The 64,773-nt window shown below is 33.3% G+C and overlaps 4 protein-coding genes, 1 long non-coding RNA gene and 1 other non-coding gene across 14 annotated transcripts in view; 4 read left to right on the top strand and 2 right to left on the bottom strand.

The window, feature by feature from the left end:
• Positions 1-11,212: 11,212 nt before the first annotated feature.
• On the top strand, positions 11,213-15,043 carry LOC120579378 (DNA-directed RNA polymerases IV and V subunit 5B). Its single transcript, XM_039831420.1, has 4 exons — positions 11,213-11,549; positions 13,579-13,755; positions 14,334-14,447; positions 14,781-15,043. The coding sequence occupies exons 1-4, from the start codon at positions 11,292-11,294 to the stop codon at positions 14,904-14,906; spliced, it is 675 nt and encodes a 224-aa protein (XP_039687354.1). The 5' UTR covers positions 11,213-11,291; the 3' UTR covers positions 14,907-15,043.
• Positions 15,044-20,626: 5,583 nt separating this feature from the next.
• Positions 20,627-23,399, bottom strand: LOC120575729 (uncharacterized). Of its 6 annotated transcripts, none has more exons than XR_005645483.1 (4): positions 23,241-23,399; positions 22,722-22,799; positions 21,727-22,150; positions 20,627-21,039 (listed from the first exon to the last, which is right to left on the bottom strand). XR_005645483.1 is itself a non-coding variant. In XM_039832453.1 (4 exons), exons 3-4 carry the CDS (start codon positions 22,138-22,140, stop codon positions 21,017-21,019), a joined length of 459 nt encoding a protein of 152 aa, XP_039688387.1. In that variant the 5' UTR covers positions 22,141-22,150; positions 22,722-22,799; positions 23,241-23,399; the 3' UTR covers positions 20,627-21,016. The 6 variants fall into 6 exon arrangements, 4 of the variants coding, with proteins under 4 accessions (XP_039688387.1, XP_039688384.1, XP_039688385.1 ...); XM_039832453.1 differs by having other exon boundaries at positions 21,705-22,150; XR_005645484.1 differs by lacking the exon at positions 21,727-22,150.
• A 7,000-nt stretch (positions 23,400-30,399) lies between these two features.
• LOC11420609 (uncharacterized) lies at positions 30,400-31,110 on the bottom strand. Its single transcript, XR_005645420.1, has 2 exons — positions 30,954-31,110; positions 30,400-30,842 (listed from the first exon to the last, which is right to left on the bottom strand). It is a non-coding gene; the product is annotated as an uncharacterized protein (transcript).
• A 24,035-nt stretch (positions 31,111-55,145) lies between these two features.
• Positions 55,146-56,573, top strand: LOC120579473 (coumaroyl-CoA:anthocyanidin 3-O-glucoside-6''-O-coumaroyltransferase 1). The gene has a single exon (XM_039831847.1). It carries the CDS (start codon positions 55,146-55,148, stop codon positions 56,571-56,573), a length of 1,428 nt encoding a protein of 475 aa, XP_039687781.1.
• Positions 56,574-58,036: 1,463 nt separating this feature from the next.
• LOC120579754 (uncharacterized) lies at positions 58,037-59,847 on the top strand. Of its 2 annotated transcripts, none has more exons than XR_005645497.1 (3): positions 58,037-59,247; positions 59,426-59,600; positions 59,706-59,847. It is a non-coding gene; the product is annotated as an uncharacterized lncRNA (long non-coding RNA). The 2 variants fall into 2 exon arrangements; XR_005645496.1 differs by having other exon boundaries at positions 58,039-59,247; positions 59,431-59,600.
• Positions 59,848-61,771: 1,924 nt separating this feature from the next.
• The window catches only part of LOC120579720 (putative disease resistance RPP13-like protein 1), a 5,786-nt gene continuing 2,784 nt past the window's right edge, over positions 61,772-64,773 (top strand). The window contains exons 1-2 of one of the 3 annotated variants that reach the window (XM_039832419.1): positions 61,772-64,629; positions 64,764-64,773. The exon at positions 64,764-64,773 is cut by the window's right edge and continues 188 nt beyond it. In XM_039832419.1, coding sequence (XP_039688353.1) covers positions 62,040-64,629; positions 64,764-64,773 — 2,600 coding nt within the window. In that variant the 5' untranslated portion in view covers positions 61,772-62,039. The other 2 variants (XM_039832418.1, XM_039832417.1) reach the window with 2 other exon arrangements.

Here is a 64,773-nt window from a genome sequence, read left to right as displayed (position 1 = left end):
TATATCTACCTGCCTAACTTTCTATTTATCTATCTATATCTACCTACCTAACTTTCTATTTATCTATCTATATTCTATATCTATTTATCTATCTATATCTATAAATTCTACCTAGTTTTGTTACCACAAACCCTAGTCCTAATGCTCTAAACCAATCAAATGTGTCTTGTCAAGATCCTTATTCCATCTTTATTTACATAATACCCTCATTGTACACGTGATATGATTTTATTATTGTGCTTTAATACACACAATAAATGATAAATGTATCAACTTAATATGTTACTCGATACATCTAATAACATGCTTGCTCTCCCTAACTAATGCTTTCTCCTCCATGTATGTATTTAATGATATGCATTATGACACTCATTAAAGTAGATCTACAATAACAACATTACACAACTAAGGATAAACAAAGGGAAATTAAAGAAAAAAAAAAAAGTACATAAAGTAAATCAATTATTGAGAATTTTTTTCTCTCGATATCACTCCACAAGATTTCTCGATATCATATCTTATAAGTTTCATGTCAACATTGACGCTTCATTTGTATTAGTTTATGTTGCTTAATCTCTTATTTTTCATTTGAATCTTATTTCTTTTGTGTGAGATTTCCTTTTGTGTGAGATTTCTAAACAGTGCAGGTAATGTGAAAATTTTTCTTCTTGTGTAAGTAATTTATTAAAGAATTATTGTTTTGAACATTCAAAATTTAGAGTTTAATTATTTACATGTGAGATTTTTTAAAATTGACTATATGTTTTACATGTACCCCATGCGTGTGGGACATAGAGCTTTTTTATCTGTGTGTGCTGCTATACACCTCGCTCCCCCTCTACCCGCGACGCCCGTACCATTCTGAAAAGAGTTGTGTTATTTGAACATCTATTTATGTGACAATTTTTATGACAATCAAAATTTTACAAAGAAAATGAGGTAGTGACACAAAAATCAAAGCAATAGAGAGAGAAAGTAAAAAGATAATGTGAGTGTGAGAGAGAAAGTTGTCAAAAAAATTGTAAAAAATGGTTGTTCAAATATCATTTCTCTTCTGAAAAAATACAACTTTTGTTTTATCTTCTCTGCAGATTTTGAGGAAAACCCCAGTTTTTCAACCAAACCTCAACTGGAAATACACCTATAATTACACCTCTCATTGACAATTATATTCTTATAAGGATGAAGCTTGACTCGGGTAGGGACTACTAAGTTCACTACTTTGGTTTAGAAACCTCCATAAGTTCCGAAGGATCACACGCTTTACGATTCATTCATAACTTGGCAGTTAAAGAGAAAGACAATCGCTAGGAGCTTCAAGCAGGAATCTCTAATCATCCTTTGTTCTTAGAGTATGTTTTATTTCTTGTATAGGTGAAGTTTAGCATGGGAAAGCCTAATCTTTCCCACCATGGGAAAGTTAGTTTTTAACCATTAGATCAAACCAAGAATACATCCTTACCATACTCCCTCATCACTAGATTTTGTAATTTTATTATTTTAAAATCATTTTTTAAAAACAAAAAATATATTTCGAAATTAAAATAAACATTTAAAAATAAAAAATAAACTTAATTTTGGAAATTAATTTTCCTTTTTTTTTTGAGCAAGTTTTTTTCAAAAAACTTAATTAAATCTTCGAAAATCATAATTAAATTTTTTGAAAACAAGTTTATTTCAAAAAGTTTATTTATATTTTTTAAAATTTTGGAAAATTAATTTCCATATTTTTAAATTTATTTTTTATTTTTATATGTTTATTTTAATTTTGAAATATATTTTTTGTTTTTAAAAAATGGTTTTAAAATAATAAAATTACAAAATCTAGTGATGAGGGAGTATGGTAAGGATGTGTTCTTGGTTTGATCTAATGGTTAAAAACTAACTTTCCCATGGTGGGAAAAATTAGCCTTTCCCATGCTAAACTTCACCTCTTGTATATTGTGTCTTTCGTTACCATGAGTAACTAAAGAACAATTGATTAGGACTATAAGATGGACCTCTATTTATTTGTTGGATTTTTTTAATGCAAGTCTTTTATTCACTTATTGTTTGAGATTATTGAATTTTCATATATATCGCATAGTTTAATGACTTTATGCCCTGAGGAGTGTGACATACCTAATCAGTATTAATCATTTTAGATTAGGTGCAGATTGGGTTCTAGCTTACATCGGAATAATTACAAATGAAATTTACCCTCCTTTCTCTAATTAATTATGGTTATTCTTATTTCTTTAATCAATTATGGTTAATTTTGGTATGCTGTGAAATTATAACTTATAAGATTGATATATAAAAGTGGTTCCTTTAGATGACAATTTATAAATTCAAACTATGCTACATTTCAATTATCTTTGAGAGGGTAATCCCCACCTTAATAAATGTTCGACCGTGTATGGAACTTTAGAGGATTAATGACCATGTACCCCGTGTATGGAACTCTTTAAGGTGATTGAGGAGCACCATTACATCTGAAGGGATGCTAGATCACATTGAACTAACCCCCGCGCACGCACACACACTCTACGCTAATTTCTCCGTCGAAATGATAGTCCATGTGGAGACGATTTTACTTAGTACTTTATTAGCGGAAAACAGTTTGTTGCACTTACCATATTTAGTCTTCAAAATTTTTGGTGCCGTCGCCAGAGATTGTTGATATTTTCAATGAGGCAAATCTCTCTACCTATTTAGTTTATTTAATTTTCTTTATTACTAGGATTAGATTTAAATTTTCTATTTTATTATTTTTAAAAAAAAAAAAAAAAAGATTAGGCAAGTTTCTACCTTATAGGTATAGTCTTATCTTTTAAGAGTAGGTTAGTTGTTATTTTATCTTTTAACTCTTTCTCAGCGTAGTTGTTATATATTAGGGTAACTATTGATTTTCTTTTAGGATAGGTTTTAGTTATATACATTAGTTTATATTTATTTATGAGTATATAAAAAAATAAAAATTCTAATATTTCTTCTAGTTTACTAAAAGTTCCCTTGAGTTGGTCTCATCGTGTTATAGATTAATGACAGGTTGGAAAATGGTGGTAAACCGATTAAGAATTGTGCTGGAGGTAACAATACTCATCTAAGTTACCAAACAAGGGAGTGAATAATGATAAATTTAAATGTATTATTACTGATTTTGGGGTTTTTGCTTTGACCCTTTGATGGATGTTCAACTTATGGTAAAGATCATTATATTAATGAATTATTTAAACTAATTTGATATAGTTGTTTTTTACTTCATCTTATTCAAATTTAAAATAACAATAAGATACTTAGGTTTTGTGATAAGGTAGGTTTAAAACGAGTTCTTCCTCGTTTGAAATCCTGTATTGTGAAACTTTAAAATTTATGCATATTGAGGTGGTGGAGTAATCTTGAAAGTTTTTTTTGGGCCAGTCAAAGTCTCATCAGTTCCTCTGTTAAAATTAGAGGATTTTTTGACCTAATTATTTTTTGCTATAAATATTCAAAATTTAATTTTTAGTCCTTACAAAAGATAATTGCACTTTTTAGTCCTTGTAACTATTTCCATGAGCATTTTTAGTTCCTGTAAAATTTTCGATCATCATTTTTAGTGGCAATGTTACAGAGACTAAAAATTAATTTTTTTTATTTAAAGTCTAAAAACAAAATTATAAATATTTAGAGATCATTTACTTAATTAATGCATAATTAAATATTAAATGTTAAATTCATTCACAAATTTGATTAATTGTCTGATTAAATAAAGTAATGGAAAAAGTACACTGAAATAAATCTACCTACCTAACTTTCTATATTTCTATCTATATTCTATATCTATTTATCTATCTATATCTATATCTATAAATTCTACCTAGTTTTGTTACCACAAACCCTAGTCCTAATGCTTTAAACCAATCAAATGTGTCTTGTCAAGATCCTTATCCCATCTTTATTTACATAATACCCTCATTGGCACGTGATATGATTTTATTGTTGTGCTTTAATACACACAATAAATGATAAATGTATCAACTTAATATGTTACTCGATACATCTAATAACATGCTTGCTCTCCCTAACTAATGCTTTCTCCTCCATGTATGTATTTAATGATATGCATTATGACACTCATTAAAGTAGATCTACAATAACAACATTATACAACTAAGGATAAACAAAGGGAAATTAAAAAAAAAAAAAGTACATAAAGTAAATCAATTATTGAGAATTTTTTTCTCTCGATATCATTCCACAAGATTTCTCGATATCATATCTTATAAGTTTCATGTCAACATTGACGCTTCATTTGTATTAGTTTATGTTGCTTAATCTCTTATTTTTCATTTGAATCTTATTTCTTTTGTGTGAGATTTCCTTTTGTGTGAGATTTCTAAACAGTGCAGGTAATGTGAAATTTTTTCTTCTTGTGTAAGTAATTTATTAAAGAATTATTGTTTTGAACATTCAAAATTTAGATTGCAATCAGCTACAACATGACCTTTCTTGCCACACCGGACACACTTCTTAATTTCCTCAGGGCAGACGTTGCTTTTGTGGCCTTTCTCACCACAATTGAAACACACAATCTCTGCAGCATCCTTCTTCTTAGGCTGCCTAACATCGACCATCTTCTGTTTACCTTTGTCAGCGGGGACACTGTACGGCTTAGGACGACTCTATTGTCCCTTGCCCTTCCTTTCATTCACTACCTTGTAGTGAGCCTTCGTATCCTCTTCATAGATCCTGCAGCTATTAACCAAATCCTGAAAAACTCTCAGCTGTTGGTATCCAATCGCCCTCTTAATGTCGGGCCTCAAACCGTTCTCGAACTTGATGCATCTCGAGAACTCAGCATTCTCAGCAGTATAGTGCGGGTAGAACTTCGACAGCTCCACGAACTTGGCAGCATACTCTGTCACAGACATATTTCCTTGCTTCAGCTCAAGGAATTCGATCTCTTTCTTCCCGCGAACATCTTCCGGAAAGTATCTTCTCAGGAACTCTCTCCTGAAAACAGCCTAAGTCACAACAGCTCCCTCCTGCCCAAGGGTAGGCAGAAGAGCAACCCACCAGTCATCAGCTTCCTCGGCTAGCTGATGAGTACCAAACCGCACTTTCTGATCCTCCGTGCACTGCATAACCCGAAAAATCCTCTCAATCTCCTTAAGCCACGTCTAGGCTCCATCAGGGTCATAACGTCCTTTGAAAGTCGGAGGGTTCTTCTTCATGAACGTCTCCAACATCCTAGCTTCAGCATTCGCACCGGCATTCACGTTAGGTTGTTGTCCCACAGCTTGGGCAACAGCTTGTAGAGCAGCAGCTAACGCAGCATCATTTCTTCCAGCCATTTCCGAGATTCTACAAAAGTAGCAACAACAACATAAGATAGTAATATAAATATTACTAAGACTCGACACGACTCTCTAATTCACTGTCTCATATTCAATTCCTTCTGATCGAAAAAATACTTCAAACTCTTGTGATCACTAAACACCTCAAATCTCGAACCATACAAGTAATGTCTCCATATCTTCAACACAAAGACTACAGCCGCCAACTCGAGATCATGCGTAGGATAATTCTTCTCATGAATTCTCAACTGTCTTGAAGCATAAGCTACCACTTTACCTTCTTGCATAAGTACACCTCCTAAACCCAACTTGGACGCATCACAATAAACCACAAAAGGTTCATCTGATTTCGGCAAAATTAACACTGGAGCAGTCGTCAAACGCTTCTTCAATTCACCGAAACTTTTCTCACAATGGACGTCCCACACAAAAGTTTTACCTTTACAAGTCAACTGCGTTAGCGGAAGAGCTAACTTAGAAAACCCTTCAATAAACCTTCTATAGTAACCAGCTAAACCCAATAAACTTCTAATCTCAGTAACTGACTTAGGAGTCTCCCACTGTGATACCGCTTCAACTTTAGACGGATCCACAACAATACCATCTCCGGAAATAACATGGCCTAGAAAACTCACTTCTTTCAACCAGAATTCACACTTAGACAATTTAGCATAAAGCTTCTTTTCTTTCAACACTTGCAAAACAATCTTCAGATGCTCAGCATGTTCTTCTTCAGTCTTGGAGTAAATCAAGATATCGTCGATGAACACAACTACGAACCGATCCAAAAATGCATGGAAGATGCGATTCATATACTCCATAAACACTCCAGGTGCATTGGTCACACCGAAAGGCATAACTTTATATTCATAGTGACCATAACGCGTTCTGAAAGCTGTCTTCTGCATATCTTCATCTTTTACTTTAATCTGGTGATAACCTGACCTCAAATCAATCTTGCTGAAAACTCGTGCACCCACTAGCTGATCCATCAAATCATCAATTCTCGGAAGTGGATACCTATTCTTGATAGTTACCTTGTTCAACTGTCGATAATCAATACATAGCCTCATACTACCATCTTTCTTCTTTACTAACAAAACCGGCGCTCCCCAAGGTGAAACACTCGGTCTAACAAACTTCTTCTCAAGCAAGTCTTCCAACTGTTTCTTCAACTCAGATAGCTCAGAAGCAGACATACGATAAGGTGCCATCGAGACCGGCTTCGTTCCAGGAACAAGATCAATAGAAAATTCAACTTCTCTCAGCTATTAACCAAATCCTGAAAAACTCTCAGCTGTTGGTATCCAATCGCCCTCTTAATGTCGGGCCTCAAACCGTTCTCGAACTTGATGCATCTCGAGAACTCAGCATTCTCAGCAGTATAGTGCGGGTAGAACTTCGACAGCTCCACGAACTTGGCAGCATACTCTGTCACAGACATATTTCCTTGCTTCAGCTCAAGGAATTCGATCTCTTTCTTCCCGCGAACATCTTCCGGAAAGTATCTTCTCAGGAACTCTCTCCTGAAAACAGCCTAAGTCACAACAGCTCCCTCCTGCCCAAGGGTAGGCAGAAGAGCAACCCACCAGTCATCAGCTTCCTCGGCTAGCTGATGAGTACCAAACCGCACTTTCTGATCCTCCGTGCACTGCATAACCCGAAAAATCCTCTCAATCTCCTTAAGCCACGTCTGGGCTCCATCAGGGTCATAACGTCCTTTGAAAGTCGGAGGGTTCTTCTTCATGAACGTCTCCAACATCCTAGCTTCAGCATTCGCACCGGCATTCACGTTAGGTTGTTGTCCCACAGCTTGGGCAACAGCTTGTAGAGCAGCAGCTAACGCAGCATCATTTCTTCCAGCCATTTCCGAGATTCTACAAAAGTAGCAACAACAACATAAGATAGTAATATAAATATTACTAAGACTCGACACGACTCTCTAATTGACCGGACGGACCGACCTGCTCTGATACCAATTGTAACACCCCGTTTTCCCAATATTTAAAATTTCTTTAAAAACATAACATTTATCAGAGTAAACATCAAACAACGGGATATCACATATAACGTAATCCAACAGTTAAATAATAATTTAACCAATATCTTAAACATTTGCAGCGGAGAATCTTAACCATAATTCATGAAACGTTTTGGCACGCAGGCCCAACAAGTATCTCAATAGAGTTAATCAAAACAGTAAATATTCATGGCAGTTCACGTAAGAGAATGTAGCATGTTATAGCATAAAACCCCATCCCGTTACGTATCAGAGCGACCTAGACGACACAGTGAGGCAAGACCACTCACAGAAGCAACTGCACACTAAGCACGATCACCTGCAAGTTACCCATACGAAGGGCAACATTTTCAAGCAGAAGGGGTGAGATTTCATAATAAAATAACATTAATCAATGTAATTGCGAATCATAAATTAACATCATAATCATTCCATTATTAGCTTTGCATAAAGGCTAAACAGTTATCACGTAATCATATATCCAATTCATTACGAACAACGTAACATAATCAATAAACACTTATCACGTAATCACATATTCATTCATTATCAACAAGGCATCTTAATCATGACAATGTGACAATGCTCCTAGACTCCTTATATGCATGTGGTACCAATCGTCATCATAAGTATTAATATACTTTAATCGTGCGGAGGACAAAGCTCCTATAAAACGTGCGGAGGACAAAGCTCCTAATATTCGTTGTGAGGACTAAGCTCAATGATATGCTATGCATGGACACATATGAACAAAACATCGTAATCAACTTATCAACATGCATCCAATAATTTGGAGCTAAACTTCATCATATACATATGCACTTAGTTAAATAACGAAAGCAGCATAAACAAGTCACATAACAAGATGATATCATTATATCAAAGCACATAACTTGTATCATTAACACATCTTCTTATCTTGCATGAATATACAATATAATAGTTCATATTCAATTGATATTAATATAACTTAAACAACTCTACAGTCTGCATTAAACGACATCACTAGGTCTCACTACCAGTTAGGGGTTCACTCTTGATCAACAAGTGCGACACAGATCGCATAAACACATAAACAAGTTCATCCTAGTTGTACTCGCGAGGCGAGAGTACTTACTCGCCATGGCGAGTAACACTCATCTCCCAAACTAAGGTTGTTCTGGGCTCCCTCTGATCCTACATTCATTCCTAATCAATACTAGGTATGTTCAGGTACTCAAAGGCATACAAGATTCAACTAAAAAGGTCGAAACACGAAATATGACATGCACTCTGCCTAAGCTCGCGAGGCGAGGAAGGGTTGCTCGCCATGGCGAGTTGCGCCAAACAACTCGCGAGGCGAAGGGAAGGGGCTCGCGTGGCGAGCGATGAAGTTCATCACTCGCGAGGCGAGGATCATCACTCGCCGTGGCGAGCGATGAACAGAAGCACGGGCAGACTAGGGTTTTTCTCAAAAATTCATCACACAACATGGTTCAAGGCGTGGTTTTGATTCCAGAATTCTTCCTAAACATATTCTAAGGTTAAAGGACGGTTCTTTCATCAATCTAACAAGTTTTACCGTTTGATCATCAATTTTTAGGGTTTTGACCTAATTCCAAAACTTCTCTAAATCAATCCTAACTTTGTCAACTAATCATCAGAATTACAGTAAATAACATTATTGAATTATTAGTCTCACCCTTACCTTGTATGAAGAAATCGCAGCCCTCACTCTAGGTTCCTCTTCTCTTGGCTTTTTCTTCCTTTTCAAAAGTTTTCACGTACAATGAGTTTCTAAAAAATTAGGTCTTCTCCTATTTATACCTCTTTCTAATAACTTATCTTATCTCACTTTCTCCCCCAAAACTATCTAAAATATCAAAACAGCCCTCAACTAAATATTTTATATTATCTTCAAATCTTTATTCTATTTAACAATAAAATAAATCTCATATCATAATCAAATCCTCCAAAACTCATAACTTATCACGTCATCAATCAAATCATCATAAATCATCAAAACATACCAAAATCATGCATATATTATATAATTATAATATAATCACCTAAACTCGATTAAATAAACGATTAAACGAAAGTGGGCGTTACAGGTCCAGCCCTGCATGAGAGAAATAGAAAAATAATCTTAGGATAGTAGAAAAAGAAGAGAAAAAAACTAGGTAATATTCATAGATTCTTATGACAATGAGATACCGATGATGGAGGTGAAATCGATAAAAGGAAAAGAGAAACTTGAAGAAGATGACACCTCAAAAGATGAGGATGCTAATTTTCAAAAGGTCATTAAAGCCTTAGCAACATTTATAACAAAGACACTAATCAAGGAAATGTTTAAGCAAAGTCCGTGTTGTGTTAATTTTCTTCAAGACATTAAGAAGGCGACAACCAAACAATGAGATGAAGAATTTGTCTCTATAACAAAAAATTGTTGTGATATTATTGAAATACAGGTCCCACAAAAAGCTTGAAGACCCATGAAGCTTCAATGTTCCTATGATTATGTCCAATGATTATAGGAATTAATCTCTCAACGATGCATATGAGCACTTTAAGTTACTACACAAAAGGAGCTTATATCATGTAATTGATGAACACAATCAAATACATATTTTCACACAAGGACTCGAGGGCCAAACACAATGTTTTTGGATGCCTCAGCTAGACGCCATATGAAGACCAAGTACGAAGAAGTCAAAGACCTAGTTGAAAATATGTCACATAATGAGTATATGAATATGCGAGTAATAGTACAACACACACAAATCAACGCATTGTTTGGTTCAACTTTTGAAAATCAATTATCACCTTCAAAAACAATTCTCTTTTGAGGTTAGGATTCATAGCTTTTGAGTTAGCTAAAATTAATTCTACATTAAACCACCATTACTTTTATTCATTGTCCTCTTTAATTGTCATCTCTTTCTTTCAACCTTTTTTCTTACCGTATCCATTATAGTAATCTTACATTCAAAAGTAATTTTGATCAAAATTATTCAAACAACATTCATTTTGTTTAATCAAATCTACATTATTATATCCAAACATAAATCAATTCTACTAAACTCAATTGTGACAAAATCAATTCCGTCAGAATCAATTATACCTGACTCAATTCTCTACACACACTCAAAGACCAAAGTAGGGTTGGCGAAAAAATCCATGCACGCGGGTATTTGTGGTTAAAATCCGTAATGGGCACGAGGCGGGTAGCTAAACGTGAACCAGCAGATATAATAAACGAGTATTTAACTACCCGTTACTTTATGGACACGAACACGGATTTGATGATACCCGTGTCCGCATGTATTTGTACCCGTTAATAAATTAAGTAAATTACTAAAATATCCATCTGTGCGTGTCTATATATATTGACAAAAGCGGTGAATGACATTGTTAGTGAATGTTATAAGATTTTATTTCAAATATCATTGTTATGTCGATTTATTTGGAGGTTTCTATGCTTTTATTTCATGAAGATTTTAGATATTTGAATTTTATTCCAACCGTCGCTTTTTGAATTATGGTATGAATTATATAATTTGAATAAAACATGTTATATATGGATGTTTAAAAGTCGAAGTTTATTGGTAATTAAAAAAGTATTTTCATTGCACAAAACAAAATAAAAAATTCATAAGTACCCGCGAATATTCGTGGGTATCTAAATGCATATGAATTATCCACACCAGCACATATATATATATATAGGAGCAGACACGGTTATCATATTTATCCAAAGAGGCGGGACGGATATCATGTTACTAGTACCGAATACCCATTGACATCAATAGACCAAAGTCATTATTACACTTTTTTATTTTTTAAATATTTTGTGAAAACGACAAAAAAGATCGTAACGGAAATTAGTGTTACATATACTCCTTCTCTACTAAGTTTCCTACTCAACAAAAAAAAAACTGCAACATTTTTTTTTTGTTTTGGTGAAAATGGCGATGATTGAAAACGGAAACGAAACAAGAAGCGAATGTTTGGTTCGTATATGCAATGAAGAAAGCAACATTGAAACCATTCGTTACTTCGAATGCAGAAAGACTCTGATGGATATGCTTCATGATAGAGGCTACAATGTCTCTGAATCTGATCTCACTCTTTCTCTTTCTGAGTTTCGTTCACGTTTTGGTGAATTTCCTAAACCTCATACCCTTGGTGTTTCTGTTTCTCTTCGCTCTAACCCCTCCATCAAGGTATTATTCAATGTTACTGATTTTCTCAGGTTTATTCACGAAACTATTTCAATGTTTTGTTGCATTTCGTTTCCATTATTATGTGATGTTGAATGTGTAATTGATTTTTTTGTATAGTGAGGCGAAATTAGTGTTACATTAGGGCATGTTTTTTCATTAAAAACCATTACTTTAAAACTTTCATATGATTTTTTTAAAGACAAATGTAATTAGTTGTTAAATTAGTTTTTAGTTGAGCTATACAACCCCTAAAAACTTTGATATTTTGGTTAAAGTTTTTTTTTTAATTTTTTTTATGGGCTTTTGAAAGGAAAAAATAATCTAAAAATTGCAAAATGGAAAGCTATAGTGAGTAGCTTGTCTTCAAAATCTTTTTTTACATATGATTATTTTAAAAATGAAAATATGCGTATAATATATGCAAGGTCAGGGTTTAAACCTTGACCATCACCAAGAATTACTTTTTTATTTCTTAAAAAATCTCTAAAAAAATTTTTGTAAATAGTGACCATAATTTCACGTTTAACATCGTGTGTAATCTCGAGCTCGAACCAGTCATGCATATTTCATTGTCAACTGAGCTATGTTCATGACACTTAAAAAAACATAAATTATTGAATGACAAAATAAATATTTTATTAGATTTAACAAACAGGCCCTTAGTGTTTTTTAGTAGAATTCATTTATCCAAAAGTGATTCTGATTCGAAACTGAAATTTAGTTTTTGGAATTGATTTTGAATCTGACAAGTGTGATTTTGAATCCTTCATATGTGATTTGTTGTTTGGATGGATGAGTTGATTGAAATGGAGAAGATGGAAGGTTTTTTTTTTGTATTTGTTTAATTTTGATTTGATTTTGAATATCTTTTAGAAAATGAATGTTTTTACATGATTCAATTTTATAACATTGTTTCTGTATGGCGCTGTATTGGTATTTTAATGGGAATAAGGAGGTTTTTGAGGTACTTTTTGAAACATATGAAGGTCTCAGTGGCAGAGCATGTCTTTTTTTGCATATGAGTGATGCCTATTTTTGTTGCTCTCAAACTTACATGGATCGTTATGTATTTGGATACTCTCACAATCTTAATATGCTTCTGGTTGGTTTCATTATTTTAATTGGTTTTGTTTTGTATCATACTGAACATGAATACTATAGTAATTTTGAAGGTCTAAAGAGCAATAGTTTTTATGTTATTGCTCTTCCAATTGATTATTCATAAGGAAAAAGTCACCATATTTTCATATGTGATTTCTCTCCATTTTGCTGCAAAAGTCATTCTCTGTTTTTGGCTAATAATTGATGAAAAATACAAAACAACAAGAATATTTTTCGCAAAATGTTTTCACATGCTAGCAAACGATTGAATGAGAGTGCATACTAACAGTATGTACTGATTCACTCCATCCAAGACCCAAAACTAACCTTAACTGTGGTGAAATTTTGGGAATGTTTTTGCTTTATATATAGATAGTCATTTTTAACTTTAGAATTTGAGTTGAGACAACTCCACAAAACTAGGTTGTAAGACGAGGGATGTTCACCACTTATAACAATATTTAGGCCAAATTAGGATCAATAACTTTTGGTCCAACAAATCTAGAATAGACTCTGATACCGGCTTAGAATTTGGGTCGAGTTTAACTCAACTCAACCTCACAAATCAAACATACACGGAGAGAAATGATGGCAATTTCAATTCAGGTTGTATCACTATCCAATGTGACCCTCAACGGTTTAATAATAACAGAACTGTTATGTGAGAATGAATTATCTTCGAACTGTTATGTAAGGATAAATTATCTTTGAACGGTTATGTGAGTTGTGATTCCTTTCATCAATCTTGGGTGACATAAGATTCCCCCTCATTTGTTCAAGATCAGTTTCATTTTTTGTTCTACGGCCGAATGATTTAACTGTTTGTATGTTTTTAATCCACTGTTACCTAATGCCGTAGAATGAGGGGTGCTTTATACATTCACTTTTGTGATTGCTGTACTGTGGCTCAGGAAATTCTGCTTTGCAGGTACAAGTTGTTTTCCCAGGAACGGATGATATCAGAAAAAGCAACTTGATTGTTATACAAAGCCAGATTGTGGACAAAGAAAGGTTGAGTAGGCTGATACTTGTTATGCAAAGTAAGATGACTTCATATGCTCGTAAAGAATTGGAAAACTGTCCATTTAAAGTTGAGATCATACAAGTAAGTTAGCCCTTTCATGAATGTTTAATTTTTTATTCTAAGTTTAAATATTTTGGTGCAGAAAATAATTAACCTTTTTTATTGTTTTAGTTGTTCTTGTAAACTATGCATAATATGTTAAGGAACTAGGAATATATGTAAGCCCTCTATTCTGGAAAGGTAAAATGGATACATGAAATGACTTGAGCTTATGCATTTTAATCACGTATGAGAACTGTATTTAGCTGTTTTAGCGCACAATCGCACATTATCTATAAGATGACTTTAATTTTTTCCCCTGTAACCACAAGTTCAGACCAGAGGCTTATTCATCAATATCTTTTGCAGTTTTGTTTTAGTGTTTACTAGATATATTAGGAAGCTTCATCATGTTGATGCAACACTATATGTCACACATTTCATTTTAGATGAAGAAAACATTGAAAGGGTCTAAAGATATTTTCATTTATAATGCGATTTGATTTTGAATTTAAGATTTGTGTAAACGAAATCAGCAATTGGTTCCACTTAAGAGTTCCGACCACTTTTAGTTTGAAATGGTTTTTTAAGTCCATAACACCATGTTACTTTGCTTCTAGTTGAATGACTTGCTGGTCAATGTGACAAAGCATGTGCTGCAGCCAAAGTATGAGGTTCTGACTGCTAATGAGAAGCAAAAACTGCTCAATAAGTATAAGGTCGAAGAGAAACAGGTAAACTTGATAAATATGCTTATTGGCTGTCTATAACAAGCACTTTGTAATCATTAATCATTTTGACTCCTCTAAATTGAGTTTGAGTGGAGAGTAAAGCAAGTAATCTCAACAACTAATAACAAAAATTAAGGGTTTAAGTTTTAACATGTCATATATTGATTTATGTGTCAGTGATATTACTTCCTTTACAATTTAAAGTAAGGTTCTTGCTATAGAAGAGTCAGATAACTTAGAATTATGATTTTCTAATGTTGTAAGTGTAATATTATAGTAAACCATTATCTTTTTTATCATGCCAGTAATTATATCCTATTTTGTTGTTGTTTTTAGCTACCTCACATGCTAAGAACTGATGCCATTGCTAGCTACTATGGACTGGAAAAAGGACAAGTCGTCAAGATCTCTCACAGTGGTGAGATGTTTAATTCTCTTGTAATGTACCGCTGTGTCGTGTAATAGTTCTATTACATCATGCTGCCACGTATGGAACAGCGACAATTACAGTCTTATTGTTTTAGAACCTATCATGCTTAAAGTTAGCAGAAAGATAATATTTGAACTGGTAAATGTTTAGCAAGATCTATTGTGTATGAGTTCAGTGTTGCCCATACATGTTAGAAACTTGTCAAGATGGAAACTCACTATTAGAAAAAGCAAAATTAGGGAAGGAAATTAGCAACGGAAAATATAAAATCCCTCACAAATTCTTTGGTCGCAAAATTTATTGACGGAATTAGAGAGGGATTTCTTGTTTTCCCTCACTAAATTTTCCTCACTAATTTTTGTTTTTTTAGTAGTGACTTATTTATGATGTTGATCACAATTCAAAAGCTTCATTATTCAATATATACTCTTCCACTTATATAAAAAAACTTGTTTGTTTAGAGCATAAGTAGGTGAATATGGTTAGTATATGTGAGTTTCAAAAGATTTTGTTCACTTTCCCTCCAATTATTAAAGACCAAAGAATTAAAATTTTATCTGTGGGTGCCAGATATGAAAGTATACACAAATGGTGTATGATAGTGCAAGTAGGAGACAAGTTAGCTATACTGTGCTGAAATGTTCAATATTCTTGGACACACATACATTAAAAATACTTATCATTTTTATTGTTTTGGTTGTTCGAACTATTGTTAGTCTCTTCCTTTACTTTAATTTTAATGCTTTTGTTATTTGTACGATTCACTATTTTAAAAACTACATATACTCTAGTTATTTTAGGATTTTTAGAAAAATAATTGTCAAAAAATATATATTTTAACCATAAAATGAAAAGCTATTAGGATTAGCATTTTTTAAAATCTATTTTTTTCAAAAACAAGGGGGTAATACATGTACAAGTTAAAACTCATTTTTTTTTAAGTGGATTTTTATGGATAGTAAGCAAACAAAAATAATTTCGGAGTTTTTTTTAAAAATCTCTAGATTATTTTAACCCTTTTTTTATTTTAAAGATTAAACAATCGCACCATATATTGAAGAGTCCAGCTCTGATCAACATATGTATATACTTTATACAAGTAACTATCTCTTTCAAATTCACAATTTCTAATTTGATAATAGAGGATTCTTGTGGCCATCACCAATTTACTTGGGTGTTTGATTGATTAGGAAAAATGAGTTGGCATCAATAAGTAAACGTTTCAATCTCAAGACCAATTATGTGCATGAAATTACACATCGGTGCAATCTTTTTGTGGACCATTTCCTATCTTGGTTGCAATTATCATGTAAAAGGAAACAATTTAAACTTACCATGGTTCACTTGTTTCAAAAATAAGCGATGAAATGTTCACTAGTTTTCAATTGTGGTATCTGCCAAAATCTTTTGCACATTATTTCACTAGCCATATAAAGAAGAGAATTGTTGTTCCCACGTTACATAAGGCTGTGTCATACGAGTAAATGACGTTTTTACTCCTGCGGCAGTTAACTACCGAAGTTTGGAACCGGTTGCAGTAAACTTCGATAGTTAACTGCCGCAGGGATAAAAACGTCATTTACTCGTGTGACACAGCCTTATGTAACGTGGGATAACAATTCTCGGTAAAGAATGATGATAAGATTTTTACAAGCAGTGCATATGCCTGCGATGGTCTATGGTTCACCCTGTGACAGTGAGCTAGCCGTCACCTAATTGCTTTTGGACAGCAAATAATAAGTGTGATTAGTTTAGAAAGAAAAAATAAAATAAATATATTGGACAAATATTTAAAAGTTGAGAAATTTTATTGACGAAATTATCTTTTTAGAAGAAGAAACTCTAAGTACTTATGGTTCCAATGGCTCACACGATTATTTAATTGATTTAAATCAACAAAAACAAGAGAAAATAAATATGTGTGTCAAAACTCGATTCATATATATTTTTTGTGACATCGGTGACATGTCACAAAAAGATGTTATGTTGTCATCTTCTACTCTAAAATTAGTAATTTGAGGCGAGGTTTACTTTCTTTTTCAAAAATTCCATAAATATTTTTGTAAAAAAGATACAAAACAATAATGAACTTGAGTAAAAGATAAAGTATCAAAAGTATATTTTAATTAGAGATGACAATGTACATTCACGAGTACGGATAGTAGGAATCTGTTATCTATTATGTTGGATTCAAATAATGTTAATGTTCGTTTCATACTCGTACATATATATGTTAGATGAGTATTTCACAGTTTTTGAGATGTCCATAGGTATTTGCAGTTATCCAAGGATAAATTAAAATAGTAAAAAAAATGCATTTATTTTTCAAATAAATATTTTTCTAAAAATGCATTTATGTAAAAAAAAAAAAAAAAAAAGGAAATTATGTAGAATGTTTCTTCTTCTTTTGACAACAAAATTATTATTAGTATCTTTTTTTTGGTACAAGACAACAAAATTATTTATTAATCAAAACAAGAACAGAAATTGAGAAATTGGGTTAGGATTTCTTTCATGTGGATAACACTTATATTTTAATGATGATATTTTCGTAAATTTACTATTTTAATACGGATACCAATATCCGTAGGCGTAGGTTTGACATGTAGTTAAAATATTTGTTTATTTTATCTCGAATACCAATTAAGCTACCCACCCTATGTCATCAACCAATATTTTAAGTGGCAAAAACTTATTTGGATTGGTCTGGTGGTATTGACTTGGGGCCTGGGAGTGTGCTCCTCCTTGAGGTCTCGGGTTCGATTCTTCCCATCGCCAATTTAGGTGGGCTAATTTAGCTTCTTCAAAAAAAAAAAAAAATTTAAGTGGCAATCCATCATTGGCCACTTATGTCACCGTACAACCCGGGTAGTAGCTATAAAATGAGAGAGAAACATACATATTATAAGACCATGTACAATGGTTCCACAAATTCAACAACCTTCAACACCCACTTTTTCGATTCCCAACACTCCACATCATTTTCTCTCTTTTAATTCAACACCCTTTCAATTTTTACCTCTCCAATAGTTTTTTCATTCAACACCTTACCCCACCACCTTTTATTTCTTATTCTTATTTAATTTTATATTTTTATTTTTATAATTACATAAAATTACAATTAACGATTATGATTAAATTAAAATAAAAAAACACTTAACAATTTTTTTTTTGTAAAAACAAAATTTATTTAAATAATTTATTTTTATTTTCTTAACTTAAATAAAATGTAATCCAACAAACTAAGTAAGGGTCACACAAATAGCTTAAAATGCAAGACAACAAACAAGTACACAACACACAAGTAATTTATTTTTGTGTCCAAATCTAATAATAAGATTAAGAGAGTGAAAAACTTGATTATTTATGGGATCCATTTCACTAAATAAACGCTAAAACTTCAAAAGAAAGGCTAATACAAAAAGCTAATAATAATATTAAGAGAGTGAAAAACTTGATTTTTTTTCTGTGTCCAAATCAAATGATCCAAGTCTCTATTTATAGAGATTTTTTTTTTACGAATTTTGGTAAAAAAATAAAAAAATAAAAAAATTATTTGCAATGAAATAATTGGGTCCAAATTATTAAGAAGATAAAAATCCGAGCAGCCAATCAAAACATGCCAAGTGTCTCCGTGGACCAGGCATTCAACATGTTGAATTGTTTCAACACTTCCCTCCTCCAACTTACTTTTTTCCCATTTCAACACCCTCCCCTACAATGGTTCAACATGTTGAATGGCAAATTCAACATGCCATTGTAAATGGTCTAAGGTGTAAAAATATGAAATCAAAGATGTGTTGCAACAAAGTCTTTCATTTCTTAGAAGCATTAGAATATGATATTGTGATGAACTTGAGTAATCTTCTCTTTGTGGATTGTCCACTCCTAACCTCATTTGTTTTAATTAATATGTATTTGTGCAAGAAGCTTCCTTCACTATGAGAATCAATGAACCTTAAGTATTCTTTTTTTTCTATATATTAGGTCCTCTTCTTTTCGTTGTAACTCTGGTACTCTTTATCTATATATATTTCAACAAGTTAAATTAAATGTATTGTAAGTATGAAACTTGTAAATACATTAAGTGCTAAAGAGGATTAGCTTTCTACAGTTACTTGATCCTAAATTATCTTTTATTTTTTAAAGTCTTTGTTTTTGAATTATTTTATCTTGTTTGCAGGAGTGGTATCTGATGAGGTACAAATTAATTTCCTCTTTGATAGGTTTTAACATCACTCTTTTTACCCTTTCCAAAATTTTAATTAATAATGTAAAAAGTAATGTTCGAATGTCATGTCTAAACCAAAATGAAGATTGTGGCCTCTAGAAACAGTAACAAGATATGAGAAAATGAAGATTGTGGCCTCTAGAAACAGTAACAAGAGGATTTTCAAATTAAGTTCACAACCAAATAAATTCATGTCCTGAATATGCTAAATGCATTTTTCTTTTTCCACCAGACTTGTTAACTGCAACTTATAAAGTGAATTTCACTACCTTCAGAGCAAAATTTAAGTGCTCTAGAAAAAAAAGGACTATAATATAGAACAAGTAACAATTATCACTGTGGTCTCTTTGATGTGAAGATTGATTTATGTATGTTAGTGTTGCCAAATTGACATTTTGCAGTTACATTTTTTCTTGGAATCTAGTAGACAATGATCATCATAGTTGCATTTTGTTTTCGCCAACAGTATGCAGGTATCCTCAATTGCTTCGACAGGGATGTAATACTTGGACTTGGGAGATGAGCTAGTAGCAACATGGGATTATCATGCTGGGAATGACATGCAAAGCAACAGCAAGATTAATGATATGTACCTCATTTCTCTTCATAAGTCTTTTGTCGCTTGGGTTAACCCATGATGAAAATTGGGTTTGTATGGTGAGGCGATATGAAACAGTGTGCACCTCGACTTGGGTGAGGAGCTTATGGACAAATGAGTTCACATTATCAATTTTAGTGGATATTAGACCGTTAATGTTGTTGTCGGTGCCTTCAAATCCATCCGACATGTATCTATATTTGCACATGTAGCACTTAGCCATGTCCTAATGTCAGAACTCAGGTTCCAATACTCTTGATGCTTTTCTACAGTTAATTCTAGACACTCTTGTATAACAGTAACAGGAACCTGTGTTCTGACTTGAGGACATGGCTATGTGCACTTGCAAATACAGATACATGTCGGGTAGGTTTAAAGGGCACAAGTGGTAACTTAACGATCTAATATCCATTAAAATTGACAAAGTGAATATATTGATCAACAAGCTCTTCAACCAAGTCCAATTGCTCATTGTTTCTGGTCCTTTCCTTCACCATGCACATCAATTTTCTTCATGGGTTGAACCACGAGGCAAAAACATATGCAGAGAAATGAGGTGCCTGTTATAAATGCAGTTGTTGCGTACATTTCATGGCTAGTATGATGATGATCAAATGGAGTTTCGTCTTCATCTTCAATATTCTAAAACCATGCGCTTAGCAAGGAAACATCTTCTGATAGGTCGTGTTCCGTTTGCTCCATACTTTTTGTACTTAATAGTTGGATATAAGACGCACATTGCCCTTTAGCAAAAATATTGAATACATAATGTCATACTAGGCACGATGGTGGACAATATCTTCTTTTCTTTGATCATGTCGATGTTGACAATGTCTAGTATGGCATATAAAAATGATTATACTGGTGAAGGTGAAGTTGAAGGTAAAATATATAAAAAGCTTGAAGGAAAAGACTTATATAGATTGAGAAAGAATAGGATTTTACTGCTTATCAAAGAAAATTCAAAACCATGTAGGCAACATAGAACTCATACACAATAGAACTTGCTAAACACTAACCAATACATTTTATAACAATATTTCTGCTAATTGAAAGTGTCTGTTAGGTTCTAAAACAATAAATAAAATTGGTATTGTCACTGTTTCATATATGGAAAAGTCAGAGAGCTCATCAAGAAAAGTTAGCAGCAAATCAAATTGATTTGCAAGACCTTTTGCAAACAACATACATTCCTCCCTTAGTTTTCCTTTTCTATGATCTTTATAACAATCTTCATGAAAAAGCTTGAAAGTCAATCACAATCTTCACCACAAATGCCCTGATACTTCTTCACAATCTTTCACTCTTAGAATTCATTCCTCATGTGACTTCAACACTAGCAATTTGCAACCAAATGCAAGTCAATCACATATCTTTCATGTAAAATCTCTTTCTAATCATGAAAAGTATAAAAACAACAATGGCATATTCAAAAAATATGGAATCTTAAGGGGAAAAAAATGAACATTTTCAGCACAGTATAGCTAACTTCTCTCCTACTAAAATTTTAGTTCTTCTGGTCATAATATTTGGAATTACATCGCCCTAAAATATCCCTAAAGGTTGAAAGATTTCATACAACAGACCTAAATATTCGATGGGGGATAAAAAGATTCATAATCCACCCAAAATATCGCCAAAATTATAACAACAAGAACAAGAGCAAGAATACAACATTGAACACCAATCCAATATAAATAATTCTTCTTAGAAACATGTTAGCTTCATTTCACATTAACGATTTTAGTGACCTTTCTTTCACGGGTTTCCTCATTCTCCTCTTCCCATTATCATCATCATATTCATCCTCATAATCTTCAAAATAATTCAATCCCTCAGAACAAGGAACAATATCAACACCAACATTAACCTTAACATCATGACTACTAGTACCTAATGCTACAACACTCTTGTTATCTTCACCATCATTTTTATCACCTCTTCGTTTCCCCCGTGGTGGACCAAACCCAGAATAAAAATAGAATTCATTATTATTCGAACCTGAAGCTGAATCCGCTTTTACCTTCTTCGGTCTGCCTCTACCACGCCGCGGCGCCTCAATGTCTCCTCCCCCATTTGAGTTTCTCTTCAAACCTGTGTTGCAGCCACCATTATTATTAACTACCTTCTTATTACCATCACATTGTTGATTATTGTCAATCGCCATGATAGAAGAATTTTCTATCACAGGTTTATTATCAATATCAACAATGTCAGTTTCCATCATCGAAGCCACACTTTCATCAAGAGCTGCTAGAGAATCTTCGAACTGGATTGAGGATTTGTCAAAGTGAAAGGGGATGACATCCCATGGAGATTGGTTAAGCTGACAAACGTGCATTTGAAAAGGTTCAACCGGTAATGAATCATTTTGTAGTAGTGAAGACGAACAAGTGAATAGAAGAGGGGAAATCTTCGCGGCTTTTCGAATCCTCATATCAAAGAATCTATGAATGAATAATATTATTATAATATCTGGAATTGGAGGGAAAGGGAACATAATCTTTTCAAACTCACAGAAACCATCTCTCTTCACCTACTTATGCACTAAATAAACAAGTTTATAACATAAGTGTAAAAGTATATGTTGAACCATGAAGCCTTTGGTCTATGAAGCACAAACACTCCTCAGATTAGATGTGTTATAGTGTCGAACACGCGTTGGTGTCAGACACCGACACGACAATGACACATATGATTACACTGAATTATGTCATTTTCTCAAATTTATTGTCAATGTTCGCATGTTATGTTAGTGTCCGTGTCGTGTCGATGTCCGTGCTTCATATGATGTGGTCAACTATCATAAGTTTCCAACTTGACAACTTTCAAAAATGTAATGGCAACACAGAGCACATACACAATAGAACTTGCAAACACTAAACAATCCAATTATAATCTTTTTGCTAACTATAAGCATGATAGATTCTAAAACAATAAAATTGAAATTGTCACTGTTCCATACATGGCAGGAAGCAGAATGTAAACAAACTATTACACAACACAGCAGTAAGTTACCAGATATCTTGAAGACTTGTCCTCTTTCCAGCTCAAAGTAGCTAGCTATATGGCATCAGTTCTTAGCATGTGAGATAGCTAAAAAGAGCAACAAAATAAGATATAATTACTAGTATAATCATTATAAATAATCACTTAATCAATATAAATAGCTATCTTTTTACTATGGGCCGTTTAGATTGCCTTATTTTTTTAGCTTAGGAAGAATAGCTTATGCAAATTTGCATATAACTCAAAAAAAAGTTTTTATGTTCATTCAAAAGCTCTTACTAACGAAAATAGTATCTTTATAAAATGGGTTTTAATAAACTACTCACAAACCCATGAATAATACATAAGAGTTTCTTTATTTACGTAAGTTTCTTTATTTACATAGATTGTCTTGTATAAACTCAAAAATAAGTGAATCCAAAATGGGCCCTATGTTAATATACTAGTTTGTTAAAACAGTAGTTTACACGTGAAAATATTCATGAAATCTCCAACATTGTAAGCTAGAATGAAAATGAAAATGATTACCTGTTTGCATTCCACCATATACTTGTTGAGCAGTTTTTGGTTCTTATGAGTAGTCAGTACATGCTTTGTTACATTGACTAAGAAGTCATTCAAGTAAAGTGGAGATAAAAATGAAGAACTGCTGTGAAGAAGCGGCTGGCAAAACAATTGAAGAGGGAATCTAGGGTTATCTTTTTCATTATATATGCTATTGGGCTAGGCCCAATGATGTAATCCCACAAACCCAATTAGATTTGTTTTTATTAAAAAGGTAGCTAAAAAGCTAAAAATATATCTATTTATATTGATCAACTCATTATTAAACATTAGTTTACAAATCATTTATTTTTATCAAATAATATAATGGTTAGAATTTTATCTTTAGGTAAATAAAAGTATCTTCAATGGTGAACTCTACAAATAGTTATTTTGTGGGTCTCATTGCAATACATTATTTTGAAGTAACACATTCAAACATCCAATTTTGGATACCTAATTGAGTTCCACTTATACAAATCACTTGGTTATAATTTTTTTAATAATAGTATCTAATAAGCACTCAATCACTTCAATATGTATTTCTAACAAAAATTATAAATAGGTTCCATCAATAACTTTATATCATTACATTTTAATACTAAAATGTTGTGGAACACACGTGGAGCAGGAATGGCCCTAGGCCATAGGCCGGGGGTGCGATGGGGGGTATATATAGAAATATTTCGTTTATGAAAGGTATATATAGCAAAGTTAACATAAATTCTCCAAACAATGACATGATGACAGACTGGGCTGAAGTCTGTTAATATTTTTGGTCATTTTAATGTGATTTGCTATATGTACCCCCATATAGCAAAAATATTTCTATATACACCATCCTTATAAAAAAAAGGCTAAAATATGCTTTTGGTCCCTGCATATATAGCGAATTTGGGTTTTGGTCCCTGGTAAAAAAAATTCGAAATCAATCCCTGCAAATTTTTTTGTTTTTTAAAAAGGTCCTTGGGCTCATTTTTTTGCTTATGTGTCTGATTTTTGCATAGGTGTCACTTGCTGACTGTTTAATTGTGTACATTTGACAGCCACGTGTAACTGGTTTCATTTTAATTATTTAAAATCAATATTTCAAAAACGAAAAACATATTTTTGAAATAAAAATAAAAAAACGAAATTAATAAAAAAATCTGGAAATTAATTTTCGATATAAAATTTTTGAAAAAAAATGAAATTAATAAAAAAAATCAGTTTATTTTTTTAAATAAAAATGTGTGGAACTTAATTTTCAAAATTGAAAAGAGAATAATTTTCGAAAATTAGAAAAACAAAATCAAAATAAAAAAAAGATTTTCAGTTTTTTTCGAACTTAAAAAGGTTTTTTTTATTTTTTCCCGGAAATTAATTTTTGTAAATTAAAAAAAATCAATAAGTTAGATAACATTTTTCTAAAATTTTAAAAAAATTAGGAATTTTATCTTCAGATTTTGCTGTCAAAATTGAACAGAATTTATTTATTTTCAAAAATTTGAAAAAAAAATTTCAGAATTAAAAAAATCGAAAAAAAAAAAATTTCCGAAAATTAGAAAGACCAAGAAAAAAAGATTTTTTCATTTTTTTTTCGAAATAAAGAAAATATGGAAATTAATTTTCAAAAATTAAAAAATAAATTGAAAATTTTTTTTCGAAAATAAAAATTATTATTTTTTTAAAAAATTTAATTTAAAATGTTTTATTTTAATTTCAAAAATATATTTATTTTTTCTTTTTTAAAAAGGTTTTTAAATAATTACCACGTGGCTGCCAACTGTGTAAAGTTACACAGTCAATGAATGCCACGTAGGCATAAATGTGCCAAATCATCAATAAAGTTGGGCCAATGACTATTTTAAAAAACAAAAAATTTTGCAGGGATGGATTTCAAATTATTTTTTTACCAGGGACCAAAACCTAAACTCGCCATATTTGCAGGGATTAAAAGCATATTTTAGCCTAAAAAAAATTGGTTGTTCTTAATAATGTGCCAAAAAAATTATTATCGAAGATCTTGGTGATACTTTTTTGGACTGTTTGTTCCTAATAATGTGCTTCACTAAGATTAAAAATATTGGTGATATTTATTATCCAATAAATTGAGATAATTTTCATAATAAAACAAATTATATTTTAGTTGAAAATTGACATACTAGAGAAATTAATCTTAATATTGTCTTTCAAAAGTTCCAAAAAAATAATTGTTAACTTTCTTGAATATAGTAATGTCAACTTTCTTGAATTGATTGAAATGATTGCATAGTTGAATTTGATAATGCAAGATTATGCGAGACACATTTATGTATCATCGTAATGAACTTGTTAGAGATACTTACAACATATAAAAAGAGGAATGATATCCTTCTAGTATACAAAGGAGTTCTTGCATCTATGATTCCTCTAAAAAGTCTAACACTAATTTTGTATCATGTATTATTGTTGTTATGAGTTTGACACTCGAGAATTTTACATCCAAAAGTTTAAAATTTAGTTAATTACGTTTTGAAAAATTACATTAAGTTCACGACGTATATAATTAAAAACGATAAAAACAAATACCATTTAATAATTAATAAAATCTAAACTTCGTTATTTATTTTTGACAAAATCTAAACTTTGTTAGTCTCATGTCCAAAGTGTTCTCAAATATATAAGCTCCATGAAATATGTTTAAAGATGTCGATGAACTCGTTTTTCATAAAGATTTGTGCTCATTTGTAGTCTTGTTTATGATTCAGATGAGGACCGTTAGATGTTTCAGTTGTTTAGACATCATTAATCATGTCATCAAAAGAGTAATCAAAATCACATCTTTATTATTCATCTTTCACGATCATGTTATGTAATATAATGCATGCATAAATTATATGCTTGAGAATTTCCATATGCCAAGCACATGTTGGACCACATATAATCGGTAACGAGATTGGAGCACGCGAAACACATGTTCCACATATTTTATTGCCGATTCTTGATGTTGGATAAATAGTTTTATTTTTTTCTCTCCCTGCGACATTGGAATGATGTCGACAAATGCATCCCACTCATATTATATGTAGTTTTATTAATTGCATATTGCATTGTGGGTGCTTATCCTTCCAAAATACCGTTAAACATGTTGCACCAATTTAGCACGTTAATGTCATTGTTTGAACCTACAATGTCAAATCCACAAGTCTCGTGATGTCGCTGCTTCAAGCAAGATTGTGATTTTACCATGATCACCTTGACAAAATTGGCATTTCCAAGCAACCAGACAATTTTTCCATTCCTATAGATGATAAATAACTTAATGGTTGATGCTAATGCTACATAGACCATCAATAAAATAAGTTTTGATTTGAATGAATGTCCAATAGAAAATACTATTTAGAAAATGGTTGTTGATAAATAATTATTAAGCATTTTGATCATGATTTAGTGGAAAATGACTTGTAGAAGTTGATAAAATTGGAAGCGTTGAGAAAGAAAACATTGTTTCAAGTCTGAATATTGCAACAAATGAAGACGTTGATAAAGATGAAACTTTTAATGAGACAAATTATGTTCTCTTTGTTGGTCGATTTTTTCTTAGTGAAAAAGAAGCATGTCTTTTTATAAGAGATATGCTTATCAACAAGGGTTCTTAATAAAAAAAAAGGTAGATTCATAAAAAAAATTATGTTATTAGCAGAAATGATATTTTTGTCGTCGTGAATGTAAAGTCTCCTTGATAAAAAAATATTTTTAAGGAGATTTTACCTTCACAATGATAAAAATATCATGTTTCCATTAAATCATGATCATAATGATTAATAAATTATTTGGCCTAATTATTTATGAACAACCATTTTTGTCCTTGGGTATTTGGTTGTAGCCGGAGTAAGTGTCCATAAAAGACAACAACTTGTAGCCGGAGGAATTGTCTACCAACTTGTCGATGTTGGGAACCGGGTATGCGTCTTTCAGGCAGGCTTTGCTCAAGTCCTTGTAGTCGACGCACATCCACCACTTTCCGCTAGCCTTCTTCACAAGGACCATGTTGGAGAGCCATTAGGTGTAATTGATTTCAGAGATAAATTTGTCCTATACAGTCCCTCCACTCTCTCTCTCTCTTGCGGTCTATGCTTTTTTGAGAGATTGGTGGTGTCTCTTCCGACTCACAGGCTTAGACGCCGGGTTGACGTTTAGTTTGTGGCAAACGACACTTGGGTCTATTCCCGACATTTCTTTGGGGGAGCACGTGAATAGGTCGGTGTTATCCCGCAGGCATTCAATGAGGTCGTTCTCTACCGTTGGCGGTAGGTTGGCCCCAATCTTGACCTTCCTTGCCGAGTTGTCATCCATTTGGACGGATTTGAACTCTTCGTCAAGGGAAGGGCGCTCGAAAGGTAGCTTTGCTTCCAAGGGGAAAGGCATCTTTTTCCCTTTCTCGCCTTTGGGGCATTTTTATTCTTGGCTGGCGTCGAAGTCGGCCTTACTACATCTTGGAACGCGGCGCCATAAGTTTTCCTCTGCTCCTTCCATGATTGACACCGATTGTGGTGTGGGTAGCTTTCCCCAAGACCTGTGGCATCTTGCTGCCACCTTCAAGTCTACATAGAGTGTGGCTACGTCTCTGTTCCTGTTATGGTATTTCATCTTTAAGTGGACCGTTGTCGTGGCCACGTCAAGCGCCGCTAAGGTGGGGCGTCCCAGAATGCAGTTGTAGATAGATACTACCGGTATGATCAAGAATGGTGTCTAGACCGTTCGTTCGTCCATTTCTTCTCCAAATGTCACGTTCAGTGTGACATATCCCCACATGCGTGTGCTCATCTCGTTAAAGCCATGAAGATCGGTGCCATCGTAGGGTTTCAAATCCTTTCTCTTCAGGCTTAGTTTCTCAAAGGCGTCTTGATATAGGATGTTGATGGAGCTGCCTTCATATAACAAGCCTCTTGCGACGTCGTGGTCTCGAATGGCCACGACGATGACGAGCGGTAACTCTTTGTTGGACACTCCATTCACCTTTTTGTTTTCAGTGAATCCTAATAATGGCCTCTTCTTGGCCGCCTTTGGGAGCTCCCCATGTGTCTCCCTCACTTTGACCATTTTCCTTTTGGTTGTCGCCCTGGTGTGTCTGTTGGTGCGGAGAATCCGCCCATTATTTCTCCAAGAAAGGTCCTGTTTCCATCTCTTTTGCTGTTGGTGTCTCGTCCATTCGCTCTCTGTTGGCAGCATTCCGTGAAAGCCTTCAGTTATAGTTTTGATGATGTTAGACATTTTGATTACATTTACTTTATAGTCATTGTTTGTTAGTTTAAATGATGTCTAGTATAGATCTTTATTGTGTAGAATGTTAAATCACTTTAGTGAACCTTGAAATCTTTTTCGCTGCATTCCAAGTTTGGCATGAATCGTCTCACAACATGTCTGAATCGATTCAAATAAGTCTCTGACTTAGCTTGAATTGATTCACCACGAGCATGAATCGATTCATGTTTGTATCGTGTCATTTATCCTTGAGTCGTCTCACAAATCTCTCTATTTCTATTTGAATCGATTCAAATATCATATGGATCGATTCAATCCTTCATCTGGGTAACTTGAATCGTTTCAAATATCTCTTGACTTGCATCAATCCTCATTCTATCTTCCTTGGTTGAGCTTGTGTTTTTTCAGTATCTGAATCGATTCATTATTTTATTGAATCGATTTAATCTGTTGCTTTGGTGCGAAAATTGTGTCCATTTTTCCCTTACTATATATATACTCCTCTTTCCACAACTTCAAAATTATTGAATCATTTGCATCTATTCTCTCTAGGTCTCAAAAACTCATTGCTCATACATTCTTCAAGATTAAACACTTTTTCTTAGAATCACTTTGTCTTTGAGTGTGTAGATTCTCTAGGGTGCTCGTAGGGATTGTAAGTTGGTTCTCTCAAGAAGATTGATTGGGCTTAATCAAGGCTTCAAAGGAAGTGAATAATCTCATTCCACCTCCAAAGGACTTGGGGGTCTTTCTAATCATTCTTGATATCGAAGGGGGTTCGTTTACCGGACGTGGCATTGAAGACTCGAGTGAAGAGATCGAAGGAGTGCACGGGTACTTCAAGGATCCGAAGATTCAAGGAGCACCAAATTCAAGGGGTACTTGAAGTTTGGGGGAGCTTTGTTTTACATAGGAGTTGAAGAATTAAGGCTTTAATTTGAAGGAACTCTTGTAAACATTGTAATCAACTTTTGTTATATAGTGGATGACCTTGGTGAAGGTGTACTTCATCAAGTAGAGTAGAGGTAGCCCTTAGTGAGGACGAACAAGGGTGAACTACTATAAACATTGGTGTTCTCTCTCTCTCTCTCTCTCTCTCTCTCTCTCTCTCTACTTTTCATATAACACTTGCTTATTTGAATAATTGATTAGTGAATTGCTAGTTTTGATCTAAGTAGCATTTTCTCAATAGATTAATCTAAATCCTTTTGATTTAGGTTAAAACAATTTCACATTGGATCAATTAATTGCAATACCAATTCAATTATTCAAATTCATGTGTTTTGTGTTTTCAATTGATAATTAGGTTTATTGTCATATATGTTTGGTTTGAAATTGTATATTGTTTTGTATCTTGTTTAAGGATTGTTAATAATTGATTGTGTCAAAAGATTTGTATCGTGAATATCTTAATTCTAAGATAAAATTTTATTCCACATGTATTTGACATTTGTTAATTCATTGTTTGTGATTGTTCAAGCAAATTTCATATAGTCAATTTCAATAAAACTTGTTTTTATCAATTCGCCTCCTTCCGAGGATTATTTCATTTTTGGGGACTTCCGTGGTGAGTTCTTCCGATGTCCCTTGTCGATGAAGCGGCCTAATTTTACCTTCTTTATCAAATCTTCAATTGCTTCTCGGAGTTGGAAGCATTCTTCTGTGTCGTGGCCCCGACTCCGATGGTAGCAGCATTACTTCGCCTTGTCGGTTCTTGCCGATTATTTCAGCAATTGTGGTTTGTTCGCAATCAATTTCTCTATAACCAGAAATTCTTGTAATGTTGTTTTAATTCTTGTTTTCGGGTAGATAGGTTGTTCATAAGCAGTGAAAATTCACCATGGAAGATATGGAGTGGTTACTACAGGTAAATAATAATGAAATAAAACTAAGTTCATCTTCTGTTGCTCAAATCACATGGCAGAGAAGCTGAGATCCCAATTCTCGGTGCATTTGAAAACATCAAAGTCTATCAAATCTCACAATGGTGATACATTCAAAAATAAGATATAAGACACAATTCAGTTATAATATTATTTAGTGCCTAATTTCATTTTATTATCAACATCTTTGAGTGTAGAGTCATAGTTTCAACATCCATGAAGTTGTAAAAAGAAAAAAAATAAAAGATACAATTATTGGATGCTACTAAAAAGATTAAATGGCAACTTGCGGTATAACTATAAGGTATGTTGCATAGATTTTTTGCTAGTGCAAGAACTCACTCCTCTTCGGCGCGATACTTATATCAAACAAAAGGAAACGTCAACGTAAACTGTACACATATACCGTTAAGGCACTTATAAACTAAAGGATACATAAGGTCTGGACAATTGGCCGCAACTACACATTTAATTTTTACTGCAATGAAAGAAGAGAATAAAATAATGTTCCTAAAATGATATAAAACATTATGTATGAAGTACAAATTAAAGAAGGAAATTTGAAAATGGTTTTAAAAAAAATGCTTACCATCATCCCCCTTGGCAACAAGAAACAAGGAAAGAAATAAAATCACAGCATAAACAAACTTGAGAGTTCTAGCCATATTTTTCTATGTTGTACCAAATAGAATATGATTTAGTCAATTTATAGTGTATTAAGGTCATGTAATATTGTTTTCTCAAAAAAAAAAAAGGTCATGTAATATTGTTGTGTGTTTGTATTGAACACTTAAGTAGATAAATATGTTGTGTTTGCCCTTTTATCACACGAAGTAGAGGGGTAACATCAAAAAATTGGTAATCATTATAACTTATTTTATTTTATTTTTATAACTTTTCAACCTTTCATGATAAAAAGGGGTAAAAAAAAAAGATAAAAAAATATTGTGTGTATATATATAACACTCAAGTAGATGAATATGTTGTGCTTGTCCATTTATCACACTTAGTAAAGGGGTAACAAAAAAATTTGGTAATCATAATAAAATACTTTTTTTTTATTTTTTTTTTATTTTTTTTATTTTTTAACTTTTCAACCTTTCATGATAGAAAGGGGTAAAAAAACAAGAATTAAAAATTGTTCAACCACGATGAATTTATTTGTACAAATAATGCACCATCAATATGACAACATAATTATTCATTACTTGAAGAGTTTGTAGGATATTTTCTTATAAAATTATTTGATCATATGTAATGAGTATCATATTTTTGTTGTTGCATGCTTTTTTGTGACATTATTATTCATGTCATTTCATTAGGGACACCAAAGTCCGCCTATATTTAGGCTCATCCTGCTTAAGTCCACCAAAAACATGATGAGATGAAACAAGTCAATTAGATGGTTGAGTCTGAAACCCCACATCGCCTCTTTAGTGGACGGCCGATCCATCAACCACAACAATAATCTTTAATTCACTTTTTTAACAATTTTGTTGCTACAAAAAATATATTGTTTTTTTATAAATAAAGTTGGCAACAAAAAAAATTATGGTAAAAACAAGCTTATGACACAAATTTGAGTTATTAGGTCGCTACACTTTAAATTTTTTCAAACCCATTTAACAAAAAAAAAGTTGACAAGTTGGCGGGCCGCTCCGTGTAACTTCTCCTTTAATTAAACTTAAATAAAATTTATAATTTTTAAAAATTCATGATTTGTACATTGAATAAGTTGTACCTGATGACAAGTTAAATTTTTATCATCAAGAGCAATTAAAACGCTCTATTGGTCTTACAAGATACTACTTGTCATCTATACTATATGTAAAGAAAAGAACCCCTTTTACCTTTTTTTGGGCTGACTTTTTCTTTCCAAAAATACACTCAATTTTCAATACAAATAACACATGTAACAAATAGATAAGACTTAATTTAAATATTAAAAAAATATAACGAATACGATACGCACATATATATATATATATATATATATATATATATTTGGTTTTTTCTTTTGTTATTTAAAAAGTGTAACAAACTAAATGAATATATTTATACTTATTTTTTTCACATCCCAATTATACTATTAAACAATTTTTTCTATTATAAAGATTGTTGTTGGTGTTATTAAAAAATAATTAGATTATTTTTTTTGTTATATTGTTGGTGTCATCGAAATAGATAATCATGATTTTTTTTTGAGTTGTGCGAATCAATTCACTTACTATTTGAATCGATTCAAACCATATAAGACAAGGGAAAATTATGATGAAGAATGAAGCATGTCAAGTGATAATTGAGTTGACTCAAATGGCCCATAAGGTGTTTGATACGATTCAAAACAAGTTTGAATCGATTCAGACCATGTCAGAGAGTTTGATGAATCGTTTCACTGAAATTTGAGTCAATTCAGGCATGAGGAAGGACAAATGAAGAAAGCATCCTATGGAATCAAGTGCAGTAGGTGCAAGCAATCTGGACACAACAAGTCCACATGCCCACTGCCTCCACATTCACCTCCTGAATCAGAGACTCAAGCTTCTCAGGTGCCACCATCACATCCTCAAGCACAAGTTGAGACTCAAACCAGTCAGCCACAAGTATCTCAGACTCAAGCTACTAAGCCACAAGATACTCAAGCACAAGCTTCTTAGAGTCAAGCTTCTCAGACTCAAACTACTCATAAGCAAAATGCATCAACTAGGAAGAGAAAGGCTAAGGAGCCAGTTTCTGCTACTCAAACAACTCAGTCGCAAACTTCTCAGATTCCACCAACTCATAAGCCAAATGCTTCAACTAAGAAGAGAAAGGCTAGTCATCAAGTTTCTGCTACTCAACCAAAACAAGTTGCAAAGCCAGGAAACAAGGGGAGAAAGAAGGGAGGATCTGCTACTTAGCCAATGTAATGGACCAACAACTTCTGACTTGTAATATGGGCTATTAGGAAATTTAGAATGTCTTTTGGATATCTAATGTTAAGCAAATGTGTGCTATTAAGCACTTTTGACTGTTAAGCATTTGTGTGCTATTAAGCACTTTTGGTTATTAAGTATTGTTAAGCGGTTAAGCTACTAAGCATTTATGTAATATGTGCTATAATGCACTTCTGACTTATGTAATATGTGCTATAATGCGCTTCTGACTTATTGAATATGTGCTATAATGCACCTTTGATTCACTACTTATGATATATTGTGATTTCTATAATTTGCAATTAGATGATATAATGCACTTTCATTCATCAGTATATTTAGGTGATACAATAAACTGCACTTTCATGTTATGTGCTATAATGCACTTACAACTTAAACAACAATTTCATTCATTAACAAACCATTTCATTCATTCACCATAATCAAACCATTTCATTCATTCATCATAATCAAGATATTACATTCATTCATCATAATCAAAACATTACTTTCATTCATCATAATCAAAACATTACAATCATTCTTCAATCCATTACATTCTTTCATCATCACTCAAAATACAACAACTTTTGCTATTTCAAATAAAATCCACCCAAAATCGAAGTGGTTTTGCAAACTAAAATTATGCCTAACACCAAGCCAATCCCAAAACATACAAATCCAAAAATCAGTGCCATTAAGAACCATTTTCTTGTTCTTGATAACTCAATCTTCAACTTCTTAATCTTTTTACCCTGTTTTTCAATCTTCAATTCCCTTTCATCAATAAAATCATCTTCAGCAACCAACTTAAAGTAGCTGCAACCTTTGTCATTAGCATTCATGTAGTTGCTGCAACCCCTTAATTTCTTCCCATAGTTAGCATTCAAAGAGTCAGTAACTGTTCGAACTACATTTGGTTTCCACATCTACAACTCGGATTTCCCCTTCTTCTGAAACTAGATCCAACAGATCTATAAGACTGCTCGTGAACCCACTGTTGTTTTGATATTTGGTTCGACATTTCAGGTGAAGGTGATGCTTGGTTAAGGCTTTTCTGGGTTCTGGGTCGCGAAAATTGAAGAAAAGAGAAGGTTTTGGCTATGGTGAAGTCACGATGGAGAAGAAGAGAGAAGGAGGAATGAGACAAATAAAACCCTAATTTTTGACATTTGATCCCCTTTTATATTGCTGACAGTGATTTGCCATGTCCTCAAGTGATTGGCCAAGCTGGAGTGCCACATGTTCAGAGTTAACGTTTTTTGAAAAAAGTTAACAGAAAGGACCAACTAAGTAAACGGAAGAGTACTTACAGGATCAAATTGACACATTTAATAGTTAAGAGACTGAAGTGAGAAGAAAAAAATAAGTTAAGGAACCTGTGTATATATTAAGCCTTGAAATAATATTAAATATTGAAATGGTGGGATAGCCATTTTTTGTATTTGGATGTCAACAATAAATCATTGGAAGGGTTATCGGTAATAGATCTCAACGTTGCAATGGATATATATATTATATCCATTGTCCAGGTTGATTGGTACCATCATAGAAAATCTTCAACTTTCCCTCAATCCAAACACATCCTAGATTTTTAAATATATTTTTCATTTTTCATTACTTCAACGCTAAAAACTTTGAAAGAGATAAAATCACGATAGTTGTAAGTGCATCTGTAACAAGATATTTTCATTTCCATCTACCGATGAATTCCAACAAATCCAAGATCAAACGCATGTCCTTCATTTGTTATAAGTTTGTGATGTTTTTCTTCGCACAAGTTCAAGAATAAAAAATTCTTTTTTTCTTTTTTTAATTCTATACTTGAGTGATAATAGAGGCTTTCTTTGACAAGATAATAGAGACTAAAAAAACTCATATTTGAAATCGAATATCCGACACCTATATTTAAATTATTAGTTTAGTGAGTCATTTTTTTTAGAAAATAAATATTTTTTATCATTTACAATTATAATAACTATATTTTATTTCTCAAAAGTGTCGGCGAAGCAAAAATTAACTTATTTAATGTTTTTATTACTCATAATAGTGAATATTGATTGTTTTTTTCCTCGATAAAATGTAAAAAAATTAGTATGATTCTTATAAACAATTAAATGATGTTTGTTCTTATGAAATAATATTTTCTAAAATATAAAAGTCGACAAATAACTCTTTATTACGTAAAAATGATAGTTAATTTATTAATTTATGAAACAGGTGTACCGGTACACCTTAATTTAAGGGTGTACCAGAGAAACCCAGTTTATAGCCAAAGTTTGAACTTTGATCTTTCTAACCCTTTCAACTCTTTTAACCCTTACTAAAATCATATGAGCTACCCAAACTCTCTAAACTAGGTTTTAATTTTGTTGATAATTTATTGTGGCAAAATGTTTATCGATTTTTATTGATCGATTAATCTCCATCAAAAAAACTTGATTTGTGAATGAAGTTTGTGCTCTCAACTATACTTTTTCATCAATAAGGCTTGAACTCGAGACCTTTATTTATTTAGAAAATTGAATTAAGTTTCACCGCAACAAACGCATTGTTGCTAAACCTCAGTCTATTTATTCTGAAGTTATTAATTTTAGTTACTTAGTAATGTTTAATGAGGGGTTCCTTTCAATGTAGTAAATATTTTTCTTAATTTTTTTTACTGAATGACACACTATCATTTTCAAAAGTTTGTAATCACCGTTTACTCCGCATACCGTCCAACATGTATTCACAAGCCGATGATTTTTATAATATATGGTCTAATGTCTTCAGGTTTTAGTAATTTTTTATGTAATGTTTTAATTTTTATATGTGTTATTGTAAATAGTGTTGTTTCTATATGTATGTATGTACATGCGCCCATTTATTATATACTATAATATAATGTACTTCAAATTCTTGGATGTCTTTTCCTATATTTCTTTATGGAATGTCTATCAAATTTTATGTGTTTTGAAAGACAAATTTAAGATACAAGAGTTTCTATAAGTTTAGATGACCATTTTATTGTTTTTATTTTCTTTCTAGGTTCGCCTTTAAAAATTGTGATAATTTACGCAAAATCAACTAAAATTGGAAACATAGAGTTCACAAATATATAAGGTACTAAAATTGAAAGTATGTTTCACTTCAACAAAAAAAAAAAAAAAAAAAAAGGATAGAAATACTACATTTGGCTAGTCTGATTGACCCCACTTCCAAAACGTTGAATAAGGACATTATCACGAGTAGTAACAACAATTGAAGCTATACTAAAAAACCACCCGTTCAACAAGTTACCGACGATAGGTTGGTGTGGAAGGCGGAGAAAAATGGACACTGCTCGGTTAAGAGTGCTTATCGACTATGTATTGACGAGTTGATTCATATATGCACTTGCAGTAAGTACAATATATAAAATCTATCTGTTAACGATTTGTCAACTTAGGGTATTAGCTTTAGTGATTTGTGAACGTGATAAAATCCAGAATGACCCTGATCCAGGTATTTATAGTGGGTGTGACCTAGAGGAAGGCGCAATGACTTCCCGGTTCATCTTGGACATGGGCTGCCAACTTCCTCCTTTTCAGGGATTTTGGACAGTGACCTCTTATGAGCCCTCTGTCTGTTTCTCCAACTCCATTGTGATTGAGTCAATACTCCATGTGTTCCTTAGGGGGATTTAACCTAAGTGTATCGTGCGATGGAACCCTTTCTCGGGCCAGTGCTGAAGGTGAGAAAAACACAAGAAGGGGGGGTTGAATTGTGTTTTCTTTTTCTCTCTAAAAAAAATCTTCTTCTGATAAACCTTCAGAAGCAAATTGAAAATGCTTCTGATGAAATGATCAGAATCAGATATGCAGCGGAAAGAACAGAGCAGAGAAAAGAAAGACAAAGACACAAGCAGTTATCCTGGTTCCTTCCACAACACGGAAGTAGTCCAGTCCCCCTTGCACTTCCAAGGAGATTTCACTATAATCACAAAGATTACAAATGCTCAATACTCTCTAAGTATGAGACTTCTTAAAAATGCTCAAGCACACACGCAAGAGTCTTCCAATGCTCAAACAATAAGCAAGAGACTTCTAATGCTCAAGCACGCAGGCAAGAGTCTTCTGATCAAACAAAAATACAATTAATTAAGTTTGACTTGAACACTTGATATACAATCAGTGGTGTTCACAATACAATACAATAAAGACTCTAGACTTTTGAATTTCTAAGATGTATCAAATCAGTGCAGAAATTCAGTGTGCTTTGTAGAATCAAATTGACAGAGTTTTGGCGCTTTTGAACTTTTGTATCTCTATCTACAATCTTCAAGTCTTCACTCCTTTATATAGAAGTGTGAAAGAGACGTTGAGATAATTAGCACGTCTAAAGAGTCGTTTGAAATCCTTTGATCATCCACCAGTAATCCTTTGCCTGATTTGGGTGTAGTCCTTTGAAGAATTAGCTTCAAATTCATTCCCATCTTGAAGGCACAAATTCTGCAGGCATAGCTGTTGTCTTGTCTTGTAGCGTGGACAAAACAGAGTAGTGGAGGTAGTGGTTGTACACTTGTACTTTGTCAACTCAGTTAACGAAGGACAAATGCTCAGTACTATCCAAATGACCGTTGATACCTCCCTTTCAATTCTTCGTTCTTCTTAGATAAGGTTGAAATGAGAAACAACTACTTTGGATCTTCATTTTGAATATACGGATTAAATGTAGCTTCTGGTGATGATTTCACTTCTGATGAAAACCTTGCTTCTGATGAGCTTCTGCTTCTGATGGCATCATCACTTCAGAAGTACTTCAGCTTCAGAAGCACTTTAAGCTTCAGACGCAGTTTTCTTCAGATGCTTAGAATCATTTTGCTCTCCATTGTTCTTCCAAGACCTATTGAAATTACTTGACTAGCCTTTGGTCCTGTACACTTGAACAATTATTAGCAATAACCAATTGACAATTTTTAATACCTTGTTATCATCAAAACTCATTAAGGTTCATTGTGAAACACTTTTGTTCCAACAATCTCCCCCTTTTTGATGATGACAAACAATAGTATTTAAAATGTTCAATTGTTGTTGATCTAATTAATAAGTTGACTACTGGGATAGAGGTTTGTAAGCTCCCCCTGAGTCTAATAGATCTTTAAGGTGAGGTTTGTAAGCTCCCCCTGAGTTCTATTCTTATTAATTAAATTTCAATAAAATACTCATAAAATATCAGAAGTATTAAAAGGATTTAGAAGTGGTTCTGAGCAAAGCTTAAGTTATTATAATGGGGCTCAGAGCCTTAATATACTATACATCTACTCCCCCTTTTGTCATCAACAAAAAGTAAGGAAAAAAAACAAAAGAAAGAGTTTCAGAGCACTAAAATGAAAAACCTTAAAATACAGTGTATCAGAGCAACAAACATTAAAATGCAGCAAATATTATCAGAGCGAAAACTTGTAAAAAACATGATTCTGAAGCAATGATAAAATTTATGATAAACAAGTCAAAGTACAAAGTCAAAGCAATTAAAATACTTAAAACAAAAATCTAAACAAGCAGCATTTGTGTGCAACTAAGGTTTGGCTAGCTTAGACATCTGTTCCAATAGATATTTAATCTGCTCATCCTTCTTCTAAAGTTGTTCATCCTTTGCTCTCAGTCTTCTTTTCAGCCCAGCTTGAATTCTGTCAGCCCTTGAAGTGTAATCATCTTCTGGATAGAAAGGAGAGTTGGCTAACAGAGGCACATAATCAAGCTCTTTCACTCTAGCTGCTTCATGCATATCATCCAACATTTTCTTCAGCATTGCAGAGTGAGATGAGACACATTTTGTGCTCAGTTGATCCAGCAGCTCATTAAAACCCTTCTTCAGATCCATCCATTGATCAAGATAGTGAATGGGAGGTACATGAACTGTTCTGAGAAGAATCAGTGTCTGAATCTCATCACTTAGCCTGATAAGCTGTTCATCAATATACTCAGATTCTAGCATGGTATCAGGGATGGGTGAAGGTTCAGGATGGGTTGTTTGAGATGTGGAAGGTTGGTCAGAAGCTGTTTGTTGTTCAGGAGTGGTTAAGTCAATTATTGAAGGTGATTCTAGTTGTTGTTGTTGTTGTTCTGTGTTAGGCTGGGGTTGTTCTGTGTTAGTTTGTTGTTGTTCAGAAGCAACCTGTTCAGGAACAGTTTGTTCAGGGATGGTTTGGGTTTCTATTTGGGTTTCCAAAACAATCTTTTCAGGGACTGTCTTAGAGGCCTTTTTAGGTGTTGGTTGCATTTCTCCACCTAAATGTCTTTCTAGGTTGTGAAGTGTTGAGGATTCTTGTTGTTGGGGGGTTTCTGAAGTAGTTGCTTCTGAAACTACTTCAGAGGCTCTTTGTGGAGTTTGGTCATTTTGTGGGTTGGTTTGGATAGGTTCTTGGTTGTGTTCAGGGTATTGGATACTAACAGCTTCTGGAATTTCTGGTTGAAAAAAATGATCAGCAGGCAAATTGAATTTTTCACAGATTTTTATCCTATTCTTAGAAAATTCAATTTGGGTCTGCTCATAATCAATTGTTCCATAGGATGTTAGTTTGGTAGGTTTGAGATTTAGGAGTTTTTCTATGTGCTGACTTAAGGGTTTGTCATCTGATTCAGTTGAGCTAGATGAGGGAGAAGAGGGTGAAATTGGAAGGTCAGGAATCTGAGTATTGATTTTAGCTTTAGATGAAGTACCTGAAGAGTGAGCTTCTTGATGAGGTGCTTCTGGAGCTTTAGAAGCTGGTTCTGATGGAGTAGCTTCTGAAGCTTGCTTGTTTTTCAAAGCTTGTGATAGCAATGCTGCTCCTTGCTGGACAGTCTCATGTTCTAACTCAGCAGCTAAAGCAGCAATTGCAGGAGCCATCTCATACCCTGCAGCCTTGAGTTGTTCCTCCCTTTTCTTCTTCTGTCTTACTTGTTTTAGCCTTGCCTTCTCAGAAGTAATATAATCTCTAGCATATTGCCATTGTTCTTCTGAAGGAACGAACATTGGCATTACACTAGGCTTATTATCCTTAGTCTTCTTAGCCTTCTGAGGACTTGGCTCTACTTCTCAATCTCCCAGCTATTCAACATATTCCTCAGTGCGCCCTTCAGTAGTCTTCAAATTCCTAGATCTCTTTCTCCTGATGGTTTGAAGAGCAGCTTCCCTAGCATCAGATTCTTTGTTTCTCTGCTTCTGAACATCTTCTTCAGAAGCAGGAACTCCTTCAGAAGCAGCAGCTTCTCCAGAAACAGCAACATTTGCTTTGGATTTCTTGGGCTTTGGAGCTACAACCTCATCTTTGGTTTCTTTTCTTGACCTCTTCCCTTTTACTTTGAGAGGTGCCCCTCCAATCTTCTTAGGAATAGATGCAACACTGATGATCGTTCCAGTAAGCTCAAAGTGAGCTTTGATGAATTGATACAGAACCTCAGGATTATCCTCTTTAGAGATTGAGGGGAAATCCGTCATTAGATCTGATTGAACAGTTTCTATAGCCAAATCCTCTTTGGAAGAGACTACATCATCAATTAGCTTCATTGACTTCAGAGTCTTTCCATTAATGATTTTTCCAACCACAGTTCCTAGCTCTTCATCTGAAAATACTCCTGTTTCTCTGAGATACTTTAGAAGCTTCCCTTGAACAAAAATTTCAAAAAGTAACCTTCCAAAGGGAATTTGCCTTCTACCTTTCTTTTGGCTTTCCTTCAGAGCCCAGCACATATGATGAAGGATATACTTTGGCAAATTTATTCTTTGATAAGTTGCAAGGCAGTACATAACTACCTTGTGATCCAAAGATGGAGCATCTGTACCTCCTCCCTTTTGGAAAATGCATTCTGACAAAATCTTCTTGAAAACTTTGTGAACAGGAGATAGTTCTGAAGATTTTCCCTTAGCATTTCATTGGAACAAGACTTCATTGACCTTGTCTTCCCGTTGGCTTTTAACAGCTTCCACCTGATAGAAACCAGAATTTTCACATCTGCATGCTCTTGCAATGATGTCTGCAGTAATACTGATCTCCATTCCCATCACAGCAGACCTTATCTCAGTTCCTTCAAATGGTTTCAAACCCATTTTTATTCTTGATTTCCCTTTCAGCTTAGGGTTCTTCTTTACCATCTCAGATTCTTCTTCCTCAGCAGCTTTTCTGTCGAACACTTCTGCCCTGACCCAAAAGTCTTTCACCAGATTCATATAAGAAGGACCATTCAGCATACTAACGTATTGTATCATATGCTGAGCGGCAAAATAATTTTCAATATCCATCCCATTCCTTTTCAATGAACTGAAATCAATGGAAGATTCCACTTGAACGTCCAATCTATCCAAGGGTACAATCATAGTTCTTTCCTTTAGAACATATGATTTATTGGTGTTGATTCTGATAGACGGAACTGAGCTTGAAGATGCCATTTGATTGATTGATGATGAAAAGGGTTTCTAGGGTTTTAGAGTTTCTTAGCAGAGAAGGTTTGAAATGAAATGAAAGTGTGAGTTGTGAAGTGAGTAGTGTGTGTTTTTGCTTAAGTGTATTTATCAAAACGTTTGCAATTCAAAAGAGACAAACAAACATAGCATTAATGATAAATTGGGGGCGCGTGTTAGTACGTTTAAAAGAAAATAAAACATCATTGCCCTTTTTGTTATACTCCAATACAAATAGACCACGTCAGAGACTTTTCAGAAAACTAACCTTTGGGTAATGGGACAGCTGTTACAAAAAGTAACTGCTAACGTTCCCACTAGCCTTGCTATTCAGAAGCAAAGAATACTGCTTCTGAAGTTTTAGTGCTGACGTCATCTTCAGAAGCACATTTTCCTCAGAAACTCAGTTAAGAGCTTCTGATGGACCAGATGCTTCTGAATCGACTTCAAAACCAAATTTCTTATTCAGAGGCAAGCAAATTTTCAATCAGACACAAAGTGCATGTTCGAATTTTTCTTAATAAAATCAAATCTTTCAACATATAAAGGTTTTGTAAATATATCAGCCCATTGATGTTCAGTATCAATGAATTGTATATCTGAAATTCCTTTTTGAACATAGTCTCTGATAAAATGGTGTTTGATCTCAATATGCTTGGCTCTAGAATGTAGAATTGGATTCTTTGACAAACAAATAGCAGCAGTATTATCACAAAAAATGGGAATACTGTTAGCATTAATCTGATAATCTTCCAACTGATGTTTCATCCAAAGTAGTTGTGTGCAACAACTTGCAGCTGAAATGTATTCTGCTTCTGCTATAGACATAGCAATAGTTGCTTGTCTTTTGCTTGCCCAGGATATCAGATTCTCTCCCAGGAATTGACAATTTCCACTGGTTGATTTTCTTTCAATCCTGTCACCAGCATAATCAGCATCACAGAATCCAACCAACTTATAATCTAGAGATTTCCTATACAGGAGTCCAAGATTAGTTGTTCCTTTCAGATACCTGAAGATTATCTTAACTGCAGTTAAATGAGATTCTCTAGGATCTGATTGAAATCTTGCACACAAGCATACACTGAATAAAATATCAGGTCTAGATGCAGTGAGGTATAACAGAGAACCAATCATACCTCTGTATAGCTTCTGTTCCACTACAGTTCCAGTATCTTCTTTGCTTAAGGTGCAGGTTGGATGCATTGGAGTGTTCATCACTTTACAATCTTCTAGCTTGAACTTCTTCAGAAGCTCCTTTGTATATTTTGTTTGATGAACATATACTCCTTCCTTACTTTGGTTGATTTGAATTCCAAGAAAGAATTTCAATTCTCCCATCATGCTCATTTCAAATTCATCCTGCATTAACTTAGAAAATTCTTTGCAAAGAGATGCATTAGTAGAACCAAATATTATATCATCAACATATATTTGCACAATCAAAATGTCTTTCTTAAGGGTCCTTCTGAAGAGTGTTATGTCAACTTGTCCTCTTTCAAAATCATTTTTAATTAAGAAGGGGTGGTTGAATTGTGTTTTCTTTTTCTCTCTAAAAAAAATCTTCTTCTGATAAACCTTCAGAAGCAGATTGAAAATGCTTCTGATGAAATGATCAGAATCAGATATGCAACGGAAAGAACAGAGCAGAGAAAAGAAAGACAAAGACACAAGCAGTTATCCTGGTTCCTTCCACAACACGGAAGTAGTCCAGTCCCCCTTGCACTTCCAAGGAGATTTCACTATAATCACAAAGATTACAAATGCTTAATACTCTCTAAGTATGAGACTTCTCAAAAATGCTCAAGCACACACGCAAGAGTCTTCCAATGCTCAAGCAATAAGCAAGAGACTTGTAATGCTCAAGCACGCAGGCAAGAGTCTTCTGATCAAACAAAAATACAATGAATTAAGTTTGACTTGAACACTTGATATACAATCAGTGGTGTTCACAATACAATACAATAAAGACTCTAGACTTTTGAATTTCTAAGATGTATCAAATCAGTGCAGAAATTCAGTGTGCTTTGTAGAATCAAATTGACAGAGTTTTGGCGCTTTTGAACTTTTGTATCTCTATATACAATCTTCAAGTCTTCACTCCTTTATATAGAAGTGTGAAAGAGACGTTGAGATAATTAGCACGTCTAAAGAGTCGTTTGAAATCCTTTGATCATCCACCAGTAATCCTTTGCCTGATTTGGGTGTAGTCCTTTGAAGAATTAACTTCAAATTCATTCCCATCTTGAAGGTACAAATTCTGCAGGCATAGATGTTGTCTTGTCTTGTAGCGTGGACAAAACAGAGTAGTGGAGGTAGTGGTTGTACACTTGTACTTTGTCAACTCTGTTAACGAAGGACAAATGCTCAGTGTTATCCAAATGACCGTTGATACCTCCCTTTTAATTCTTCGTTCTTCTTAGATAAGGTTGAAATGAGAAACAGCTACTTTGGATCTTCATTTTGAATATACGGATTAAATGTAGCTTCTGGTGATGATTTCGCTTCTGATGAAAACCTTGCTTCCGATGAGCTTCTGCTTCTGATGACGTCATCACTTCAGAAGCACTTCAGCTTCAGAAGCACTTTAAGCTTCAGACGCAGTTTTCTTCAGATGCTTAGAATCAGTTTGCTCTCCATTGTTCTTCCAAGACCTATTGAAATTACTTGACTAGCCTTTGGTCCTGTACACTTGAACAATTATTAGCAATAACCAATTGACAATTTTTAATACCTTGTTATCATCAAAACTCATTAAGGTTCATCGTGAAACACATTTGTTCCAACAAGTGCTACTAGGGCTTACTACCTTGATGTTTAGGGGTAACTAGCCCATACTGAGGTACCACCTCTATATGTGGATCTTGCTAATGTGCCGAGAAAGTGACTTATCCACTCTATGTTACACTATGCTTCTCACGTGATCACTTTAGATCATCAGCTTAATTTATTATGACGGTACACAGCCCTACAATCAAGAGGCCTATAAGGACAAAGTGGTTTGAATGACCATTTATTATGATGGCTTTTACATTTCCCACCCTGTGTTTCTCACGCGCCCTATTTCCTTTTCGAAAATACCCTTTGCTCGATTATATACTTTTAACACCTTTTTTCAGATTATATAATAGAACTATTCTCTGGTTTTTCCAAAAACTTGTAAATATATGGTTCTAAAACTATAATCTGAAAACTTTCATAACATTTCAGGAAATATAATCCAAAACGTCAAACACCTCATTTTGAGGCGAACTATAGTGTACATATTGACGCATTTTGGATTATATTTGCTGAACTATTAATAAATAGTTCAGATTACATAATCCGAACTATGTCAGCTCAGAAACAAACCCCGTGTTGTTAAAATGGACACCTTTTTCTGTTAAATTTAGGCAACAATATTGATTTGAAGACGCAGCAAAACAAATGATATACAAAAAAAAAAAGGAAACACACATGAAACAACAAAAATACATTAAAAACCTAAATCATCGGAATTTTACATCAACAAATTCAAACATACATAAAAAATTGAAAGCATCCAAATGTCACATTAACATCATAAAATCAGATAACTACTAGGTAGAAGCGCCACCCCTACCACTCGTACACCTTTGACGATAAGTCATCTCACCCTGAGCCTCTTTCAAAATCAAATCCAAACTAAGCTAAGTCGGACTTCCCTGCTCCATCTGACCACTGACCATGATAGTTCTGGTAGTCTCTGATGTGTCCTAACTGTCCACTAAAGTCTAGCAGAGGGTTGCTTCAGGTTGCTCAGAAGCAACCTCATCAAGAGCCTCCTACTGATGAGTCATTTATTACCTATTTCTAGATATTATTTAGTTTAGTTTTAATTAGATTTTAGTTTATTTTATATTAATATTATTTCCTTTTTAAGATAGTTTACTACAAATTGCATTTTATTATATTTCAGGAATGAATATTGGATGGATTGAGTCTTGGAGCAAAAGAAAGGGATTTGGAGCTGATTCGGTACGAAAATACAAAGATTGGAAGACAAAATATGTCTCCCCTAAAGTCAGAAGCTTGGCACGGCCCGTGCCACCCTCCAGAGTTGCTTTTGCTGCTTTTGCTTAGATTTTAAGCTACTCTATTTTAGCCCGCAGTCTCTTGTGGAACATTCTAGTAATTTAATTGCTTAGATTTTAAGTCGAATGTATGCTATAAATAGAGTAGCTAGCCATCACAAATATTCATCTTTTCTTGGAATGCAATATGTGACAATTGTCTTTCTAATAAAAGTTCATTTACTTTCTTGTTATTTATTTTTATGCTTTCTCTCTTCTTCTCCTTGTCTACGATGAACATTAGTGAGTAGACTTCTCTTGTCTTGGGATTGTTGGATAAGTCTAATGACATAATCCTAATCAAACCAAGCTTTAAAACTTAATCTTATGTAACCCTAATTTCTTATCTAAATTCACCGCTTTAACATGGATCAACCATTATCAGACTGTGGAAACGAAAGTGGAGGGTTTGATAATTGTTTATCCATCATCTCAAATATCAATTCATAAAACGAAAGTGGAGCTTTGATATTCGAACAAGTGAATTTAGACAACGATTGCAAAGGCAGCGAAATAGTCTTTACAATCTTTGAGACATATAGTTTCGATCTTCAAGGGAACTAATAATGATCAAGTCAGCGAAATAGGCTTGGTTGTTAGAGGAACCAAAATCTAATAGTAATCAAGTCAGCGAAATAGGCTTGGTTGCTAGATGAACAAAAGAGAAACTGTCTTGAGAAATTAGGTCTAACATAAGGTTATAAGTTTAATAGTTTGGTTTGTGAAGGACTTGTCATTAGGATGAACCAATAATTCCAAGGCTTTTATCTTTTCTTTTATTATTTGCTTTTAATTAAAAACCCAAACTTTTCTACCTAATAAGCCTTTAGTCTAATCATTATCTAAAGTTAATTGAATTCCTAACTCCCTGTCGGAACGATACTTTATTTTTACTACTTCCGTAAGACCGTGCACTTGTGGTTTTATCCCATCACCTACTCAGGTGGCCTCGAGATATGAACATTATCCAGAGGAGGTATCATGTATGGATGTGAAATGTTTAAATAAGATCTCATGTACCCAACAGTCGTCATCGTAGTACCAAATCCTGCAGTCTCAACATATGATCAAGATAATGCAAGAAGCGGTGATTGGCCTCATGTCGGGTTGTCATGGGAGGTGCAAAATAATGTGCATGTCTAAAGATGACCTCGACATGACAAAACTAGAGCGCCACCCTCTCCGTCAGATATTAGACCATATGAGGTTTGTCTCTGAGCCATCTAGAGAAAAGATTGATTCTCTCAAACATACGTGTTTGGCGGTGTTGCTGATTTGAGTCCATGACAACAGAACTAAGATCCATGTGATGCATATGTGGTCCTATATGATCTGTCACAGCTTGACCCTTTGGGGAAAAAATCATCGCGGCACGGGGTGGCAATCCTCCCTATATCTACCCCAGAAATCCCTAGACTTGACAGACTTAAAGAGGTAAAATATCCAAGCCTACATCAATATATACCTATCAATAGAAAGCACATAGAAAAAAAACAAGTTTAACTAAATAAGAATTTCGTTATTATACATGAAAGATGGTTAATATCTGCCAACTCTGAAGTCTTATAATGACATCCACTGTTAAGATCCCTATTGAGGTGAGCAAGGGCAACCTATCCCCACGCATAATCAGTGACCAACTCAAGGTCACGGAAGTACCTGAGGTATCTCACGTCAACATAGTTAGCGCAATGGGTTCCATTCCTTATAAAGCCATTTTATGTAAATTTTTAAGTATTCCATCCTTGTAATATGCTACCATCATATAAAATCTATGTTGAGTCAGGCTTTATAGTTTTTATGTAACTTTAATTTGAGAGAAGAAACAGAGTTGGTGCAATAGTCAATAATAAGGTGCAAGAGTTAATTTTGAGGAGGTTCAAAATAACAAAACATTAAAAAATTGGTATAGATTGCAAGAGTTGAGGGGATGCATGTGCATCCCCTGAGTACAACGTGGCTCCGCCACTGATCATAGCTAGCTTGAAACATCTTGACTTTGGTAAATAGAACAACAACCAGACATTATCAGTCTCATCGGATGCAAAAAAACAATACATTTAACTCATTGACATAAGTTTCAAACAAAGTAACATTGAAACGAAATCTAACATAATATTAGAAAAACAATGTATTTCAGTAAAATAATTATAAAATAAGTAGGAAATAAAATTTCAATCTTGTAGACCACCATTTGAAGATCTTCAAGAAAACATTATGTGTGGTGAAGAAGGACTTTATATTTTTTTTTATTAATATTAATACATAATCAAACAATGCAGGTTGCCTGTGAGAAGACTTTTTCAATTAGAAGACCAATAACACAATAAGTATGAAAATGACTAGTATTGAGTAACTTTGTGGAGGGAAACTCATCATATTTTTGTTTTTTTTTTTTAGCAAAAACAAAGTTAATTCATTTCATTCATAATTAAAGGGTACAAAGTAGTCGGTACATCACGAAAAATATGGGGGCTAGGGTTGGATAAAGATGCTCTAGCAATACTATGAGCAACTTTATTAGCTTGTCTCCTAACATACGACACAACAAAGTCGTTTCTAGAAAGTAAGAGACTTCTACAATGAGAAACAAGGTCACCAAACTCGTTAGCAAGAGTAGAGGTGGTGTGGAGCGCATTAAATAAAACTTTGGAATCAGTTTCTAACATAACATCTCGCATGTCATTTAAGATGGCCACCTAAATAGCTTCTAGTAAGCCTAATGATTCATCTTCAAAAACGGTGGTAGAAGATGCAAAGTAATCTGATTTTTCTAGCAAGAATAGGTCTGTAGAGTCTCAAAAACACATACCGTATCCCATAATGGAATTACTGTTGAAAGAGGCCGCGTCAACATTACACTTGATCATGCCTAGTGGCGGTTTGATCCAAGGTTGTTCCGTATGATCACTTCGGGACCGTACTTTTCCTCTTTGCATACATCCCCATTCAACTAGTGTGTCTTTAGCTCGGCTCACAATAGCAGAAGGAGAGGTGTCGATATCTTCCCAAAGTTTTGTATTACGACTCTTCCATAAGCTCCAGAGGGTCATTGTCGTTAGAGTTAGCTGCTGTACTTGTAACCTGTCAAATAAAGCAAATAACATTGTTGTAAAATTGTTAGCAGATGGGAGGAGCGCTTGGATGGTGCCATTGAGCCGAAGTAGATTCCAACATTGATTTACCGTAAGATCTTCAAAGTTTTGCAACAGCAGGGATGACGGTTTTAGGGAAGGAAGGTTGCAGATCCAAGGCATTCTCCACACGTTGATTTTAGAACCATCACCAATCTTCCATCTATGGCCTATGATAAGTAAATTTTGGATACTCTAAAGACTCCTCTCCATGTATAGCTTGGATTATGGCCAAGGTTGGCATCCAAGAAATCCCGTTGGAGAAAATATTTAGCTTTAAAGAATCTAGCAAGTAAAGAGGTAGAGCCGGTGAAAAGTTTCCAGCTTTGCTTACCCAACATAGAGAGGGAGGGAAAGTCATAATGACTTTCTATTTCATATATTACTTTCTCTCTAATCTTAACTATTATTTATTTTTCATGAAACACTATAATATATATTAAACTCATCATAACTTTTCCTCCATTCAATCTCAATTCTTCTCAAAATGGATGTGTTAGAGCAAGTGTATTTAGCATTAACTCTTTTTGGTAAACTTCAAAACAAAATTAAATAACAGAAACTGTATACATACTCCCTCCCTCGTCCACAATGAGTGATCTGTTTAGAAAACAAATTGTCTCAAAAGGATTGATTCTTTTACTTTTCAAGACAATATTATTTGTTAGTCTTTCAATTCTACCATCTAATTAATACTACCTTCCTAACTCTCAAATCAATATATTACATCTACATTTATGGTAATGAGATTACACTAATACAAAATACTTCAAATTATATGTCGCTTTGAAAGAAAAAAAAATTGTCCCAAATTATATGTCGCTTTAAGATATCAATGAAACATTAATATTATTTTTCCTATTATATCCTTAACTATTTATTACTCTTTCTTTTTTCAATTCTTTAATTTATCTTTTCAATATATTTATTAAGGACAATTTTGTAAAATAACTCGTAATATCTCTTTTCCATACTAAATTAATTACAGTTCTTAATACATGTGAAATTGTCAAAACGTCATATAATTTAGAACGGAATAAGTAAAAAAACATTTTAGTAAAACTATAATCTCACTCATTTATTTATACATTTTTATTTTATTTTTACAGAAAGTTTATACATTTTTCTAAATCTGTATGAAATGATCAAAATGACCACTCATTATAAAATAGAGGGAATAATAGATATCCCACGCTTAAAGCATGGTGACCTTCAAAAACGTTTAAATAATAGAGATTTCATATAACCCAAAAAAAGGTATTTAATAGAGACGAAATATAACATATAATAGGAAATTTGTACCATAAGACACAAAATAAAAATTTAAAAATTAAATTAACAAATAAATGTTTTATTGAAAAAAAATAAGTTTTTAAATTTTTAAGATAATCAATGCACAATTTCTAAAATCACGTTTATAAATTTAGTTTTTATCATGTACCCTTAAGACACAAGTTATTATGACCATATTTAATATGTATTTTTTTGTTTGTTTGTGATACACCCTATATAATAAGTATACCAACAACCAAATACCATTCATTAAAAAAAAGGGACCAATATTTGGTTGAAGTTGCACAGAGCATTTGTAGTGTAGTGGTAGGCATTAAAGATGACGTAGGTTCAACGGCGTATCCAGGATCTTGCACACAGTGCAAAAAATTTAACTTAATTTAATCTTTATTTTATATATTTAACTATATAAGTAATAAAATCATAAATTTTAATAAATATAATAAAATTTATTGCACACATATCTTAGAAATATTTCCATGATGGACTAAGTATTGGGCGATGCAGAACGTGATAAGGCTGAACTCATTAGAGGCTTTTAGATAGATTTCAAAACGATGTAGAAAATTACTATTATTGTGGAAGTGAATATGTTATAAAAAGAGATAAATAGAGAGAGGAGCATTCATAAATTTTTGTATGACTAACTCATGAACATGTAAGTGTAACTAGTAAGACCCATATGTTAAATTAAATTTGAAAGGAAATTAGTTTATATTTGATTTAATTTAAAATTATAAATTAAGAAGGATTAAATTGCATTAAAAAATATAAACAAAGAGTAAATTTAGAAGTAAAAAGTACACTGATAAATAATATTTATTTACTTTTTGTCAAATTTTTTTTTTTTTTTTTTTTTTACAAGTGATAAATAATATTTATCATGAATATACTAAAATATACGATGAACTAGACTTTCCACCCGTGCTGCCGCACGGGTCATATACATTGTAGATATAGTAGACAAAAACAAATCTCAATGCATATCAAAGAGAATGAAATATGTGGTCCCAAATATATGCAGATGTTGGAATTCGAACCTCAGACACCACGCTTATTCACAAAAAAAATATTAATTTTTATCAATCGTGTGTTACTTCATTCTTTTGTTAAAATTATATGTCAATATTATATTATTGGTATGTTACTTCATATTTTTCTTTTCTTTTTTGAAAAAATGTTATTTCATTCTTTTGTAAAAATTATATGTTAATGTTATATTATGTACCTAAAAATAGTTCATTCTTAACCTCAACATGTAAAATGTTTTATTTAAATAATTTTCCTTTTATCGAATATTTGGCCTTTACCGTAAATGATACCCTTTAACTGTTTGTTGAAATGTTTCTTCCACCTGTTTATATAGATTGCAAAATTCAGATGCATTTTGTGGTAAATATTTAACAAAGAGAGTTCAGTTCTAATTTGGATGAAAAGTGTAATATTAACAAAAAAAATGTTGCTATAATCTTTCAAAACCCTTTTATTCCAATAGGGCGATTTGTTTTGTTGAAGAAATAGGGCGATTTGTTTTGAAGAAATAGGGGAAATAAAGCGATGCCAATTTGCTTTGTTCATGAAAATAGGAGATTAGGTGTGAGCATTAGCGTTGTTCATGAAAATAGAAGATTAGGTGTGAGCATTAGGGTTAAAACGGTAAAGTTATGCAACAAGGTTTAGGTTAAAATTAGGGCTCATGAAAATATGAGATTAGGTGTGAGCATTATGGTTGTTCATGAAAATATAAGATTAGGTGTGAGCATTAGGGTTAAAACGGTAAAATTATGCAACAGGGTTTAGGTTAAAATTAGGGCTCATGAAAATATGAGATTAGGTGTGAGCATTAGGGTTGTTCATGAAAATATAAGATTAGGTGTGAGCATTAGGGTTAAAACGGTAAAATTATGCAATAGGATTTAGGTTAAAATTAGGGCTTACGGGTTACCTTTAATATATAAGAAGATTAGGTAAGAGCAATAGGATTGTTCATGAAAATAGGAGATTAGGTGTGAACATTAGGGTTAAAACAGTAAAATTATGCAATAGGGTTTAGGTTAAAATTAGGGCTTACTTGTTAACTTTAATATATAAGAAGATATATATAAAATATCAGTCCAATTCGTGTGTAATGACATAATTTTTTTTATGGGGGGTGTAGTGACCAAACTTTACCATAAAGAAAGAAAAAAAAAACTTAAATGATTTCTTTAAAATAATGTGCAACGCATGGGTATTCTTGCAAGTCTAATAAATATATAGGCTTAATTGCACTTTTGAACCCCTATCTTTTCAAAAGTTGCAGTTATGGACCCTTAACTAATTTAAATACAAAACAGCCGCCTATGTTTTGATTCTTTGGCAGTTTTAGACCCCAGTCCATTGTTGACTCAGTCAACGCTGACGTGGCACCCTAAGTGAGGTGCCACGTGTCAAATTTTTTATTTTTTATTTGCCTTAGGGGTCCAAAACTGCCAAAGAATCAAAACATAGGGGGCTGTTTTGTATTTAAATTAGTTAGGGGTCCATAACCGCAATTTTTAAAAAGATAGAGGTCCAAAAATACAATCAAGCCAAATATATACCAACATCTTTCATTACAAAGGGACCAATATATGGTTGAAGTTGTTAAAATGGTAGATAAATATTCATTGTGCAATAAAAATTTGCAGTGGTGGGCTTCGTTAAAAAGGTTACTCCATCCGTTTTAAAATGAATGTTGTTTTAGCTAAAAAAATTGTTTTAAAATGAATGTCACTTTCAGTTTTCAATGCAATAATAACTTTTTCTTTTCAATTGTACCTTCCAATTAATACTTTGCACACTACTTCCAAAATATTACTTTTAAAACTAACAAATAGTTAATAAAAGTAATTTGGTAAAATAACAATTCTCTTTCTTTTAATCATTGCATTTTTTTAATATGTGTGTAAACACTTAAAATGACACTCATTTTAAAAACAGCGAGGATTATTTCTCATTTTCCTAATTATTGTTGTTAACTTTTGTTGGTCTAAACGTTGTATGCATGCTATATTAAGGCGTTGAATAAAGAGGACAAGTCGGAACAAGTGGCTGAATTTAGCCAGACACAATAACTCGTTTAAGGCGTTGAAAAGTTACAATAACTCGTCGTGTTTGTATTTTTTTTTATTTTATGAAAAAGGCATTTTATAATTTTATTGTTAAAGTTTTTAATGAAACAAGAATCATTAAAAATATGATTTTAATTCTATATCTAAAAGGTGTCAACTTAATGGTCAGGGCTTAATTTATAATTGGAGAATGTGAACCATTGTCATTGGGGCATTGGATAAGGGGATAAAAATAGAAATATGAGAATTGTTGTTGACACATGTTATAAGACTGAGAAACATCAGTAAAAGACGAAAATGCTCCATCGACAGTTAACTATCGAAATAATAAACCGGCTTCAGATAACTCCCGAAATTCCTTCGGCAATTAACTGCCAACGAAAAAAGAAAAAAGAAAAACCATCGGCACTTAAGTGTTTATAATTTAGTTGAAACACCCCTGAATTCTGGTTTCTTTGATTGTAATTTTAGAATGTGCAGCGAACATAATCATTATCTTTCATGCAGTGTTTATAATTAGTTGAAAAATAGTTACGTGTAATAAGGAGAATAAGGAATATGCCAATTTTAAGATAGTCACATTTTTTAGTGGTAGGACTAGGAGCTACCAAGGTTTGGATTAGGAAGTTGTTTGTGGTGAATTACACGCAAGTTGCACCACATTATCTTCATAAATTGAGAGTGTTGTTTGTTCAAAAAAAGAAATAATTTGAGAGATGTGCTGACTATTGCACTTTGTTCTTGCTTTCCTCTAGTTTATTCCCACCCTTCATATAATACCACCCTTCATGCATATTTTTTTTATTTGGTCAAGTAGCCTAGTGGCTAGAGCTCACATAATTTAATTGTGGAGAAGTGGAGTGTCCGGGGTTCAAACCCCGGCTCCTGCATATAATATGCAATATCCCTACCAACTGAACTAAGCTCACGGGGATCCCTTCATGCATATTAAGTGCCGATGGTTTTTTTTTTTCGTCGGCAGTTAACTGCCGAAGAAACTTCGATAGTTAACTGCAGCCGGTTCATTATTTCAGTAGTTAACTATCGAGGGGGCATTTTCGTCTTTTATTGGTGTTTCTCAGCCTTATAACATGTGTCAACAACAAACAATTCTCTAGAAATATAGCATTGGAAAATAGTGAAAAATGATAAATTTAACTTTTTAAAAGTTAAACTGTTGAAACTAATACAAACGTGTTACTTTTGGCTTCCTTAAGTTAGCAAGACCCTTTATAATTTTATGATCAGTTATACCGCGACGATTAGTGTCAATATATTAATAAAATTTCTCCTTTCATATATGAGAAATGCTACAATACAACCACTCGTCCCGTAAGCTTAATCAGTTGATAAGGATAAATACAACGCATAATATATGCAAGGTCTGAGGTTCGAATCCCCGCCACCACCAAAAAAACAATACATCCACTCAAATTTATAACGGTGTATTTTAAAATCTTGCACCTTTTCATTTTAACAAAATTAAAGGTCAAATTTTGCATTGTGTAAAAGAGTTAATCAATACTCTGACACACATATTAATGCATATTTTTTATCTTTAATATCTTTTATTATCTACTTGAAAAAATTATAAAAATTTAATATTTTGAAAATATTAATTGAGACGAATTCAACATCCTATATGATATTTTTATCTTCGTATATTAGTAGAAAAATATGATTAAAGTATGTCAAGTCAAAAGTATACATTATCAAACAGATCATCTAATAATTGTCCACGTCATCTACTCCCTAGTTATAAATCATCTATAAATGGAAACAAAGATTCATTTGTTATGTGATATAACTTAATTTCTTTTCTACAAACATATTGAAACACGTTTGTTTCCATGGATGATGAGGTGAAGGTCATTCATCAATGTCAAGTGAGTCCTCCACAAGGTTCTCTTCCATCTTCAATCACAATTCCATTGAGTTACCTTGACCTTCCATGGTTTCGCTGCCCCTATATGAAAAGAATTTACTACTACAACTTCCCTCATTCCACACAACACTTCCTTCAAACTTCACTCCCAATTCTCAAAAACTCTCTTTCCCTCACTCTCCAACATTTCTTCCCTTTCTCCTCTAAGACCGTTTTTCCTCCTAAACCAAAAACCCCTTACATTCTCTACTCTCAAGGTGACTCCATCTCATTTACAATATGTGAATCCAAATCAAACTTCAACCACCTCATATCCAATTCACCAAAAGATCTTGCAATTTCAAACCCTTTTGCTCCTTTAATTCCATCACCAAGTATTTTACAAGATGGCACATTGTTGTTCCCAATATTGGCCATTCAAATCACTCTTTTTCCAAACTCTGGACTCACAATTTGTCTCACTTTTAGACATGAAATTGCGGATGGTAAATCATTTCATCATTTCATTAAATATTGGTCCTTACTTTCAAGTGGAAACTTAGGAAATTCATCTCTTTCATTACCGTTACACAATAGAGACATTATTCAAGACACAAAAAATCTTAAACAAAGTTTCTTAGAACAACTTTGGAATTCTCCACCAAAAACAATAGAATCTACTAGTAGCAACAACAACATGGTTCGTCATAGATTTATATTAACACATCACCAAGTGGAAAAATTGAAGAGATGGATCGTTACAAAAAGTAAAACTATTGGTCTTGAAACACTTCATTTGTCAACCTTTGTTGTTACATGTTCTTTGTTTTGGGTATCTAAGGTAAAAACACAATCACAACATGACACAAACAAAAGTATAGTTGATTGTGTTTTTGACAATGATTTTGATGATAATTATGGTTTTGGATTTTTAATGGATTTGCGAGACCATTTTAAGATTTCAACAAATTATTTTGGAAATTGTTTAGGCTCTTGTATTGTGGCACTTCCAAAGAGGAAGTTATCGGGAGAGAATGGTATATGTGAAGCAGTTAATTCTATTGGAATAGAAATTAAGGGTTTGATTGATCCACTAAAAAGGGTTGAAGATCTTATGTTTTTGCAACGTATTAGGGACTTGGATATTAAGTTTCAAAATATAACTTCTGTTGCAGCATCACCAAAGTTTAATGTGTATGAAACTAATTTTGGATGGGGGAAGCCTGTTTTGAGTGAAATTCTTCATGTGGAGAACTCAAGTACATTTTGTCTTTCAAGTTCTAAAGATGAAGATCGTGGCATTGAAGTTGGGATGGTGTTAGAGGCAGCTCAGGTGAAGAAATTTAGTGATGTCCTAGAAGCTCAACTTAGAGATATTGTGGGACTTGATGAAATTATTTCAAGGGGTAAATAGTCGTGTTAATTTGATTTCTGAATGTGTGAGGCGATGCGATTGTAGTGTCTGAAGATACAAGAACTACAATCGCATTGCATGTGTTTTTTTATTAGTCATTTCAATTTTTAAAGGTGTTTTAGTTGGTTATTACGGTCTTCATAATGACGTGTTTTTCATTGGTCAATTTAGTGGAAAAAAAAAATTTATTTAACAAAAAAGACAATTAATTATATGATGGCGCGTCTTACATTTGAAGATCAAAATGATGTTTACCTTTATTGGCTTGTATTTGTTAATGTTGTTGTTTGTTCATCTTCTAATTATTAAAATTTGTTTATCAACATTTACAAAATAAATTGGTCAAGATCAATATTAATATTATTAAAATAATTTTTTATTAATTAAAAAAAGTTATTCGTAGTTAATAGTTGTATGAAGTTTTTTTTCCTGTTTTTGTTCTTCTGTTTGTATTTTGCCTCTGTTATCAAAAAAGAAATAGTTGTATGAAGTTCACCGAAGGAGCTTGAGCCACTGCAATAACTATAATATATATTCCTTCCGTTTCGAAATGAATGTCACTTTAGTAAAAAAAAATTATTTTAAAATAAATATCACTTTACATTTCTAGTACAATTTTAATTTTTTTCTTCCAACTTTACCTTCAATAAATACTACTTCCTCCATCCCTATATATAATCTCCTTTTTCTTTTTTCACATTTTTTAAGAAAAGTTGTTAATGCAATTAATGTGTCTATTTTGTGTATTAATATTACTAAATTATCTTTTGTTTGTATGTGTGTTAAATTTGACTTTTCATATTTCCAGATAAGTTAGCCGTATTAATTAGGGATATGTTTAGGAAAAAAAATAATAAATGCATCTAGTAATTTGAAAAGGAGTTTATATTTATGGACAATTTTTTAGTCAAATGGATGGTTATATATAGAGACGGAAGGAGTACAACTTTTCTCTCACACAATTTTCAATACTTTGTCTTGTCACTATAAAAAATTTGCCATATAGCAACGGTCATATTTAGCAACCGCAGAAAAAAGAGTTGCTATAGATAAAATTTAGCAACTGATGTTCCAATACCCCGTTGCTATAGGTTAAGAATGAAAAAGCAGCCCGCATCTCAAAATCTTCATCTCACCCTAAATCTCTTTTATTTCCTCTCACCCTCAATCTATGAAACAATCTCATTCCTACCAATTTTCTTTCTCTTTCTTTGTTTCAAACTGAATCCCTAATTTTCGAAGAGGAAAAACAAATCCTCAATCTCTCGCGAACCCTTTTTTCCATTCCTCTCTATCTAACGCCTGTTTTGATTTATTAATTATTTAATTGAGTCTGAAATTTATTAAGAGAGTTTAGAATATATTTATATGATTATATGACTTGTTAGGTGGCTTATTATATTATTTAATAGAATAAGATTAGAAAATATAATAATATTGAGTTTAGGGGTTGTTATGAGATTTTAGAAAGTTTGGAGGGAGAAAGAGAAATAAGATAAAATAGATGGAGGAGATATAAATAAGGGAAGATCTAAGTTTAGAAGGAGAATTGTACCTACGATCAATTTGGAGAAAAGGGAGAAAAAGCCAAAGAGAGGAGCAAGAGACCTAGAGGCTGCGGTTTTCATCTAATAAGATAAGGGTGAGACTAACTCTGCAATTCTATTAAGTATATGATTCATATGATTAGATTTAACAAGTATAGGATTGATTTTAGAGAATTTGGGAATTAGTGTTGAGAATTGTAATTGATTGTTAATAGATTTGAGAACCCCTTTGAATTTGCATACAGTAGATTGATGAATAATTGGTGTTCTAATGATAGGTTAATCATAGGGTAATGATTATGGTCAAGTTTGAAGAGTATTGGATCGAAAACAGAGTCGAAAAGATTTCCCCAAGGCGAAATCGCAGCTGAACTGCGATTTTGCTGTCAGTGTGCAAAACGCGTTTTTATTGTCTCAGTTTGACAAGTTTAAGTTCCGAACTGGGTTTAGGTGTCTTCACGAAAGTTGTAGGTATGGATGTTAGCTTTCTAATACCGTTGATTTGACGTCTAAATGAATTATAGAACTTGAGTTATGGTCAAATTACTGCATGTAGGTCACAGTGAATATTTATGAATTTCAGCACAACCTTTCCCGAATTTGAAATGAATACTGTATTGATAAATACATAATTGGTCTTAGGTGTCTTCACAAAAGTTGTAGGTATGGATGTTATCTGTCACTAGCCTTTGGAGGCACTCGATTTAAGCACATAGAACTCAAGACATGATCAAAATACTACACAGAGGTCAGTAGGGATCAACACGGTTGTGCTCTTTCCCTGAGCTTAGGAAAACCAACTTTTCTGAAATTTTCTGTTTCGAATTGTCCTTTGGTGTAAATACGAAAGTTTTCGATAATTTTGCTAGCTTCCCAATGACCTTGGTTTGACGTGAAAATGATTTTTGATGTTTGATTTATGATGAAAATACACCAAGGAGGTCTTAGCGAAATTGCACAGTGACAGCATTCTTTGTTTCATGTTCTTGCGTTTGTTTCACATGTTTAATGCAGGTTGATAAATTGATAATGCAGGTTGTGATCATGAATTATGTACACAGTGTACCTTGTACCCTTGTACCCTTGTTCCACAAACTCAACTTCAACAAGAACAAATGGTCCCCCAGGTTCAATAACTTGTCCTCTCTGTTTAAATATTTCATTATGATGCTGAATAACAAGCACAAAAAAAAAACTAATAAACCAGTTAGATAGTCTAGACTCTGCATTGATATGTATCTATTTAAATTATGAAGCTGAATTACTTGTCTGCTACTTACAGAACCCAACTGTCTATTTTTCTAGTTCAGGCCACGAACAACCTACGAAAAAGATGTGATACAAAATCGATTATCTCAAGAAGATTTGAATGCGAGAAATTCAAGAGAGGACAAATGTGTTTATGGCAAATATCATGTTAGTGATACAAAATCGATTATCTCAATAAGATTTGAATGATATTTTACAAGCTGCAAAACAGGTATATTATATAATTGATATTTTACTTTTCGAGTTCAGATTTCGAATATTAGGATAACATGAAGTAAGTAGAGTTTGTAACATATTTTCTTTTTATTTTTAATAGGCCACAGATGGTGCTAGTGCTCCAAACCAGATAAATTCTTCAAGTTGATGTAGTGATGAAGACGGAAGAGAGGAAGATTAGAAATTGTTTTTATCTTGGATATGTTTATGCTCATCTAATGTTTTTTTGACGTCTATTTTTGTGTTGGTTATTATATAAAATTGATATTATTTTGTTATTTTGATATGTTTGTAAGACTTACTACTTTGATCATATAATTGAAATTCTCTTTGATGTTACCTTAGATTGTGTAGTGCAATAAAAAAGTATTGCCGAATATATTATTTTTTTGGTCAGGAATTAGTGTGAAAATTTAATTATTATTAAAAAATATATTTATATTAGGGTGAATTTTATTTAAAAAAAAAAAAAAAGAACCTATAGCAACGGACAGTTTGGTCCTATACCAACGGATATGTAGGTTGGCTAAAGCTATTTAATAGGTGTAAAATGCCGTTGCTATAGCTCCGAAATCTTTAGCATCAAGCTTATTTTCCGTTGGTATAAGTTATTGGGACGACATTCTTGCCGTTGGTATAAGCATAGTATCCTAGACGGTAGCAGGTGGGCGTTGGTATAGGTTTTATGACCTATACCAACGGTTTTTGGGACATTTACCAACGGTTTCTGCCGTTGCTAAATGGCAAGTTTCTTGTCGTGTTTTCCTATAAAGTACGTTTAGTAAAAACGTTATATCCAATGATTATTTCATTCTGTTTCTTAATATGTGTGCTAAAGCCTAAAGTGACACTCATTTTAAAAAAGAGGGAGTTACTGGCAGATATACAAAGACATGGAAAGGGATTGTTTTATGTCAGCAGAAGAAGCTCAAGCCCACGAATTGTTGATATGATCGCAGATTGAATTTCAATATAAAAACTAACATAAATTAAATCAAAATACAAACAAATAAACCTAAAGGAGGTAAATTTTAGTTAAACGAGTAAAATTAATTAAAGGCTTTTATATATGTTTAGTCCTTGTAAATAGGGGTCATTTAAAATTTGATCTACGAATTTGCTAATTATTTTATTTCGTCACTGTAAAATTTAGTCCTTCATCCCAATTAATCACTACCACATCACTGATTAGCTGACGTGGCAGTCTAAATCAGCAAATTAGGGGGTGTACAGACGAAAAATACCCTTGGCTTGTTCAGACAAATGCACAATGACCAAAGTGCCCCTTACTTCATTTTCTCGTCTTTCAATGAGAAAATGAAGTCAGTATCATCATTTACAAATAACAAACAGAAGCAACAAAAACTTCAATGAGGTAAATCATAGTGGTGCCTTTGAGAATTGAAAGAGTATTGAATATAACTTTTATTAATTTTAATTAGTTTGATATATTTTACACTTTAATGAGGTAAATTAAGTGAGATTCATTTATTAATTTTCTATTTATTGTTTCTTATGCGGTGTTCCGGGAGCATTGGTTAACAACACCCATCTGAATAAATATAAAGAGCAGTGATACACTGACCACCCCATGTGGCAATACTACACTCATGTACCACTCTAGTGTGGCACATTTAATTAATAATTTTTTTTTTTGTCAAATTCATGTCACAAAAAATGAAGTAATGATAAAACAAAATAAAAATTAACTTTATCACCTCATTCAGCCATTCTCACTCCATGCACTTTCCCTTTTCTCCCAGCCGTAGCAACTCGCGAGATTTCACGTCGCCATCGTCGATCTTCGATTCTCCCCTTTTACATTGAAATCCATTGGGTCTTCATTATTCTCCCTTTGTGCTCTCTCTTGTCGGCGGTTTTCTTTCAACCGTAGCACCCTCGCCGACGCTCTCTTTGTGCTCTTTCTCGCCGGCGTGGATCCCATGTGAATTTTAATCAATCAAAGAGAATGTGTTAAAAAATGTGTTAAAAAATGTGTGTTTTCATATTAGAAGGTTTGCATGAACATCATGCACTTATTTGGTTTGGACAAAATTACCCCTTTCTCTTTCTTCAATTATTATTAAATTACATTTCTCTTAAAGTAATTTTCTAACGCACCTACTAGATTTAAAGAGAAAAGCTGGTTGAACGGCTGTTAGATTTAAAGAAAGACATGGTGCAACCTTTTTGTCTTCTTTTTCCAGTCTTTGAAAGAAGATAGTTGATAGCCCACCTACTACCTGTACCACTACGTGTCTGTCATGTCTTTTACACTAGTTGTGACTTCTGGCCTACCACTAGTTGAACCAACAACCCACTTAATCAAAGAGAGTAAACATTTCTTACACTTTACACTTGCATTTTATTGGTTGTGATTTTTCTGAAGAACTTTCACTTCTTCTTCTTCTTCTTGTTACAAACTAAGAAACTCATGGAGGGTATTAAGGTAGAAAAACGCCTCTCACTGTCAACTTCTGTGAAGGTGTTGTTCGAAAAGATTGTTTCAAGTGACTTTGCTGACAAATTCCGGGGCACGAAGCTTGACGTTTCACTCTTGATAAACCTCAAGACAAGACTGCTGAGGTTATTAATTGCACTTAATGATGCTGAGGAGAAACCGATCACCAATCCAACTGTCAAGGAATGGTTTTATATGTTGAGATATGTTGTCTTTGAAGTTGCCAATTTCATTGATGAAATCAATCAGGTGCTCAATGATTCTTCTTCTCATTTCAAACGGTTTGATGTATTGATTAATTCTATAATGATCAAATTACTTGAAAGATTAGAATTCTTGAGTTCAAGAGGTGAACAGAAAGGTGTTTCCAACAGTTTTTGGAATGGAAGTCCTCCTACAAATTCTGTTGTGGTTAATGAATCTTCTATTTATGGAAGAGACAGTGATGTAGAGAAACTTAAAAATCTTTTGCTTTTAGAAGATGCTACAGATGGTGATAGTAGTAAAACAGGTATAATTTCAATTGTGGGTATGGGAGGGATTGGTAAAACAACCCTTGCTAAATTACTTTATAATGATCGCAAAGTTGAGGAGAAATTTAGGGTGAGAGGGTGGGCACATATTTCAAAAGATTTTGTTATTTCCAGGGTTTTGGAAACCATTCTTGAATCTATTACTTCACAAACAGAAATCAGTGATGGTAACCTGAATTCTCAACTTCTTCAATGTCTCAATGAAAAAAGAAAGGACGAAACTAGTGACGTATACTCAAATCTTCTAGTATTGACAGTGCAACAAATTCTAAGAACTCATGTTTTTTTGCTTGTATTGGATGATGTGTGGGATGCAAAATCTGTCAATTGGATATATCTGATGGACATTTTGAATGTCGGGGAAACGGAAAGCAGGATCATCATCACAACACGGGATGAAAGAGTTGCACTATCCATGCAAACCTTTCTTTCTGTCCACTATTTGAGGCCTCTAGAAAGTAATGATTGTTGGTCTTTACTTGCCAGACATGCGTTTGGAGCATGGAACAACCACCAACGGTCTGATCTCGAAGAAATTGGTAAAGAAATTGCAAAAAAATGTGATGGATTACCATTAGCAGCAATAGCACTCGGGGCTTTTCTTCGCATCAACTTCTCACCAGATTATTGGTTTAATGTGCTAAAAAGCGACATTTTGGAATTGATGGATTATGATGTGAAACATGCTCTACAATTGAGCTACCATTATCTACCGGCTCCTTTAAAACAGTGCTTTGGATACTGTTCAATTTTTCCAAAGAAGTCAATCTTAGAAAAAAATGTGGTAGTTCAGTTGTGGATTGCAGTAGGCTTAGTAGACACGTCTGCAGATCAGGAAAAGGTCAAAGAAGAATACTTTGATGAACTGGTATCAAGGTCGTTGATTCATCGACGATCTATTGGTGATGAGGAAGCAAACTTTGAAATGCATAGCCTAATCCATGATTTAGCTACAACGGTTTCATCTCCATATTCTATCAGGTTGGACGAACATAACCCATCTGAAATGGTTCGTAATTTGTCATACAATAGAGGTCTGTTTGACTCATTTAATAAATTTGATAAATTGTATGGAGTGAAAGATCTACGCACCTTTCTAGCATTACCATTACAACAAAAACTGCCTTTTTGTTTGTTATCGAACAAGGTAGTACATGACTTGTTGCCAACAATGAAAGAGTTGCGTGTGTTGTCTTTGTCAAACTACAAGAGTATCACTGAGGTTCCCAACTCTATTGGAAATTTGTCAGACCTACGGTACTTAAATCTTTCTCACACTAAGATTGAAAGGTTGCCTTCTGAAACATGCAAGCTTTACAATCTGCAGTTCTTGTTATTGTCAGGCTGTAAAAGGCTCACTGAATTGCCCGAGGACATGGGAAAATTGGTTCATCTATGTCACCTTGATGTTAGTGACACTACATTGAGGGAGATGCCAGCACAAATAGCCAAACTAGAAAATCTTCAAACTTTGTCTGATTTTGTTGTCAGCAAACATGATGGTGGATTGAAGGTTGCAGAGCTAGGAAATTTTCCCCACCTACAGGGAAAACTTTCCATCTCAGAACTGCAAAATGTCAATGACCCCTTTGAAGCTTTTCAAGCCAATATGAAGATGAAAGAACGAATAGACGAGTTAGCTTTAGAATGGGATTGTGGTAGTACTTTTACAGATTCACAAATTCAAATTCAAAGTGTTGTACTTGAAGACCTGCGACCCTCAACAAATTTGAAAAGTCTCACCATCAAAGGCTATGGCGGAATCTGCTTTCCAAATTGGTTGAGTGATACTTTATTTATCAACCTGGTATATTTGAAGATCTCGAATTGTGATGATTGTTTATGGCTTCCACCCCTTGGACAATTGGGAAATCTGAAAGAACTAATCATTGAAGGGATGCATTCAGTACAGATAATTGGTCCTGAATTCTATGCAAGTGATTGTTCTCCTTCATTTCAACCATTTCCATCCTTGGAGACTCTACACTTTGAGAATATGCAAGAGTGGGAGGAGTGGAATTTGATTGGAGGTACAACTAATGAATTTCCTAGTCTAAAAACTTTGTTACTTAGTAAGTGTCCGAAACTGAGAGTAGGAATCATACCTGACAAATTTCCTTCCATAACTGAACTTGAGTTAACTGAATATCCTCTTATGCTGCAGCCATTGCCAT

Source organism: Medicago truncatula, chromosome 3, assembly GCF_003473485.1.
Source record: "Medicago truncatula cultivar Jemalong A17 chromosome 3, MtrunA17r5.0-ANR, whole genome shotgun sequence".
NCBI lineage: Eukaryota > Viridiplantae > Streptophyta > Magnoliopsida > Fabales > Fabaceae > Medicago > Medicago truncatula.
The sequence above is the reverse complement of the archived record's forward strand: the minus strand, read 5'-3'. Positions and strand labels throughout refer to the sequence as shown.

What these genes read in the sequence shown, in the direction of transcription:
- LOC120575729 (XM_039832450.1), bottom strand. Translation starts at nt 22,140, where the DNA reads ATGAGGATTCGAAAAGCCGCGAAGATTTCCCCTCTTCTATTCACTTGT.
- LOC120579473 (XM_039831847.1), top strand. Translation starts at nt 55,146, where the DNA reads ATGGATGATGAGGTGAAGGTCATTCATCAATGTCAAGTGAGTCCTCCA.
- LOC120579378 (XM_039831420.1), top strand. Translation starts at nt 11,292, where the DNA reads ATGGCGATGATTGAAAACGGAAACGAAACAAGAAGCGAATGTTTGGTT. An exon ending in GCTCTAACCCCTCCATCAAG is followed by an intron (nt 11,550 to 13,578) that starts GTATTATTCAAT and finishes TCTGCTTTGCAG; the next exon opens with GTACAAGTTGTTTTCCCAGG. An exon ending in ATAAGGTCGAAGAGAAACAG is followed by an intron (nt 14,448 to 14,780) that starts GTAAACTTGATA and finishes TGTTGTTTTTAG; the next exon opens with CTACCTCACATGCTAAGAAC.